This window comes from Eublepharis macularius, chromosome 16, assembly GCF_028583425.1.
Source record: "Eublepharis macularius isolate TG4126 chromosome 16, MPM_Emac_v1.0, whole genome shotgun sequence".
Classification (NCBI taxonomy): domain Eukaryota; kingdom Metazoa; phylum Chordata; class Lepidosauria; order Squamata; family Eublepharidae; genus Eublepharis; species Eublepharis macularius.
Window position 1 is genome coordinate 19099925 of NC_072805.1, and position 71910 is coordinate 19171834.

Sequence of the window (71910 nt, forward strand, 5' to 3'; positions counted from 1 at the left end):
AACTTTATTTCACTTTTCTAGTGTAAAACCTTCTTAATATTTCTTCTGAGTAATAAAAGCTGGTTCTCATATGATCTCTATTTTCCACAGTCCACCAGATGTCTGGCCTGGAATTTTGGTCTCTCACTGACTTGGATTTTATCCAAGAATCTAGGAGTTAGTGAGGTATCGCCTTAGTATGTGGCATATTCTAAGTAGTGTGGCTTTTTGCAGCTGTCCAGTTGTTATCCTGTCTATACCGATATTACCTAGGTGTTTCATTAGTCCTTTTGGAATTGCACTTACTGCTCCTATCACTACCGGAGTAACTGTTGTATGTTTCTCCCAGAGACCTCAGATCTTAGATCTTGATATTTTATCTTTTCAGACTCTTTTTCCTCAGTTTGAATGTCACTTGGGATTGCTAAATCAATCAGTTTGACTTTCTTACTTTCAACCACAGTAATTTCCAGAGTATCGTGTTCTAGCTTCTTATCCATCTGGACTTTGAAATCCCACAAGATCTTCTCATTTTCAACAACTGTCTTAGGCTTATGTTCCTACCAGTATTTCGTGGCCAGTAGTTTGTACTTTTTGCATAAATTCCAATGCAGCATTGCAGCTAATTTATCATGGCACATTTTATAGTCAGTTTGTGCAGTCTTACTGCACACATGGTTGAGATTGTTATCCGTTTCATCCGTCTTGTTACATAATCTACACTTGCTGTCATTGGTGGTCTTTTCAATTTTTACATTCATATAGTTTGTTCTTAATGACTGTTCTTATGCGGCTAATATAAGTCCTTCTGCCTCTTTTTTCAATATTCCTTGCATTAGGGGTGGGGACGTCACATCACGATGTTTTCTTGGCAGACTTTTAACTACTTGGGCCTGATTCCCTAGACATCGCCCCGTCTTTTTCTCCATCCCCACTGCTTCTCCACCCCATTTTGCTATTTTTGATTGTCTGCTAAGAATGCAAGGAATTAAGTCTGAAACTGGACTGGGGGGCAGCATTTCAGAATCCCAGGTAGGATAGCAAGGAGCATAAACTGCCTCCTCCCTGAGAGAAACTGAAACAGGAAGGCATTATGAATGGACCTCAGAGGATCGGGGCCGTTTCACAGACCTGATCCCTTGACCTTGTAAGTCTGCACCTTTACGTGGTGGTAGGGGTCGTGGCTGCCCCATTTTCTTCCATTCTCTTTCAAGGAGGACAGGAGCTACTTTCTTCCCCTTGAATAGCAGAATACAGTTCTGATACTGAGTTTGTAATTTAGCAGTTAGAGTGTTGGGCTAGGACCTGGTAGATCCAGGTTCAAATTCTGGCTCTGCCACGGAAGCTTGCCACGTGACCTTGGGCCAGCCACACCCTCTCAACTTGCACAGGTACAAACAGACATCATCTTTCTTAGCAAATGCAGAAGACTGAATATTATACTAAAGGGACTGAGAATAAAAAACCCTCTACAATCCACTTACTCCCAAAATTATGGTGTGTTATACATTCTCCAGGAAGCTACTGAAATCTTTGGTCAGCATCTTTACCAGAAGCAGGAACTGATCAAGGATCCAACTCACTGAACTTTGGTTAGATTTGCTAGTCAATTTCACTGAGGAGATTGACTCCTTTAAAAAAAGGAGGCACACTCAAAACTTTAATGCAAGTTGTTGCTTCGGTTCATGCAGGGCCAGATCTGGGGGGGGGGGGGCGGGCAGGGGAGTCATTTGCCCCTGGTGCCGACAATGAGGGGGCATTGGGCACAGCTGCTGGCCGGGAGTGTGTGCTGTGGAGCGGGCAGTGGCAGCGCTGGCGGCTGAGCAGGAGGGCTGTGAGGCTGCCTGCGCACTGCCCCAGCCACCTGCCATGCTGATGGCTGCACATGGCCCGCAGCTGCTGCACCCGCCTGGGAGCATTCGCTGGTGACGGCAGTGCAGGGCAACTGAGCGGAAGGGCTGGGAGGCTACCCGCATGCTGCCTTGGCTGCCTGCTGCGCCAATGGGGGCAGCCAGCTCACAGTTGCTGGCCGGGAGCACACAGAATCATGGGTGTGCTCCTGGGGGTCATGCCTTGCATGATGATGTCACTTTCAGGAAGTAACATCATCGTACCATCTGGGTGCACACGTGAGCTTTGCATGTGCACATGAGTGGTTGCAGGGGCGCCAACAATCCTGAAGCTGACCCTGGGTGCTGGCGATCATCGCTACAGCACTGGGTTCATGAAGCAGATTTTTGGCTCACAACACTGCATAGCTTAGAGGGAACATTGGACCCATGCCAAAGAAGCCCTCAAGAGATTTCACCAGACTTTCCACAACTTCCACCCCACCGTCAATCTAATCATGAATCACTCTACACAAGAAATAAAGTTCCTGGACACCACAGTACAGATACACGAGGAACACATAAGTATCACATTATATCGGAAACTGACAGATCAACTAACATATCTACATGCCTCAAGCCACCACTCCGACCACATCAAGCAATCTATTGTGTACAGCCAAGTCCTACGCTATAGTCGCATCTGCTCCAATTCACCTGAAGGATCTGCAGCAGACATTTTTGCAACTACAGTATCCCCCTGACATAGTGAGAAAGATGATTGGAAAGGCCAGAATGACGCCTGGGACAGCTTGCTACAAGACAAGCCCAAAGGAAACAACAACAGAACACCGTTGGGGGTCACCTCCAGCTCACAACTCAAGCCAGTTCAACACATTATTAACGACCTACAACCCATGCTGGATTGTGACATTCCCCTTACACAGGCATTGGGGGGCCGACCTTTGCTTGCTTACAGACAGCCTGCAAACCTAAAACAACTACTCACCTACAATTATAAACTAGTTAACAGTAACATGGACTCTGGTACCAAGGTCTGCAACAAACTAAGATGCCACCTTTGCTCTCATGGAGATCCCAGCAACACCATCAGTGGACCCAACAACATCAGGCATACCATCTCGGTTTCATACTCCTGCTCATCTTCTAATGTGATTTACGCCATCACGTGTCAGCAATGCCCTTCCACCCTCTACTTTGGACAAACCGGCCAGTCCCTTCAACAAAGAATTAATGGCCATAAGTCTGTTGTCAGAAACTGCAACATTCAAACACCAGCGGGGGAACATTTTAACCTTCCAGGACATTCAATTGCTGACCTAAAAGTAGCAGTTATCCTGCAGAGGAATTTCAAAGGGAGATTAGAAAGAGAGACTGCTGAACTGCAACTGAAAACAAAGCTCAAGACAATGCATCCATCAGGATTAAATCAAGACCTAGGCTTCCTGTTTCAATACCAATGCTGATTTCTCCACACTCACCACCCCTCTGCATACCCCACCCTAGCCAATCACACCTGCTATTGTCATTCACTGGCAATTGTCATTCAGCATCTGCAGTCACTCCACTCTCCAAGATATATGGACAGATGGACTCACGTTCTAGCTGGATTTGAAGAAGTGAGCTGTGACTCACAAAAGTTCATGCCCTACCCCCAATTTTGTTAGCCTTATAGGTGCTACTGGACTCTTGCTCTTTTCTACTGCTACGGACAGACCAACACAGCTAACCATCTTGAACTGTTGTGATAAGTAAGCGTGTGAGAGTACAAGGCCTGCTAAACCAGCAGATCGTCACAACATGTGGTGTGCAGGCATTGGGGAGCTGGTGGATTGTTTCCCTCCGGGCTCCCACATTCTCTTCCCAGTGGACAACGGTAGAGTGACCTAACACCCAATGGAGAGTGCTCTATCTCCCAGACTCCCAGCAGATGCCCCCCCCCCCCAATTCTATACATCCACCCCACCATAAGCGGATGCTGTTACTGAACGTTGGTCCAGGGAGTAGCGACGGTGTCCAAAACTCTGAAACTGCACCGTTTGCTGCCTACAGCACATTTGCTACTTTCAGTTTGCATCATGATCTGTGGCTGAGACGGAGGGCAAAGGAAGAGGAAAGAAGCGTCCTGTCAAGGTATGAGAGGCTTCAAGCATCGAGGGCATCCGACAGAAGAACGCCAGTTTTGTCAAGTGACAACCATTTTCAGTTTTTGGACTCTTGTTTGTACAATTCTTTAACCACGAAGTCTTGGGTTTCCTGTTGCGCATCTATTGTCTGGATAAATGGTTCCTGTGTACAGTTTATCAGCAGCCTACCTCAGATGAAGAGGGTGAGGCGGCAGGAACACCCCGTACAGAGGAGAGAAACTAAACCAAACCAGCACAGTGGAACCCGGATCGCTCTGCAAACCTGTTGTGTAAGTAGGACTAATCAAGCCCTGGGACACTGTTTTTTATATTTTTAAAGAACTTTTATATATTATGTATTTTAGATAATTTTATATTTTTACATTCAAGAAGCAGGTTCATATCCTATTCCAAGGTCCCTGCGTGAGTCACCCATGTTTATTAGAGATGTGCACAGAAATTTGATTTGGGTTCACATTTGGTTTGTTCAGATTCTTGAACTGTGATACCACTCATGTTATGAGATATTCAGGTGACGTTTCTATTGGTTTTGATGGGATACCGCCTGTCCCCCAATCCATTGGATTGAAATTCTCAGGGTTGTTCTCATCCGAGAAATCCTCTCTCCCAACTTTCAGGCAGGTCCCTCTTTGAGATTTAAATCAAAGTTCTCTTTTTTGTAAACCAGGCTGGAAGATAAATTTCTTGTGGACAGCCTCATGCTCAGTGCAGAGAGGTAAAGGCAAAGATTGCCTCCCCTTACCTGCACACTTCAGGTTTTTTGCGGGCTGAGGGGGCGGGAGACTTCTGCAGCTTTCCATGTGAATGGGAGAGCTACCATCCTTCTCCCCCTCTGAGAGCCAAGCTAAAAGTGACAAGTTACACTTGACTGGCAAGTGGACAGACTCTATGTATCACTTGTTCACTTGAACTCCACTTGCACTCCATTCGATCACATGTATTCCTCCCTGTTCACTTGCACTCCACTTGCACGTAGTGATCAAGTGGAGTACAAGTGAACAGGGCGGAATACATGTGATCGAGTGGAGTGCAAGTGGAGTGCAAGTGAACAGGGAGGAATACATGTGAGTCTGTTCACTTGCCGTTCAAGTGTAACATCACTTCTAGCTTGGCCCTGAGAAGAGTATGAGGGTCAAGCTACAAGTGACAAATGACACTTGCCTGGCAAGTGAACAGACTCGAGCATATTCCTCCCTGTTCACTTGCCATTCACTTGATCGAGTGGAATGCAAGTGGAGTGCAAGTGAACAGGGCGGAATACATGTGAGTGTGTTCACTTGCCGTTCAAGTGTAACTCGTCACTTCTAGCTTGTCCCTGAGAAGAGTATGAGGGTCAAGCTCCAAGTGACAAATGACACTTGCCTGGCAAGTGAACAGACTCAAGCGTATTCCTCCCTGTTCACTTGCCATTCACTTGATCGAGTGGAGTGCAAGTGGAGCGCAAGAGAACAGGGAGGAATACATGTGAGCCTGTTCACTTGCCGTTCAAGTGTAACTCGTCACTTCTAGCTTGGCCCTGAAAAGAGTATGAGATCTCAGGTCTGGCAGGAGAGATGAGCTGCTCATTCATAAACGCTGATCTCACGTTTCTGTGTGTGTTTAGTTGTTTAGCTAACTTTTAGGGAAGGGGGGGATCTAAAACTGCTTTGTGCTCATGGGGGTGTTGTTCCTGAAGAGGTCTCAACTGATTTTTAATTAATGAATTTTTATAGAACGAGTAATTTGGTAGCAAATGTCGTTGGGCTTATTACGTAGGATCTGTAACAGACACACGCTTTGCAACATTTACCATCTGGGCATGTGGTTTTCAGAGTACAGAGAAAAATTTTCTCAGAGAAGTGAAACTCGTGTACCTGTGGGCACACTAACATTTTAGCAAGGCATCCCCCAAATGCAAAATAGGAAGAGTGAATTAGCAAGAATAGGTGCCGTGCCGGGAAAGAGATTGTCCCTAGCAAAACGACTGGAGTGTATGGAGATAATTACTTCCTTTCCCCTAGGACTATTCCTGGGCTCACAGAAAGGGAGCATAATCACCAGATTGGTACTTCTAAGATTGAGCAAGATTTCCATTCTCACCATATAGATGACAAGGGAAAAAGTGGCACTGTGCTATTGTCCATAGAGAATGATGACAGAGAGGCAGGTTTATATGTTTACTGGCGTGAGTGATGCCACACTTTAGCTCGCTGCAGACATTCTTAAAGTGGGTCGAATTAACATGTGAATGGGGATCTGAGACTGCAGACCTTGCATGCACATACAGGCCACATGTACATACACTTTGCACCCTGGGTCTGTGCACTGCAACATACTTCAGTACACAAAGGTTCTGTGAAATGGCCTGTGAACATGTGAATATCGAGAAACAGGGATGGCTGATACAAGCTCAGGTGCCACTCCACTTGTGGACTGTACTCACATGTTTTGAGGGGCCTGGGATTTCCCAGGCCCTCCCCTCTTCTACTCACCACCAGGCCCCAAACATGCCCTCCTTCTCTCCTTCCCCACCACAAGCCACCCATCTGCCTGTGCGTGTTCTTCCCCTGCCTGCTTGTGAGCTCTCCCATTTCCCATGTTCACCACTGCCTGAAGCCCCCCCCCCCCCGTGGTACAGGGCAGTGTGTGTAGCTGGGGGCACAGTGGGGCACTAACAAATAGATGAGCAGGTGGGGTCAAAAGCAGTGGGACCTGCCAGAAGGCCTGGGTTCTGGCAGCTGCTTCATCTCACAGTATGGTGAAGCTGCCCTGTGTATTCCTTTTAAGGATATCTGTGCAGTTTATATCTCTGTCTGCTGCAGTACTAAACCCAAAATGTAGGAGAGGTCAGCAAGTAAGCATTGGATCAAATTTGTACTTGGTGCTGGAAGCAGGCTCAAGTTTTTTTTAAAAAAAATTACTAGAAAGCATGGCTGTTATATCCTGATCCTTAATTTAACAGCTCTGCTGCATTTTGAAATTCTAAAAGCGTAACGCTTGGGAGCGATCTGCAGCACACAAATTAAATGAAGAATGAGCTTGAAGGAAACCAAACATTTTGAAGATGAGAGTCCCAAAGTTATTTAGTTGTTGGTGCCAGTTCAATACAGACATAAGCTTTAGGTTTCCTCTCCTTGCTTTCTACCCCTGATGTGGAATTATTTTCACAAGTAAAATCAAACTGGTTTGCACTCTTTGATGGGACAAAGGAGTGGTAATAATTTTCATGTGCTAATTGTTGATACATGCACATTTTAATTGCATTGTTTGTTGAAGGCAAAATAAATTTTAAAAACAGTTCTAACTCTAGGAAGATGTATGTAGAAGCAAAATGATTCCAGAGGGATAAATGTGTTAATCTGTTACAACAAAGAATAACAAATTTCTCATGGTGGAAACTTTCATGGACTAGAAACTTCATTGGATGCACGAAGTGTTTTCTCGGTTGCTATGCACATATACATGCATGCACTTACACAGAGGTATAGAGAAAAAATAGAAGCTAGGACCATGAAATGCAAGAGGTCACATCTGTGTCATTTCTGTGCAACACACAAACGTACACAGGATAAGTTCCGTAACCATTCCCACCAGCATCAATTGTTGCCCTTTGTAGTTTTGCCAGTCAGTAAAAAAAAATCTTGGTTTGATCTTGGTACCATCAAACTTACCAATAAATTCTAGCGCAGACATTTCATAGTGGAGTTTCCTTTTGAATGAGTTCAGTATGAAAAACAAAAATTTTGTCGCTGTCACGTGCTTCCTATTTTTACCTTTCATTACTTCCTGTATGCATGGTTTGCTCCCATCTATGGCTGGAGGTTTTCTTTTTCTTTTTCTTGAATGGAGGGGGCACGGAAACGGCTTGTATAATGAACTGCTGTAGAAACTGGTACATAAATAAGAAAGTATTGTTCTTGCTATGAAGAAAGGGAAGCTCTGATCCTCATAGTGATCAAGTGACACCATCCTAGGCTTGCCGATCTCCAGGCGGTGGATGGAGATCTTCCAGGATTACAACTGATCTCTCGGGCACAGTGATCAATTCCCCTGGGGAAAAATGGCTATTTTAGGAGGTAGACACTGTAGCATCATACACTATTTAGGTCCCTCACCGCCCCAAACGCCACTGTTCCCAGGCTCCACCTGGCTTGGATTGCCAGGTCCCCTCACCCTCCTGGCTCTTACCTCCTTCTTTCCTTCTTCATTCTTTGCTCCAGTGACATCACTTCTGGTGATGTCACCGTGCAGGCACAGGAGTGTGTGTGTGTGCGCATCACAGTGGGCTGATTTGGGCCCAATTCAGCCCGTTTGGGGCCCAAACCAGCCCATGGTAAAGTGCAGGATAGGCTTGCCATTCCCCCACCAGGGGTGGAGGACCCCTGCTCCCACCTCCCACCCCCACCCCCAGGGCCGGATTGAGGGGGGCAGGGGGGTAGTCTGCCCCCAGTGCTGCCAAGGAGGGGGCGCCAGGCACAGCTGCCAGCCACTGGGAGCATGTGGGCGGCAGCGCAGGCGGCCTACCAGCCCCCTGCACTGCCTTTTGCCTGCCCCACAGGACAGGGGGCGGCCAGCTTGCCACGCGCCCCCTGTCCTGCGGGGCAGGCGAAAGGCAGTGCGGGGGGCTGGGAGGCCGCCTGCACCATTCTACTGTCCTGCAGGACAGGGGGCAGGCGGCCGCCCTCTGTCCTGCGGGGCAGGTGAATGGCGTGGGCAGCTTCCCAACCCCCCACACTGCCTCCAACTCTGTGGCACGCCGGGGCACTTGACTTGCCATGCGGGCGGCATGCTCCGCCCTACGTGATGAGGTCACATGATGAGGTCACGGCCCTGCCCACCCCCACTTACCAGGCCAGCAGGGCGGGCCCCCCTAGGGATGCCCCGTCTGGTGACACAGCACATTCCTTGGTGGTGCAGCACATGCCTGTGCCCCTCAGCCGCTTGCTCCCATGCACTGCAGCAGCTCGCTCCTGAGCCCCACAGCAAGCCTGTTTGGGGCTGAATCGGGCCCTGCAGCAGGGCAATTCAGCCCTTTGCAAGCGCAGGAGCACTCTTGGACTGCCCTTTGACCCATGTGATGACGTCACTTCCGGGAAGTGACCTCACCACGCCAGGCGGGAGTGTGCATGCACTGTGCACGTGCACAAGATGCACACAAGGAGAAGGAGGGGAAATAAGAGCCAATGTCCCAATCTCTCACGGGGGAGTGAAGGGACCTGGCAATCCTAGCGCGGGAGCATGCCAGGGAAGCACGTTCCCATGCCTTCCTCCCCCATTGGTAAAGCAAACAAACAACACGCAATGTCTTCCTAACCACAAGAAACAATCTCAGTTATAAACATATACTTGAATATCATCCAAGGAGGAGAATCATATAGTTACACAACTTACCATATACTCATAGCTTATCAAGACTCAATTCATACAGGTTTCTATACAGACAAACAATATTTAATGTGACTTTGATAATATTTTGTTTTTCGAAACAAACTAATTCAAAAGGAAACTCCACTGTGAAATGGCTGTGTGTCTCATCAATCTGTGACTGAAATCAAATGGGGGGGGGATGACTCCTCCTGACCCAAGCAGTGTAATGTATAATGTGTGAATCAGAAATTAAAAAGATGAGGGATCTCTCTACATGTCTGTAAAAGGCAAATTTGGAAGGGTGTCTAAGATTTGGACTATGGCCCCGCAGAGAAGGGGTGCTGCCTTCAATCTCTGCTCAGTTTTGCTTTTTGGCATGAATACGAGCATAGGATTTTTGATTAGAAAAATTGGACGGATGTCGGTTGGAGGGTTAAACCCCTTTCCCTCTCTCTGTGAGGCCATGATTCAAATCACCTTCCCCTACACAGAATTTGCCGCTTGCACCCAGAGACTGATCAGTGATCTTTGTGGAATCTACTTGTGCCCTCTACAGTCGGATGTGTTTACTGAATGAACTTTGTGACATTTTATTCTGATGCCTTTAATCGCAGACCAGAAGAGCCCCAAAAAGGGATTTCCCCTGCTCTGCTACTTTGCGAGCTTTTCCAGTATACAAATGTTGTTTCACAGGCTTCAACTCAAGTTTGTCTCTTGTTTCAGCCATTGTCGTGTGGTGGATATTCCGGAAGTGGTGCTACATTCTAAGTGATGGACCCGGGTTTATGGATATGCCTCTTCGCATGCACAGCTTTTCTGGTTGAGCTGGCAGGTAGATATGTCTTATTGGGTCTAAAAGGCTGGAGATCTGATTTCATAGCAAGGGGTTGTGCCTGAAGTCCTAAGGACCGAACTAGGTGATATGTTGGAAGATTGATGATCAGTGCCCTAGTGGCTTTTTGCAGTCTTGAGGGTCTCCCAGTGAGCCACAGTGGATATTCTCCCTGCTGCAATTTTGTCCTCACAACAACCCTCTAAGGTAGGTTAGGCTGAGAGACAGTAACTGGGCCAATGTTCCCATAGCAGAAAGGACATTGGAACCTGGTCCTCCCAGATCCTAATCTGATACCCTAACCACTACACCCCACTACTGTAGGAATAGTTGGAGGTTCAAGAGTGCTGTTTTTTTCTTACTCTGATTCCCTGTTTCCCTACACTGGTGCTCAGGAGTAACACCCAGCAAAGAAGTTATACAAAATGCAGCTTCTGGTGCTCAGGAGGACTTGGGAAAGTATGAGGTGGAGGAAGCCATGAGGACTTTTAAGAGACACCTGGCCCAAGACTGTGTTTCTGAGCGGAAGGAGCGAATGAGGTAAGCGGCGGGTTCGAGTGATGGTGCTTTTGTTCTGGAGGGTTTCTCTCCCTCTCCCCTCCTGCATCAGAGAACTAGGGGCCATAGAAAGGCTCACATTAACCTTCATGGGATTGGCTAATTCAGGGGTCCCCAATGTGGCACCCGTGGGCACTACAGTGCTGCTAACACCTTCCCTGCTGTCTGCCACATGGTTTTAGAAAATGGACAGGACCAGGTGGGGCTTTTGCCCAGCAGGGCTTCTAACTGGCCACTGGAGCTCTGATTGGCTGTGTAGATTAAAAAGCGTCTTATTCAACAGGGTTTCTGCCTGAAATCTTTAAGCTACTATTAGAATGATGCGTAACCTCACTCCTGGATATGCCCTAAGCTGGATAGCGAATCCAGATCTCAGAAGCTAAGCAGGGTCGGCCTTGGTTAGTAATTGGATGGGAGACCTCCAGTGAAGACCAGGGTTGCAGAGGCAGGCAATGGCAAACCTCCTCTGCTAATTTCTTGCCATGAAAAGCCCACCAGGGGTTGCCGTAAGCCAGCTATGACTTGAGAGCTCCACACACACACACTCCCGGATATATATGGTTGGTTGGTTCTACCTCCCCTGGCAGCCATTTCTATTGTGCCCAACACTCTGTGTCAGACTTTAACAGCTGGGGATCCTTGATTTGTGTGAGAATGTACGAAACCTGCTTTTCTGCAAGGGCTGTCATTTGAAATAGTAGAGGTACTTCTCATGGGGTATTTTGTATTATTTTGTACTTGTGCGAAGTGCAGATGTCGGACTATAAATGCCTGGTCAATCACAGCTTTATATAAATCACTGATGTAGTTCCATGTAGAATGTTGTCTACCGTTCTGGTCACGTCATCTCAAAAGGGATATCAAAGAGCCGAAAAACTTGCTGGAAAGGGCAACCAACATGAGCAATAATAGATGAATACCTATTTCTGCAATGCTGCAAAAGAAAACATATACCACCTATGGATGTACACTCTGTGCATTTGAGGAAGATCAAGATGGGTAGCCATGATAGTCTGCCTGTAGCGGTAGAAAAGAGCAAGAGTCCAGTAGCGCCTATAAGACTAACAAAATTTGTGACTGTAGAAAAGAGCAAGAGTCCAGTAGCGCCTATAAGACTAACAAAATTTGTGGCCGTGGAAAAGAGCAAGAGTCCAGTAGCGCCTATAAGACTAACAAAATTTGTGACCGTAGAAAAGAGCAAGAGTCCAGTAGCGCCTATAAGACGAACAAAATTTGTGACCGTGGAAAAGAGCAAGAGTCCAGTAGTGCCTATAAGACTAACAAAATTTGTGACCGTGGAAAAGAGCAAGAGTCCAGTAGTGCCTATAAGACTAACAAAATTTGTGACCGTGGAAAAGAGCAAGAGTCCAGTAGTGCCTATAAGACTAACAAAATTTGTGACCGTGGAAAAGAGCAAGAGTCCAGTAGTGCCTATAAGACTAACAAAATTTTTTGACCGTGGAAAAGAGCAAGAGTCCAGTAGCGCTGATAAGAGCCAAAACACACGAGAAGAAATACCTAGGTTCAGCACGTGTTCTCTTACCTCAAGGTTTGCCGGGATCTGTAGGCGTCCTGGAAGCTTAAAGTTTAGCATTTACAGAGCAGCAGGAAGGGAAATACAGGCGCCTGTATTTCCCTTCCCCTTCCTGCTGTTCTGTAAATGCTAAACTTGTTCTCTTACCTCAAGGTTTGTTGGGAAGTGTAGGTGTCTTGGCAGCTTAAAGTTTAGCATTTACAGAGCAGCAGGAAGGGGAAGCTTCCAGGACGCCTACAGATCCCGGCAAACCTTGAGGTAAGAGAACACATGCTGAACCTAGGTATTTCTTCTCGTGTGTTTTGGCTCTAAGACTATCAAAATTGGTGGTAGGGCATGAGCTTTCGTGAGCCTACCAAGAAGTGAGCTGTGGCTCACGAAAGCTCATACCCTACCACCAATTTTGACAGTCTTATAGGTGCTACTGGACTCTTGCTCTTTTCATCTGAGGAAGTGAGCTTTGACTCATGAAATGCTACGCTGGAATAAATTTTGTTAGTTTTTAAGATACCCTTGAAATGATCAAGTTGTTGCAGTAAGTTCCCTATGAGGAAATAAAACGTTTGAGGTTAAATCCACATGAAATTTTCACAACCTGCACAAAATGCTACTCCTGGGGAATAAGGGACCTTGAGGGATGACACAGGGTGGTGGGGGAGGACTCTGTGGTGGGGGGGGGGGGGGGCGGCGGGAAATCAATAGAAACTGACCATTTAATCTGGATCCAGCCCTTGGGGAGTTTAAATAAAAAGCCAGTTAAGGAACAAATGTGAAATGGATCGGAGCAGGCAGGGAGAGAGAATCTTTCCACCTGCACAGAACACTCCATCTCTTATCTGGTGTCTTCCAAGCAGGCCTCTGGAGAGGTGGCATATACATTTTCTAAATAAATTATGACTTTGCACGGCCGTCGGTTGAGAAATGACAAATGGAAATGCTTCTTCACTGCATGCGTAATTGACATGTGGAATTGACATGTGGAATTGACATGTGGAAGTCACCAGCCAGCTGCTAGAGATAGTTCCTTAAAAAGAGTGGTGATGTCGTTTTAAGGGAGTTCAGAGTCTGGCCGTTTCCACTCTACTCACGTTCATCCAGAACGGGGTGCAACGTTACGGGGGGGGGGGGGACGCGGAAGATAGCATCTTCTCGTGTGAGTTTTGCGCGACATCGCGCAAAACTTGTGCAAGAAGACGCTATCTTCCGTGTTTTTTCCGCGATGTTACACCCCGTTCCGGATGAAGGTGAGTAGTGTGGAAACAGCCTCTGTTACATCCAATGTATACTTTGATCTGGGCTTTTTGGAAAGAACTGGTGCTTGTTATAAATGGGAAGGGGGGGCGGTGGCTCTGGAATTCGTAGAGCTAGTTTCTAGCTAACTTTTCTCCCTCTCCTATTTCATGTTAATGCACTGTTGAGTGGAAGGTCTTTTCCGCTGTTACAAATGTATGCTTATACCTACAGAAGGTAGTGAAAAGATTTTGGGTTTTTTTAAAAAAGATTTTTATTGGGTGAGTAAAATTTAATATTACAAATTTTTAATTAATACCCTCATTTCCATATTCCCCCACCCTTTCCCCTCCCCCCTTTATCTCAGACTTCCAACAGTTTTCCAACCCGCTGTCTAAATCTACTACTTATATCTCTTTTTCTTTTCTTATTCATTCTAATATACTACTAAAATAGATATTATATGTTAAACTATAAACAACCTAATATCAAATTAACAATTACAGCATGTTTCTAACTTATCTTTTATCCTCTTGTAAAGATCGCCCTCTCTTCCCTTCTGCCAAATTAATAGTTATCTAGCACCCACATTTCTCCCTTTACGTCCTGGTAGTGAAAAGATTTTGGAAAGCAGTATTTTAATTTTTGTTTAACTTCATTTATACTCCACTAAAACTGGTGGGGGTTTTGTTGAGGATTTGTAGGTATGGCCTCTGTTTTATCTGCTCGGTCCTCTAGGTTGTTTGAGGCCCATGTTTTAAAACAAGTATCCCGCTTCTTGTTTGGTAGCCCTGAGAATGAGGAATTGTTCCGTACTGTGTTTGCCCCATGTATGTGTGTGTCTAAGCATCACTTCTCTGTCAGCAATTCTTTTTTACAGAGCCAAACAAAATCTGGAGAAGACATTGCTAGAAGCCAACATGTCTAGGGAGAATCTCACCGTAGCTCACCAGGAGGTGCAAACGCTAATATTCAGAATAAAGCCCAAAGATTTCAGAGGGCTGAATGTCACCAGTAACATGTTAAAGGTCAGTATCTCCCATCATTATCTGCCTTGCAGTAGAAAAGAGCAAGAGTCCAGTAGCACCTATAAGACTGACAAAATTTGTGGTAGTATATGAGATTTTGTGAGTCACAGCTGGTATCTGAAGAAGTGAGCTGTGATTCACAAAAGCTCATACCCTACTACAAATTTTGTTAGTCTCATAGGTTCTAATGGACTCTTGCTGTTTTCTGCTGCTACAGACAGACTAATACGGCTACCCATCTTGATCTACGTGCCCTGCAGTTAGATTTGTGCTACTGAACATAAATGTGGTCATGTTTTCACCCCTCTGGAGGACAGAAGAAATTTGATGAAACTCCGTCTGACTCCTGCACTTCGTCAATGTTCATTCTGGCCTCATTCTCCCTAAGGAGGTGAACTAGTAGTAATCTACTCACATATTATGGAGCACATAGGGTGGGTGTCAGTGTAACTAACACGTGATTCTCAACAAAATGTCAGTCTATGGCATTCAAGTTACTCTGATTTCATCTCCCACCCCTTGCTGCAAGAAATCCAAGGTCTCTTGAGTCAAAGGTTCTTTATTGAAAGAATATATTAAAAGTACAGGTGTCCATAGATAATCCAAAGGCAAGGAAGCTTCTGGCTGAACACAAAGCTTTGTTGAGAATGCCGTGTTAGTTACATGTTGCAATATATCAAACCCTCCTTTCTATTCCCCCCCATATGTCTAAGTAAAGCAGCGGTTTGGGAATGCGAAAGTAACTCCTCCAAGGTCTGTGGCTAGTTGTGTTAGATAAGGCTGTCCTGGAAACGTAGCTGTCTCTGTGAAACTGCAGACAAACAACACTGGAAAATACATCAGTTACAGACATCGCATCAAACAATATGGCAGTACTGTGGATAGCAGGCCTGACAGTGGGTCCAGGTTCCTTACTCTGTGTAACAACAGTCAGATGTGAATTGCTGGTTCTCTGAAATTCCTGCATGTAGGCTGCCCGATTCTGTTTGGGACTGTGCCACACATGGAAAAGTCTCTTCAAACTGTCCCCTGTGCTGTTTTTCCAACCAGAAAGGGTGTATTTGGCTCATTGGGGAAACCCACAATTTCCTTGGTTTTCAAGTTGGAAAATCAGCACAAGAGGGAAGGCTGAAGCCCTTTCTCCATGCACACTTCAGTCCCAATCCAAACTGGGCATCCTGCATATGGGAACTGAGGAGATCCTATAACTCATTGTTGACTATTATGCAGGGTGGGGTGTCACAGACCAGATCTTTGCATTTTGTAATGTGTGAATTAGCTTCCTGCCTGGGCTATACCGCTTCTGAATGCAGGCGATTCACTTTAGTTCATGCTTTATTTATATTTGTTAAAAGTGTTATTTTTAAAAAAATTAAAAAATATATCACATACAATATAACAGATACAAAAATAGGCACATGTGATAAAATTTTTAAAATATCTTATAAAGCATCCTAATAAATAACATCCTAATAACCAAATTCTCTCTTACATTATCAGTAGTCGTTCCCAACTTGAAGATATAACTTCGTGGTCATTTAAATAGTATACCACAGGAGCCCATTCTTATATGTTAAAACAAACCATAAATGATTGCTCAAAAAAACCCCACTAACAGGTCAATGCATCAAGGAAGACCCAGATAAAATATCTTATATAGCATCCTAATAAATAACATCCTAACAACCAAATTCTCTCTTACGTTATCAGTAGTCGTTCCCAACTTGAAGATATAACTTCTTGGTCATTTAAATAGCATACCACAGGAGCCCATTGTTATATGTTAAAACAAAACTGTAAATGATTGCTAAAAAACAAACAAACACCAACAGGTCAACGCATCAAGGAAGACCCAGACGCAACACGCCATGCATTTTCCAGCTGCACTGACGGAGAGGTTTCGGGCCTTGCCTGCAACGGAGATGAGGCTGACGTGCATTTACCTGAAAACCTCCTGCCTCTTTCAGGTGAGGCATGCCTGGGGTCAGTTGATGGGGTGACAGAGGCAGAAGCTGAGCATATAGAGGAGCATTATGCTATCATGATCGCCTGCTCTCCAATGTATGAGTTGGATCCAGGCTCAGTGTTCCCCTGGCTGTTCCATAAACGGAAGACAACGTCCCTGCCTCCCGTCTCCTGCTGATCTCCCCCCAGTACTGCTCCTGGGGGATGGAGCACCCACGGGGGTGGCATGAGGGGCAAATTGGGAGTTTGCAGCGGGATGGGGAGATTGGCGGATATAACTCCTCCCCTTCCACTAGTAAAAAATGTAGTAAGGAACCAACCCTCTGCCATGTGAAAATTAGCATCCATTGATGTTTAACTGGTGTTTTATTCTTTACTCTTACAAATAATGTTTTACTTCCCCCATTTATTCATGAGGAGTTCTACCGCCAGTTTGCATGACAGCTGTTTAGCTCCTGCACAATATGAGATGACGGCACAATTGGTGGTGGAGAGTGCCCTGAAGTCTAAACTGACTTTTGGCAACCCCTGGTGGGGGTTTCAAGGCAAGAGACTATCAGAGGTGGTTTCCCATCGCCTGCCTCTGCAACCCTGGTCTTCTTTGGAGGTCTCCCATCCAATTACTAACCAAGGAAGACCCTGCTTTGCTTCTGAGATCTGACAAGATCAGGCTCACAATTATGTCTTCTTCTTCTTCTTCTTTTGAAAAAGTACCTAAGAGATTGCCTGTAGAAATGCTTCATAATGGGCAGCTCTGCCAGCACAGAACTAAAACCTTCATTCTTTTTTTTATTTAGTTTTTGAACTATTTACAAGGAAATTAAATTCAAAGTGAATTACAGTTGGGAAACCTTAAACGCCTTTAGTACATAGACAATTAACGAACATTTAGAGTATTAAGAAAACCTTCAGCCGTAGTAGAACCACTGATACACTTTGGGGGGGAATCACAGTGAGAGCCAAGCTACAAGTGATGCCTGACACAGGTCGGACACTTGTCAGCTTCCCTCAAGTTTTGATGGGAAATGTAGGCATCCTGGTCTTGCAGCTGTAATGGAGAGCCAAGCTGTAAAACCAGGACGCCTACATTTCCCATCAAAACTTGAGGGAAGCTGACAAGGGTCCAACCTGTGTCAGGTGACACTTGTAGCTTGGCTCTCAGTTTTTTCTGCCCTTTGCTTCGCAGGATGAAAAGAACAGCTCGCTGCTGAATGATGACATTTTGGGGGCCACCCTCGGGGGTGCCAACATCACCAATCTCAGCCAGCCAGTGGAGATCCGATTTTGGCACAGCCTCAGCCTGGTGAGTAGCAAAAGGGCAAGGAAGAGATTTGTAAGGCATCCCTGGAAAGCGATTTTGTGTTGCTTCACCAAGGCAGCCTCCAGCCAGGTCCTCGAAATACTGGATGCCCCCAACCACATTTTGTTGGTAATTTAATACTCATCAATCCTCTGATCTGTAAGTTTTTGGGTGGAGGGACTGAGGGACATTTTATTTTTTTAAAAATATATATTTTTGAAGCATTGAAAACTTTGCAAAACATATTCAATAAAAATTGAATTCTTTTTTGGGATGGGGCAATAGATCTGCTGCGAGGATGAAGCCTCATTGCAGGGGGAAAGTTCTGTTATCATCATTGGGCGGTGTAGTGGTTAGATCAGTAGACAAGAACTTGGAAGACTCAAATTCAAATCCAGCTTGCCATGTAACGTAGGCTGCTTCCACACAGCTGTGTTGCTCTGGTCCACTCGCAAAAGGGGCAGCGTTTCCGCAAAGTCTACACACTGTCAGTAGCGTTCATGCAACATCCAGCTTTGTCCCTGCTTTGTTGTGTTCTTTCCTAAACCATCTTTGGGTGTGGGGTGGGGGTGCTCTTTTTAAAATGTTTGCTGCCAAAGCTGGTTTGCTCTGGTGTAGATGGGAAGAGGCAGATTTTTTCCCCCTAGTTCTGCCCTTATTATAGCCATTTTCCTTACCCCAGTCCCCTATAGCTTTTTAAAAAATCAGTAATTGACATGTTGCTATATAATAAAACAGTAAGATGTCAAATATCTTTTTAAAAAGCTCCGAAAAGTCCTCCAGGTTTTTTGGGGGGCCAGGGAGAATGGCAGCTGAGGAAGGAAAGTGTGGGCGAAACCACCTTGAGTGCTCCATCGCCACTGTGAATGCCTCTGTATTCACAAACCACAAGAGCCCCATGGAGAATTGTAGCCACGTGGAAGTTCTCTGGGTGACTTTGGACCAAGCCCCCTCTCTCAGCCTAACCTACCTCGTAGGGTTGTTGTGAAGATAAAATGGAGACGGGGAGAATGTTGTAAGCCGCTTTGGCTCGCCACTGGGAAAAACAGTGGGGTATAAATACATATATACACACCAACATTTAATTTGATTTATTTACATCCCTCCTTTCTCTTTAACGAAATCCCAAGCAGCTCACATTGTTCTGTATGTCTCCATTTTCTTCTCACACCAACCCTGTGAGGTAGGCTAGGCTGAGTGAGTGAGCGAGCGAGCGAGCGAATGTGTGAGTGAGTGAGTGACTGGCCCCAGGTGACCCAGTGACCTTCCATAGCAGAGTGGGTATTCATATCTGGGCCTCCCAGATCCTGCTTCAACACTGTAAGAACTACAGCATAGGAATATAGCATAGGCAGGGCTCATTTCGAGGGGGAACGCGCAGGAATGCAGTTCCACTACTTCCCAAAAGAGGTCACATGTCAGGTGGCCCTGCCCACTTGACTCGGCCATTTTGGGCCTGTTTTGGCCTGGATTGGGGCTGAAACGGTCTGGATCAGGCCTCTGACGGGTGGTGGATCACTCTTCCACTCATCAGCGACCCGAACCTGGCCGTTTTAGGCCCCTTTTCAGACATTTTCAGCCCCTTTTTGGCATTTTGGGGCCTAATTTCAGCCCTGAATGGCCAGGATTGGGTCCAAAACAGCCAGAATAGGTGATGTCAGGGGGTGTGGCACATGCAAATCAGTTATACTAATGACACTTCTGGTGCTGGCAAGGGGTGAGGCATATGCTAATGAGTTATGCTAATGAGTTCCTCCAGCTCTTTTTCTACGAAATGACCGCTGCATGCATAGCTAAGCAATCCTACCTTTGGGCTAGAAACTGTGGGAGAATTCGGGCACCAAGGGGTGAAAGGAGGTCATCATTTAATGTCCAATAGCAACACACTTCCTGCCTCACATGCATCTAATTGAATTGTGTGGAGTTCAGGCATAGAAGGAAAAAGAGTACTGGCATGTTTTCTCCTTGTTCTATTGTAGGCCAATCATTCCAGCATGACCTGTGTCTTTTGGATGGAAGGAAGAGGTAATATCAGCTTTCCCTCACCCCCTGTTATCTTTTTTGGAGGGGGGGGAGTAAAAATGTAAATGTGCGTGATCTGGTTTTGTGCTCTTAGACTTTGTGAGCTGCCTTGTGTTTCCTAGTGGGCAAAAGTGGGAGGTTCAAATTTTTAAACAAGCTGAGAAATGTTAAAAGGGAATATTCCCTACAGTCGCGAAAACCATACACACAGAATGCATGTCCCAAGTTTCCTCGTATTGTGCTAGGCGCTGTATAGGATAAAACAAAAAGCCAAATTCCTGCTGATGGCTTATTGTCTATCACAATGTAATACAAGTGGAATAGAGAGTGGGAAGGAATAATTAAAACAAGCAGGAGGATTGAAATGCTATTAGGACTATAAGAATCCCAAAGGGATGCAGTTCCAGGGACTGAAGGCATTGACTTCTATTTGAAGTTATAGACGAAGGTTTTGATTCTCTGAGGTCATGGTTGTAATTCTTTCGTTGGGCAGCAGAGGGCAGCTTCGGAACCTGGAGCCCTGTTGGTTGTAAAACTGTCATCCAGACGGGCATCGTTTTGTGCCAGTGCTACCATCTCACTTATTTTGCCGTCTTGTTGGTAAGCATGTTGTTAACTAGGTTCTCTTTGGGGCCTAATTCTCACAAAGGGGATAGACCTTTGTCTGGCCTGTGCCCCTTTAGATTGTGGACAAGTTGACATATTGGGATGCTTCGCCACACAAAAAATGTTCCTCCACATGTAGAAAAACAGACTTCAAGGAGAATCCTTCTTGACATACTACTCTTCCATATGCAGGTTTTATTTATTTCTTTATCTATTTATTTATTGCATGAAGGTGTGCACTGCTATGGCAGAATTTCTGCTAAGTGTAGAAACAAGGGGGTGGGACAAATCTCTACAGCCTCCTATAAGGTTGCACCCATGATGGATTTTCCATGTTGTTCTCATTGCTGTTGTGAAATCAGAGCCATATGATTGGTTGAGCAGTGAATTCTTGCCCCACTCCAGCCATCCTGCAACTTCTCCTTCCCATTCCATTCTAGGTAATCTGGACAAAAACTGCCTGCATATTTCCCCTTATATCTTCTCAATGAAAAGGGTTAGGTAATTTTTTTTTAAAATTAAAAGGTAAGAATTCAAGGGAACTAGCAGAGTTTGGCGATAGAGCATTATTACATTATTGGGCTAATATCAACTACCATTTTTTAAAAAGCCCTCAAGAAGCCCCCTGGCAGCACCACTGGGGGGAAATGGTGGCTGTAACAGGCTTGGAAAGAAAATGGTTCCCTTGACCTTTATAAACATGGGGCTTCCCATCAAGATGATATGAAAATGCACTCAGACTGCATTATTTCAAAAAAGATCATAGCAAAGCAATGAAAAACTTGGAGAGAGGATGAATCTAGATGTGTGGATGTTTTAAAACACCCTCCAGTTTAGAAGCAACAGTGGAAAACTACAAGGTTCTTGGAGAAGAAGGCATAATACTTGAACCATTTTAAGTTTGGAGATATATGCCCTGAGACGGGCTAGGTTTGGTTACACTTTCTGTTTTAAAAGAAGAGAAAAGGCGCATAGAGAGGGATCTCTGGGCTGCTTCAACAGAGATGAAAGATTTACTATGCAAAAAGCATGTCGCTGCCACAAGATTTATATTCTTCCTTCGTCTTTGTGTGCCCTTCCTTCCTGTCTCATGTAGGAAATCTCCCCAGTCACTTTGGATGAAGGTTTATTGGTTCCCTTAACCTATATAACTTCCATCGGCTGCACTATGTCAGCTGCTGCCTGTCTGCTCACCACCTGCTTGTACGTTTGCTCCAGGTAATCACACCTCTGCTTCAGGCAGCATTCAAGCAAGGAAGCTTCCTGAGTTGAAGAGGAGAGGTGAAAAGAGGTGGAGGTTGGCAACCATACTCCCATCCCGCCAATGCGAGCACTCTCCAGACGTCTCAGGGCCAAGCTACAAGTGATGAATGGCCAGACTCACGTGTATTCCTCCCTGTTCACTTGCCGTTCACTTGCGCTCCACTTGATCGAGTGGCGTGCAAGTGAACAGGGAGGAATACACGTGAGTCTGTTCACTTGCCAGGCAAGTGTCATTCATCACTTGTAGCTTGGCCCACAGAGTCTCTGTACTTGAGACATCTTACACAAGATCAAAAAGAGTCCAGTAACACCTTTAAGACTAACCAATTTCATCAGATGCATGGAGGGCAGAAGGAAACTGGCCAAATATAGAGGAGGAGAGGAGGGGGAAGGGGAGAAGGAGGAGAGGGGGGATGTAAACAACTCCTTTGATATGGAGATGCAGACAGCTCCTTTTGGTGTGGGGATCAGTTTACTTGTGTAAGGTTCAAAGGAGTTTGCCGTGTTAGTCTGTAGTAGCAAAATCAAAAAGAGTTCAGCAGCACTGCAGCACAAGCCCTCGATAACCACAGTCCTCCCCGCCAGATGCATCTGACAAAGAGAACCGTGGTCCTCGAAACCGTGGTCTTACACAAGGACACTCAAGTGAAGGGAAATGCAATGTTTGCTGGGAAACGTAGTGTAAAGTCTGAGACGAAGGCTCTGTCAATTTCACCTCTCTACACAGAGCCAGCAAGGATGGCTTCTCAGAGGGTTTGTTAATTTCCTCTTCTTGACAGAGCCTTTGGGGAGGCAAAGAGGAAATTAACAAACCCTCTGAGGAGCCATCTTTGCAGGCTCTGTGTAGAGAGGTGAAATTGACAGAGCCTTCATCTCAGTCTTTACACTACGTTTCCCAGAAAACATTGCGTCTCTCTGCACTTGAACCTTCTCGTGTAAGGTGTCTTGCGTAGAGACTCTCAATCAGTCAGAGCTGACCATCAATTCCTGTCCTATATATTCCTGTCTTAACTGTACCGTGAGAATTAGCTGATTTTTTTTAATGCAAATTAGGATTTCTCATCAAATGCCAGTTTGTGCTTCATGACCATGAGAAGGTCGATCCAATTGAATTTCCAGTGTTCAGCATAACAAATAGTTTCTAGTGAGAACAAACACAGCAGAAGGTCTTCAGGTGGGGTAGATGGCTTGGGAACCAGTTTGGTGTAGTGGTTAAAAGCGGCAGGACTCTAACCTGGAGAACTGGGTTTGATTCCCCACTCCTCCACGTGAAGCCAGCTGGGTGACCTTGGGTCAGTCACAGCTTCTTGGAGCTCTCTCATCCCCACCCACCTCACAGGGTAAACAGCTCTGAATGGGCGTTAAGTTGTCCTGAAGGGCGGTATATAAATCAAATGTTGTTGTTGACCTGAAGTGTCATTTTCCCCTCTCACTGTGTATGTGTGTTGAACCAACAGATTTTTTTTCTCATTTGCTACAGAAAAAAACAACACAACTCCACAACCAAGATACACATTAACCTCTTGGAGGCTCTTTTTTGCCTTAATACGTCATTCTTAGTCAGCAGACTGCTGGCACCTGTCACTTCTGAGTGGCCATGCCAGGTTGCTGCACTCTTCCTCCATTACTCGCTGCTCTGCTGCTTGACGTGGATGGCCCTCGAAGGTTTCCATCTCTACATGCTTACAATCAGAGTCTACAACCTGTACATAAGATGTTACCTCCTCAAACTGTGTGCTGTTGGCTGGGGTAAGGATTGGATATGCTCACTGGTGTTGAAAACATTCCAGAAAGGAATGGGCTTGCTCTCCTGATGAGAGCCTGTCCTGAAATATTACATGCCCTGACGGTTGTTGGGATTGGGTTTGTGAAAGAAAGAAATACCTTGACTTGGAACACCTGTTCAATTTGTGAAAAGCTGCGCTTGTAAACCCAGTCTGTCCAGGTATTCATTCTCAGGCTGCTTTCACACGGAGGTTTTTCTTCTCTTTGACATCCAAAACAGAGTATTGTTTGGATTTTATTTCGGAACATCTACCCGATGTCATGCTCTAATGCGCTCTATTCATCCTTTCCCCTTCCTTTCCCCAAACCTGCTCTGCTACAATCTTTTTGGGACAAGCACAGTTCAACTTTTGAGTCCCAATCTTTTTGGGACAAGCACAGTTCAACTTTTGAGTCCCAATCTTTTTGGGACAAGCACAGTTCAATATTAGCTAGGAAGCTGTCTTGATGGGAAGATGCCCATTTTCAAGGAGCCCACCCATATTGTTCCATCAGCCCCCCAGAAATGGCCCCTGCCATTTCCCCCACCACAGCACTGGGAAAGTTTTTGTGGGCTTTTAAGAAACGGTATCTACTGTGTTAGTCCTGTGGACCATCTAGATTCAAATTCCGTGCTTCCCCAGCGCAAACCGAACTCTGCAAACTGGTGGAGAATCCAGGCAGGCTGCGCATGGGTGCTGTGAGACTTAATGTTATTCAGCATACTGAAGAACACATGTATTATTGTCTTTATTGTTGCTGCATTCCCGGATTTCCCAGGGCTCCCTGGCTTAGCAGTCATGACCATCTTGATGATCAACAAAGAGGCTTACAGCATCTACAGTGTCAAAACCAGCTCTGCTTACAGCAACAGCACCATGTGAGTTAGGAAAAAAACATGGCTTCTGTTTGAAGGGTATTGATGTTTGTTTTACATTGAGAGTCTCTTTATACAAGATATTTTACAAGGGGGTGCTCAAGTGTAGGGAGACGCAATGTTAGCCAGGAAGCACAGTTTAAAAAGACACAGCCAGGGGAGATTGCTCCCTAGAGGGTTTGTTAATTTCATCTTCACCGCCTGGAAAGGCTCTGTCAGTTTCATCTCTGGACAGGAGGGTAGTTTAAAAACACAAAGTAGGCAGAGATCACTCCTTAGAGGGTTTATTAATTTCATCTTTGCCTCCTGGAAGGAGGCTCTGTCAATTTCATTTCCCCTTCCAGGAAGTGAAGATGAAATTAACAAATCCTCTGAGGAGCTATCTTTTAAAACTATGCTTACTGGTTAACATTGGATCTCTCTACACTTGAGCATCCTTGTATAAGATGTCTTGTGTAGAGAGACTCTTAGTTTGGTGGATATTATTATTTTATATGGTACCATCGGTGAATGTGGCCCTTTACCTTGTATTTATTTTCATTTGTTTAAAATACTTCTCTACTGCTTTTCTGTTGTACACTCAAAGTAGTTTCTATACACACAGACTACACCATAAAACCAGCAACAACAAATTATCAGACAATCCGCATACCAGGTCATTCTCCCAAGGCCGTTTTAGACAGTTCGGGCTTCTCTTCCTCCAAGATGCTCAGAGCTGCCTCCATGGGTTTCCAAGGGGGCTTCCAATCAGGCATCTTAGCTACCCCAAGTAAAACTACAGCATACCTTTCAACAGATCAACACAATAGTCCTTTTTAAATGTTACAATCACATGTAGTGCCCTGACCTGGATAGCCCAGGTGCACCTGATCTCGTCAGATCTCAGAAGCTAAGCAGGGTCGGCCTTGGTTAGTAATTGGATGGGAGACCTCCAACGAAGGCCAGGATTGCAGAGGCAGGCAATGGCAAACCATCTCTGTAAGTCTCTTGCCATGGAAACCCCACTAGGGGTTGCCATAAGTCAGCTATGACTTGAGAGCACTCTCCCCACCACCACCAGTTCCATTAATGGGAATAGTAAAGAGTCCAGTAGCACCTTTAAGACTAACCAATGTTACTGTAGCATAAGCTTTTGAGAACCACAGCTCTCTTCGTCAGATTCATGAAGAACACGGCGAACTCCTCTGGAACTAAGGGGAATGCACACTGCCCACAGTGCGTCTGACACTCCCTGATGGGTGTGGTTGCCATTTTGTGTGAAACCCTCAGGTTTTTGGGTACAGCTTCAGTACACACATAGGGAATATTAAGGAAATTGTGGCCACACACATTGGGAACATCGCAGGTAGTGCATGCTCTCAGGGGGCTCTTGGCACATGTAATGGTAAAATCTGAAAATGTCTGTTGTCTCCCCACATTCTGCATCCTACAATAGATTTACCTTCCCAGTGTTCAAACTTCAGAAAAACAAATTCAAGCCAAAAAGGGGGGGGGATTATTTATAGTCCGCCTTTCTTGCTGAGACTCAAGGCGGACTACACATTGTGAGTCGATATGGTGAACGGACATTCGGTAACAATGTAATAGGGTATGGATTGCAGAAAATGTGAATACAAACAATCTGAAGGCGTGACTGAAATGATGCTGAAACAAAACATACGCAATTAGATACGACATATTAAATGAAACAGAAGCTTACTCAGGAGGTACACGGTAGTGCAGTCCACACTCCCTAGTCCTTAACCAATGCATCTTTCTGACCCATTCCCTTATAGTACAGCTGTCTTACCTGTGTCAAAAAACCCTCCTGGGTCAATTCCAGACGGCCCTCCCCATCCCGAAACATCACGCATCGTCGCACGGAAAAAGCGAAATGTCACGTTTTCCGTGCGACGACGTGCGACGTTTCGGGATGGGAAGGGCCGTCTGGAATCGGCCCTGAATAATTCAGTTTTGCCTAATTTGGGGGGAAGTTAGGAGAGCAGGAGTCGTCCTAACCCCACCAGGCAGAGAATGCATGTGTACAGGCAGCTGTTAATTGTTAACATACTTGTATGAAAATAAGTACTTTGTATAATTTTATCCTGGATGCACTTCCACTGATGTCTTTCAGGGCTGAAAGCACAGCCCCTTCCAGTTAAATCCAGGACTGTGTCCTTGTGATCATGGAACTGGCAAAGAATACCCAAGTCATAAAATCTGCCCTTCCTCTACTTATTTTCATGTTAGAAAGACCGTACAATATCTGAAGCGGCAGATTCCACCATGACTGAAGGTAAGCCGGTACAGAGTACCAGTAAGAAAGTGTCCAAAACGTTATCTCTCACCTGCTTCAAGGCCTCTGAGACAGTGTTAGGAAAAAAATTACTTCCACCCCAGGATCCCACTGACTTTGGGTGGAAATACACGTTACAAATTACCTAGTGACACTCAAATGAACCTCATTTCACGTGTCTCCCCTCCAGATTTCCATGCACTCGCTCACACAGTCACACTTCAATTTGCTCCTCAACTGCTAAAAGTATCCCAGTTTCCCCCACATCCATTCATTGAAATGCAAATCTTGACACTTCCTCACACCTTAAAGAAATGCAAATTGGCAAGTCAAAGGAGCCTCCAGTACTCGTTCTCGCAGTGAAAACAGAGCTGAATTCAGGGCAGAGCTGAATACAGCCCAGAAAATCCACAACAACCAGAGCTGAATTGGTGCTCTGCCCTCCAGAAACACTTGCAGATGTAATCACGCAAAGGGAGCTCCTGTGAAAGTGGCATTCACATGTGCCGAGCAAGAACAGCCTGCATGTGAACTGAGGACCACACATAAAATCCTGCACTTGAGCATCCCCAGGTAATTTCCAACATGTATTTCCACCCTTTATCCTGTAGAAAAGAAGAACTGGCTTGCTCACTAGAGTTCCGACAAAATACATTAAAATACCCTCATCCTGTGGGAAGTGGTAGCAGTCATAATTTAATTACCTGATGAGGATGAAAAATAAAGGTATACACTAGAAGTGCCTCAAATCTTCTGCCTCTTCTTTCGCAGGTGTTGGATCACGTCCCTCGAAGTTCATTACTTCAACCTGATTTACTTGAGCGGCACTGTGCTTTTCAATATGAGCATCTTGACCCTTGTGGTTCAGCAGCTGAGGCGGCTCAAAGCCCACCCTCATCAGCAGAAAGAAAATCCCTGTAGGAATGTGGTGGCAGTTCTTGGATTGACGTGCCTCCTGGGTGCAACCTGGACGTTGCCGTTCGTCTCATTTGGAGTCTTCTCCATTCCACAGATCTTCCTGTTCACTGTCCTCAACTCACTTCAAGGTTCGTCAACTGGGTGCCTCATCAAGAACCAAAATGCCTCTCAGCAGATTTCTGTTTGTGGAAGTCTTCATTCATTTGAGGTTGTCTTTGTTCACAGGGCTCTTCATCTGCCTCTGGTACTGTGCCTTGAGATGCCACTCACAGGAAAGCCTCTCAGGAGGGACCTGTCATCCATCTTGGTGTATTGCACAAAAGCGGCAGGACTCTAATCTGGAGAGCAAGGTTTGATTCCCTACTCCTCCGCTTGAAGCCAGCTGGTGACCTTGAGTCAGTCGCAGCTCTTCTAGAGCTCTCTCAGCCATACTCACCTCACAGGGTGATTGTTGTGGGGATAATAATAACACACTTTGTAAACCACTCTGAGTGGGCATTAAGTTGTCCTAAAGGGTGGTATATAAATTGAATGTTGTTGTTGTTGTTGCTGCTAACTCCAGAGCCAGTTTGGTGTATTGCTTAAAAGCGGCAGGACTCTAATCTAGAGAATCAGATTTGATCCCCCACTCCTCCACTTGAAGCCAGCTGGGTGACTTTGGGTCAGTCACAGCTTCTCAGAGCTCTCTCAGCCCCACCCACCTCACAGGGTTGTTGTTGTGGGGATAATAATAACACATTTTGTAAACTGCTCTGAGTGAGTGTTAAATTGCCTTGAAGGGCAGTATATAAATCAAATGTTGTTGTTGTTAGTATTATTATTATCTCAGTAACTGCAGCGTCATGGGAGATGTGCTGACCCCAGGCCAAGCATGAAAAGGATGAAAGAAGCATTTGAGATCGGACTCTTGTTCAAAGAAACCAAGCTGCTGTCGCGACTCCAAGCCACCCACAAATGTCAGGACTGAAGGGAACACTGGCACACCCTGATCTACACTGGAGTTTAGTGAGGTTTGTTGGCCTAACAGGAACCCTTGCTGCAGGTGGAAGAAGAGAACTGGTGTGACTCCTAAGTGGTGTGTGACCTGACCCACGCACTAATCTGAATCCTGCACAGTTGCCAGAGAGGGGGATATTTGCCAGCTGCTCTCTGTTTTAGCTGTTCTGTGTTGGACAAAGACTATTTCCGTGAATCTAGAATCAATCTGAAGAGAGACAAAGAAAGTCTACTTCAAAGCATATCTTACATTACTTCCTTCAGCCATAATTCCATGCATAACGGCGCACAGGATGACGGAATGGGACTTCCTTAATGCACAAACCTTGTAACATGGTGAAAGGGATGGAAAATTCACCAGTGCTTGAGAATCTCAGAGCCAAGCTACAAGTGATGCCTTACACAGGTTGGACACTTGTCAGCTTACCGCAAGTTTTGATGGGAAATGTAGGCGTCCCGGTTTTACAGCTTGGCTCTCCATTACAGCTGCAAGACCAGGATGCCTACACTTCCCATCAAAACTTGAGGGAAGCTGACAAGTGTCCAACCTGTGTAAGGTGTCACTTGTAGCTTGGCTCTCAAGGTGCTCTCTAAATATTTGATTCTGGCACCTCCTATTCGGAAATAATTTCAGATAGGTAGCCATATTGGGCTGCAGTAAAACAGCAAGATTTGAGTTTAGTGGCACCTTAGAACCCAACAAGGTTTCTGAAAAAAGGAGCTTTGACTCTCGAAAGCTTACACCCTGAAAATCTTGTTGATCATTAAGGTACCGCTGGACTCAAATCCTACTAGCAGGAAAGGCTTTCTTGTGCTCTGCGTGATAGTTGGTGGAAAGCTGTCAATTCTCCATCACCTATGTCCTGCTATGTTTATGCTAACCATAGACTCTGAGGTTCTTGTTGGTGTATCAGTTTATAGTGAAATGAAGAGTGTCTCTTTCCTATTCATTGTGTAGAATTCAGCTCTATTCCTTTAAGATAGCTTTTCTGCTGCAAAGTTACCATTGTTTACCCTATCACTCAAACAACGATACGTTGATACTGGGAAAATGAAGCGTTACTTCAGCTAGAATGTTGTTTGATATTCCAAGTGTTGTGGGTCATATAAGGGCTCTGGGTACCTAATTGATAGCACGTGATCATTACTGACATGGTGAGAACATGAGGGTTGCCTTCTTATTGGATCAAGCCAAAGTCCACCTAGTCCAGCATTAACTTTCCAACAGAGCTTAGCCAGATACTTCTGAGAAGCTAAAGAAATGTAAATCTCTCCTGGAACTGCACAAAGAGGCAGTTCTACGGGAGCTAAGTTGATTAATTTAGATATGAGAGAGATAGGTTCCCAGAGAAAAAAAATTAACTTATTTTTTTCTAATGGATTTTTTATTTATTTAAACTATAAACAATAACGTAAAAACTATAGACAGCAAACATAGAAGATTAAAAAAAAATCTAAAAAGAAGACACACTAACAATACATAAACTAGTGAAAAAAGAAAAAAGAAAGAAAAAAGAGAGAAACCCTTAAACTAAACTACAGATTGAGTTCCGATTTTCTCTGCCACAAATATAGATCATTTTCTGAGTCTCACTAGGTTAAACATAAGAGCCCTCTTTTTTCTATTGTTCGTGATTCTTAATCCATAAATCCAGAGGTCATCAAGTCCTTATTATCCATTTCATATAAAAAGTCTATAAACAGTTTCCATTCAGTCAAGAATGTAACTAATGTCTTTTCCCTAATCAGTGAAGTAAGTTTTGCCATTGACGCAAACTCCAACACTTATATCCACCATTCCTCCACTGTAGGCAATGTTGGAGTTTTCCACTTTTGTGCATAGAGTACTCTTCCTGCTGTGATCAAAAATAAAAACAACATTCCAAATCTTCTTTCCAACTGGCTGTCCATCATTCCCAACAAAAAAGCATCTGGTTTCAACTGAATTTTGATCTTCAAAATCTTCTGAATTGAACCAGAAACTCTGCTTTCTTACATGTCCAATCAGCATCAATAAGTTAATTTCTTTCTTTCATGTAAGAAAGAAATTAACTTATTGGTGCTGATTGATTGCTCTCAATCTTGGGGTAGGAAATATAATCACAGGAAGAGGACATCGAGATCTGTTAATGGGGTGACACAGTGCCGCCTCCTATTGTCGGGGTCTCGAGCCAGTTACTGAGGAGATAGTAAATCTAATCACTTTAGTCCTTTGCATTTGTATGTACGTTCCAGGCATACCTGGATCTCCTGGGCTGGGTCCAGCAACATTCTGCCTAGCCGACTTGGAATTTCCCCCGATGCAGATCAAGCTGCATTAATCCAGGGGCCCTGTGACCTTTTATATCACAGGCCTGTATTAAAAGTATATTAAATATGGCGAAGGCCAAGGCCAACCGCTTACACAGGTGGGGCCTGAAGATCTCCCTAGAATTACAACTGATTTCCAGACTACAGAGATCAGTTTCCACGGAAGAAAAGGGTGAACTCTAGGGCCTTATACCGTACTGAGGTCTCTCTCCCCTCCCCAAACCCTGCCCTTCCCAGACTTCACCCCCAAATTTCCAAAATTTTACCCTCCCATAGTTGGTAAGCCTATCAGGGTCTGGTTTCAGAGCCAAGCTACAAGTGAGGCCTTACACAGGTTGGACACTTGTCAGCTTCCCTCAAGTTTTTTTTTTTAAAGCTTAATAAAGTTTATTGACTTATAACTATGCTTAGGAAAATACACTCAAGGGTTAATATGCCATTTAGTTTAACGCTTCCCTCAAGTTTTGATGGGAAATGTAGGCATCTTGGTCTTGCAGCTGTAATGGAGAGCCAAGCTGTAAAACCCGGATACCTACATTTCCCATCAAAACTTGAGGGAAGCGGACAAGTGTCCAACCTGTGTCAGGCATCACTTGTAGCTTGGCTCATAGGGCCAAGCTACACATGACGAATGACACTTGAACGGCAAGTGGATTGAGTGGAGGGCAAGTGAACAGGGAGAAATACACTTGCCATTCAAGTGTCATTCGTCATGTGTAGCTTGGCCCTCAGTCTGGCACTGAGCCATCTGCTCTTTCTTCAGGGCAGTCTTTAGCTCATTTTCCAGAGTCCACATCTAGCCTGAGAAGGGTTCCTTTGTCATGTAGATTAGACTGAGCCCAAGCACATAACTCATAAGGCAGGAGGTCTTGGCTTGTTTGCACACTGGCCTGGTAATTGAGTAAATGCAATATTGGGCTGTGAGTATTGTTATTGCGCAGCCTTTAGGCATGTGGTCTCTGTGGCAATCACAAGGTGGGGCCTGAAGTTTTTCCTACACCCGTGCTGAGAAAGCAGGGCTTGGGGAAACACCAGGTTTGTATGCAACGGAAATAGTGCCATGTCCCTTTTAACTCCCTAGAAGGGAGGGTCCCGGCTAGTTTCTCACACCTACGCCCAGTGAAGTAGCAACAAGAAAGCCCAAGAGTGGATTTCCACAAGGGAAGTTCTTTGTTGCATCAAAAAAGAGTGGGCGGAGGTCTGTTTCTGCTTTCTTTCTCTCCTTCACCCCTCCTACCTCCAAGGGTAGGCTGGCCCGTCAATGTTCTGGGAAAGCTCCTGTAGGTCTGCTGCCCTCCAGGGTAACTGGCAGCCGGGAATCACCACCACCTTTTCCCATCATTTTGCCACAGCCCAGGTCTGAATATAGTGGGCCCTGCAGAGCTGTTTCCACCACAAAAGACATTTGCTTCAGACAGCTCTACAGCTGTTTCAAAGGGCCAATCCCTCTCCTCCTAATCCCACTTCCAGGAATACAGCAGGAAGCCCGGGCAATGGAGGTTGCAGCTTGCTTTCGCTAGAGGGCCCTGATTTACATCCACTCAGGGCCAAGCCACAAGTGACAAATGACACTTGAACGGCTGGTAGTGAGTAGGAGAGGGGAGGAGGGGCCTGGGAAATCTCTGCCCCAGGCCCCTCAAAACATGTGAGTACAGTCCACAAGTGGAGTGGCAACTGAGCTTGTATCAGCCATCCCCGTTTCTCAATATCCACATGTTCACAGGCCATTTCACAGAACCTTTGTGTACTGAAGTATGTTGCAGTGCACAGACCCAGGGTGCAAAGTGTATGTACATGTGGCCTGTATGTGCATGCAAGATCTGCAATCTCAAGTCCCCATTCACATGTCAGTTCTACCCACTTTAAGAATGTCTGCAGCGAGCTAAAGTGTGGCATCACTCACGCCAGTAAACATATAAAGTTGCCTCTCTGTCATCATTCTCTATGGACAATAGCACGGTGCCACTTTTTCCCTTGTCATCTATATGGTGAGAATGGAAATCTTGCTCAATCTTAGAAGTACCAATTCGGTGATTATGCTCCATTTCTGTGAGCCCAGGAATTGTCCTAGGGGAAAGGAAGTAATTATCTCCATACACTCCAGTCGTTTTGCTAGGGACAATCTCTTTCCCGGCACGGCACCTATTCTTGCTAATTCACTCTTCCTATTTTGCGTTTGGGGGATGCCTTGCTAAAATGTTAGTGTGCCCACAGGTACATGAGTTTCACTTCTCTCAGAAAATTTTTCTCTGTACTCTGAAAACCACATGCCCAGATGGTAAATGTTGCAAAGCGTGTGTCTGTTACAGATCCTCCGTAATAAGCCCAACGACATTTGCTACCAAATTACTCGTTCTATAAAAATTCATTAATTAAAAATCAGTTGAGACCTCTACAGGAACAACACCCCCATGAGCACAAAGCAGTTTTAGATCCCCCCTTCCCTAAAAGTTAGCTAAACAACTAAACACACACAGAAACGTGAGATCAGCGTTTATGAATGAGCAGCTCATCTCTCCTGCCAGACCTGAGATCTCATACTCTTCTCAGGGCCAAGCTAGAAGTGACGAGTTACACTTGAATGGCAAGTGAACAGATTCACTCCACTCGATCACATGTATTCCTCCCTTTTCACTTGCACTCCACTTGCACTCCACTCGATCACATGTATTCCTCCCTGTTCACTTGCACGTAGTGATCAAGTGGAGGGCAAGTGGAGTGCAAGTGAACAGGGAGGAATACACGTGAGTCTGTTCACTTGCCGTTCAAGTGTCATTCGTCACTTGGCCCTCAGGGCCAAGCTACAAGTGACGAACGACACGTGTATTTCTCCCTGTTCACTTGCACTCCACTCAATCCACTTGCAGTTCAAGTGTCATTCATCACTTGTAGCTTGGCCCTCAGTCTCTCTACACAAGACATCTTACATGGGGACACTCAAGTGACTTACTTTCTGTGTGGTCTTATATTCAAGTGTACTCTGTCTCCCTAGTAGGGCATGTGCATCCACAATGGGAGAACAAGTGTAAGATCTTTCACTTGAGCATCCCCGTGTAAGATGTCTTGTGTAAAGAGACTTTCTGAATGTTGTGGGCCCAGCTACTCAAATAAAAATGGAGAGAAATGGGAACATCCAAGAGAGCTGCCTGCTTCATTTCATAGGGCTGCAAACCTCCAGGTGGGGTGGAGCCTGGGGATTTCCCAGAATTACAGCTGAGCTCCAGACTATAGAGATCCGTTTCCCTGGTGAAAACGGCTGCTTTGGAGGGTGGATTCTATATTATAAGCTGCCAAAGTTTCTCCTCTCCCCCCCTCCCCGGCAGGCTCTACCCCAAACCTCCAGGAATTTCCCAGGCTGGGGTTGGCACTCTTAGGTAGACATAATCTTCCAAGTATTCTGAAGATTAAGACCTGGTAGGTAACAGTTTAAGTAAAGGTAAAGGTAGTCCCCTGTGCAAGCACCGAGTCATTACTGACCCATGGGGGGACGTTACCACGACGTTTTCTTGGCAGACTTTTTGTTACGGGGTGGTTTGCCATTGCCTTCCCCAGTCACCTACAGTTTACCCCCAGGAAACTGGGAACTCATTTGACTGACCTCGGAAGGATGGAAGGCTGAGTCAACCTTGAGCCGGCTACCTGAACCCGGCTTCTGCCAGGATCGAACTCAGGTTGTGAGCAGAGCTTGGGCTGCAGTACTGTTGCTTACCACTCTGCGCCACAGGGCTCCCTAATAGTTTAAGTAACAGTTTATTGTTGTAGCCATATAGGCTACAATACACCAACATATACATCATATACATACAAGAGGAGCCCTGTGGCGCAGAGTGGTAAGCTGCAATATTGCAGTCCAAGGTCTGCTCACGAGACCTGAGTTCGATCCCAGCAGAAGCCGAATTCAGGTAGCCGACTCAAGGTTGACTCAGCCTTCCATCCTTCCAAGGTCGGTAAAATGAGAGTCTGCCAAGACAACATTGTGATGCAACGTCCCCCCATGGGTCAATAATGACTCAGTGCTTTACCTTTTTTTTACATACAGCTCTGTCAATGGAAACCCGGGCCCAGCGGGACATATTATCATTCCGCCGGGCCTGTAAGACAGAGCTGTTCCACCAGGCGTTTGGTGATTGAAGGGGGCGGTGCCATGTCGGCCTCCCACCTTTGGGGTGGGGAAGGTTCTCCCCACCACTGCACCTTGTTAATTTGTTTTATTATTTGTATATTGATTTTAGTTTTTGTTTTTATCGATTTTAACTGTTCACCGCCCAGAGCCCCTGGGGATGGGCGGTATATAAATTGAATAAATAAATAAATAAATAAATAAATAAATAAATATACATCAACATATAGAAAATATACCACAACGAAAGGGTTAAAATGTAATTACATTTTTACATAACAGGACAAAAGTTAAAAGTTTAAAACTAAGATAACAAATAAATACAGCAAAAAAGATACATGTTATTCATGAAATAACATGAAAGTTTGGCTAAAATTCTTGCAGAGTCAGCAAAAACTAATTTCTTCCTTCTATTTATTGATTAAAAAAAATAAAAGTAGCTACTTTGAAAGTAACAAAAAGGATAGCATCAGACAATAAAAAAATCGATATATTCCTCATCTGAACTGGAAAAATTTACAAGAAGTTGATTCAGCAGTTTATTTTGAATGGGCCCATAGAAAGAGCAACACAAAACATGGTGTATGATATCTTCCATCCGATTAAGACCACGTGGGCAGAAGCGTTGTTCCACAGGTATTTTATGAAATCTGCCCTGTAAATACTCAGATGGCATAGCTTGGAAATGAGCACCAGTAAATGTTTTTCTCAATGTGGCATTAGAAAGGTCAGCTAGATAACAAGATAAGAATTGGTTTTTCTTAATCCAAGGATACCAAGAAAATTTAGATTGTCGAGCCAAACCAATCTTTTTCAAAAATCCAACTACGAATTTTACTTGAATCCCAAAGCTTTACAGCCTCAAAGGAAGGCAGAGAGTGTAACTTCAGAATAGGGGACAGCAAATTAAGCTACTGATTCCCTTCCTTGTAGCACCAGAAACAATATTTTACCAGATGGTCTTCAGAAATACTGTCAGATTTCTTATAGAATTTTAATAGTTTCAAGTTGACTCTTGCTGTAATAGAGGGAAGTCCAACTTCTAACCGTAGCTGGGCAGCAGGAGTTCCTTGAGGGAGTCCCAGAATTTTCCTTAAAAGGTTGTTCTAAATAATTTCAAGCTGGTCAAGTATTTTTTTCATTCCACCCCCCGTATTTCAGCCCCATGCAAGAATTGCATAATAACTTTGCCCTGGAATACTTTAAGGGCCGGGGCTATTAGGGGGCCACCCTTTGAAAAGAAGAATTTTCAAATGGCTCCCAATGTATGGCGGACAGTTGATAAATTGTCATTAAGATGTGTTAAGGTCTGCTTCATAACGTTGTTGGTGATCGCTGGCAGGGATTGCACGGAAGCTTTAGTTGCAGGAACGGGCATCTCCAAGTTGGGAGGCTTGACACACACACATTGGTTTGTGCTATTGTCATTGGGTCATGAAAATGGTCTGGGCTGCACAAAAGTGGCTGGTTTATAAAGTCATCACCTCTACACAATTCTTGCCAAGCTGAGTGCCTTCTTCTGGGTGCTCTGGACATTGCAGCGATTGTTCAATTGTAAACGGCTCACCAGAGGGTAGAGGGTTTCCTTCCTGTCTTGCTGAAGCACCTTATGCTTCACCTTCTTAAACAGACAGCAGCAGCACCATGCCACAAACTGCCCCAAGACAAGACTCGAACTAAAGTTGGCTTTTGGCTTCTGTGTAGCAGGGAAACCTGCGCATTTACTTCCCACCTAGGAAGTTATGGGATGGCTGCCAAAATGAAAACACACACTCCAATACTATAGGCAGGGCTTTTTTCTGGGAAAAGAGGTGGAGGAACTCAGTAGGTTGCCAGCACAGGGGGCAACTCTTGGCGGGAGGTAGTGCCCCTGGTACCACATGCACGTGCGCAAAGTGTGCACACACTCCCAGGACCACACAATGATGTCACTTTGGGTCAGCTAGAATGAGGGGGGGGGAGTTTTTTAAAGTTTAAATCACCCTCGGTGAAAATGGTCACATGGCTGGTGGCCCCGCCCTCTGATCTCCAGACAATGGGGAGTTTAGATTGCCCTCCACGCCGCTGTGACGCAGAGGGCAATCTAAACTCCCCTCTGTCTGGAGATCAGGGGGCGGGGTGACCAGCCATGTGACCATTTCCAAGAGGTGCCGGAACTCTGTTCCACCGTGTTCCAGCCGAAAAAAAGCCCTGACTATAGGGCTGGGTTGACCTCCATCTTGCATAGTCTACGGGCCAAGCTACAAGTGACGAATGACACTTGAACGGCAAGTGTATTTCTCCCTGTTCACTTGCCCTCCACTCAATCCACTTGCCGTTCAAATGTCATTCGTCATTTGTAGCTTGGCCCTACTACTTCTACTTTATGACTGGATTTTTTTACAATTGGAGTTCATGGGGGCATGCGCGGTTCTAATACTATCTTTACAGCAACCCTGTGGAGTAGGCTTGGTTGAGAAAGTGTGACTGTCCCAAGATCCCTGTTTGAATTTCATATCAGAGTGGGTCTTTTTACTGTTATGCTATTTGTTATCAATAAAAAAAAATTAAAATTAAAAAAAAAGAGTGGGTCTTTGAACCTAGGACTCTTCCAAACCACCTACACTATACTGGTTCTTAATACACCACCTCCAAGGACTACTACTGGGTTTTAAACTGGCAAAGGAAGAGTGCGTATTCAGGATAAGGCATAATTAATTGTGTTCAGTGATCCTGAATATTTGCACTTGCTCCCATGAGGGAGTCAAATGTACCTTCTGCCCTTCTCTGTAGTTACAAAACAGCCGGAGACCCAGGTCTTTGTTTTGGCTGCTTTCAGAGTACAGGTGTACTCTGCAGTCCTTTGTCCCCCAGTTCTCTGTAACAAAAAAGCAGTCATGCTGGGAATAAGCAAAACAAGCTCGATGTGTGTCAGAGCGCTCACATCTATTGGGGTACCAAGCATAGGAGAGGGGGAAAAATATACAAATGGTAACCACAAGATGGCACCAAAAGCTAAGCCAAAGCAACAAGACAAAGCAAAACCCAGCCCAACCTTGCGGCAAAAGGCTTTAAACCTAAAAGCTGTGGGTTCACTGTTTGCTTCTGTTAGATGTTTTTGATAGAGATGGGTCTGAAATTTCAACGGGTTTTCTTGCAAAAGTACCGGGTGTTTCTGAAATCCTTCCAATCAGGTAGATCTCGCAAAATGTACCAGACTGTAGCCAGAGCTGGTTTACCCCTTGTGCTAAAACAGTGATCGTGGCTTGGCTCTTTGACTTGCCAGCTTTGAGCACTCTTCCCCAGTGACCTGCCTCATGTTTCAGGATAGCTGAGAAGGTCCTTGTCCAGTGGGGCTTGTGGTAAACTGGTGGTTTCTGCCTTGACACAGCCACACCCACGGTAAACGGCAAGCCTCCCTGAGGTGTAAGCCTCATGCCAGGGGTGGGGAGTCAATGTGGCTGTTTTGGTTGATGGACATTGCAACTGTGGCTCTTCATGAGCTCTGCTGAGCTAAACACTCTGCAGATTAAGGCTGCAGCCGACTGAGGGCTCCTCCTGCTATGGTCGAAGTATCTGACCATCTTGCTCCTTCCATACGTTTCTCAAAATTCACTCTGGCTCAGAACTCCAGGGCCGATTCCAGATGACTAACCTTAAGGCGCTTCATGCTGCCCTCTTCCGGATCGCGACGGGGAAAATGCGAAATATCGCGTTTCCTCGCGCGAGTTTTGCGCAACGACGCGCAAAACTCGCGCGAGGAAACGCGATATTTCACATTTTCCCCGTCACGATCCGGAAGAGGGCGGCATGAAGCGCCTTAAGGTTAGTCATCTGGAATCGGCCCAGGTCTGCTTTAACATCATGAAAGCAGGCAGCAGTGACCATATCCTCAACTCAAGGGACAGGCAGACGGGGGTAATGCTGGCAGCATTATCTGTCATCGGCAGCAAAATATGGTTTGCCTTACTCAAGATTTTCTGCAGGAACTGAAAGTCTTTGAGGTGGTGGAAGGCCTGTCCACTGAGCTTGGCTCACCCAGCCTTGCGTGGGACCATACATTACTTCATGAGAGACAGATTCTCAGGGCCAAGCTACAAGTGATGAATGACACTTGAACGGCAAGTGAACAGACTTGCGTGTATTCCTCCCTGTTCACTTGCGCTCCACTTGCACTCCACTCGATCACGTAGTGAACAGAGTGGAATACACGTGAGTCTGTTCACTTGCCATTCAAGTGTAATTCGTCACTTGTAGCTTGGCCCTCAGTCCTCCCATTGCTGAAACTGGGAGAGGGGCATATTTTGAATAGATAGTGAGGAAAAGAGGTGATATGGCTTCCCCCTGTTTCAACCTTTGCAACCCCGTCCACCCAGTCTTCCAGCTTGATTTACATTTTTTGGTTTTGGCACCCTAGAGGGAACAAAATGGTGGCAGTGAGGGGTTGCAGGGAGCTGGGAATATTTCCTGCAGTTCTTCTGAGAAATGGTTACATTGAAATCCAGCAAGGAGCATTTCTACATATTACGTCAGCAAACAATGAACAGGCAAATGCCAGTTCTACGTTGAGGCATTTTATTAATTTTGGGAACGGGCCGTATTCTTTGATTCTCCAAGTTAATTTTGTAAATGTTTTCTTATCCTACCGATTTCATTTGTATTAATTAATCCAACTTCCTAATGGGTGATCCTTGCTTGATGCTGAGAGGAAGGCGAAAAACCTTCAGGAGCTTGAGCCAATCTGCCCTGGAGGAAAATTCCTTCCCGACCCCAGAAAGTGGCGGTCAGCGCTACCCAAGCATGTGAGCAAAGACCATGAATTGCCACACCATTGCCTGTGTCTAGTTCAAGCTAACCTTGTCCTTCCCCATGGCCCCGTTTCTAAGAACCAGCCTTGAAGATTCTACTGCTGACTTCTTTGTGACCCCAGCAGAAATTGGACCACACCCAACAGGCTGGGCAACCAACCGACTGGTCTTCTTGAGTTTAGCCAGTAGCTCCACCCTTCCCAGATATGCCCAGATGCCTTCTTAAGATTCCTGTGGTGTCCAGCAAGCTCCTTCTTCTTGGTGAGATTCACAAAGCCAGTTTTGATGGCAGAGAACCACCTGTTCCCTTTTGGTCTCTGGTCTCACAGCTGACAAAGCCACACCACACTTCATCTCTATGGAGCCATCTTCCAAAAGGTATGTTTCTGGTTGCACTTCATACATCTGTTGAATGCTGGAGCTGAATAGGCAGGGGAAGTAGTTTCTGGCCAATTCTCTCATTTGCATCTGCTTGCAAAAATTCAAATTTGCATTCTTATTTCAATATTATGGATGCAGGATGGGTGTTTTAAAAAAGAGGTAAATATATTAATACCTAACATGCTTGAACTGAACCTATCAATTAGCATACTGTAAGAGGTTTTTAACACATTACAATGAATTTTTTTCTGATGTTTGATATTTTAAAAATCTAATTAAAATTTCTTACATATTTGACTTCATGCTGAATTCTACCAAGCTTTTTATTTACTTACAAAATTTATATCCCACCTTGCTGCCCTAATCAGGGCCACCACGGCAGCTTGCGTTGTGTATTCTGAGCGCGTGTCCCAACAACTGCCTTACGGCTGCAATGGTTTAGCTGGTGCCCAGGCCCCCTGGCACATAGTGGGCTAAATAGTACTCTTGCCAGCACTGGCCCTCTGCAAGTTTACCTGGGATACATTATCCACATTATCTCTTCTAAAGATCTTTTGCTCGCTGGTACAGTCACCAGGTGGTAGTTTTAAGACAGCAACATCTACGAGCCCACACAGACAGCCACAGGCACCCTGGGGAAAGGATTATGGGCTGCCCCCCAGCACAGCTTGACAGCAAGAGAGAGAGAGAGAGAGAGAGAGAGAGAGAGAGAGAGAGAGAGAGAGAGAGAGAGTTTCTCAGCCGAAACAAAGAACGGGTACAGGCTCCAGCAAGGGAACTTTGAACCTACCTCTTTGCTGGCTAGTCATAAACTTACTTTTAATGGAACACTGACACTCTAGCCTATATCTCTGTGACTACCATAGAGATTAGGAGGAGGGAGAGTACTAGAGCATCACCTGTTGGTGGCCATTTTCTTCCCCGCTACCTGCTGCCACCAAAACGGGGGGAGAGAGTTCAAAGCTGGGGATCCCCCACCCCCAGCTACTCTACAGTCCCTCCCCTCCCCAAACTTCACTCTCCCCAGGATCCCCCTCCCAAATTTCCAGGAATTTCCCAACCCACCATTGGCAACCCTAGCTGTGGGGAAAGGAGCAACGGCAAGGCCATGCCCAGAGCGGCCCCAGCAGCAGCCTCAGATCCTTACAGGCCCACCACCACATGCCTCAAGGGAAGCAGAGCTAGGCTAAAGGAAGAGGCAGGCAGCAGCTAGGGCCTGGACAGGCAGGTAGAGCAGCCTCTTAAAATCTCTAAGGAGGTTGGACAGCAGAAGGGAAGTCCCAGCCAGGGAGGCCATTGGCTAAGCTTTTTGTTCCCCCAGTGGGGGTGGGGGTCTCCCACTCCCACCCCCCACTCCCACCCTCACTTGGCCAGCAGCCATGATATCAAAGTTGACACAAAAGTGTTCTGAGAGGAGGCAAAGAATCCAGGGGGCCACCAGCAGTGCAAATGGAACCCAGAGGAGCAGCCACTTGGAGGGCACTTCCAAGGGAGTTATTTGCCCCTGGCTGGATGCTATTGAGAAGCAGCGTTTTCTCCACTTCTCCTTGCGCACCGTCTGGTTCCCACTTTCCTGCAATCTTTACCAAACTGCTTTGCTACAATTTGAAAGATCACAACGAAGCCTGGATGGCTGCTGTGTGGGCGGGAAAGTCTTGACGTCCCTTGTCCTGCCCTCAGAGCAGCCATTTTCCCTCTGTTTTTGTGGCAGCTGTTCTCTGACCCTGTGTGTACCACTGGAGCTTTGAGGGTTTTTTTTTTTAAATTAATTGACATATCAATTCACTAGTATATCGGTATGTCAATTACCAGTTTTAAAAAACCCTGGGGGGAAAGCTCCATCAGTAGCACAGAAAGGGGAAATGGCCACTGTGAGAACTGTGACAGGGAAGCCCCATTGCAGTCGTAAAGCATTATCTAGAAGCCACAAGAAAGCATTGCCATGTCGAAAAGGTCCAGATGCAATAAGATGAAAGCAATATTCAGAGATGTTTGCTTGTTCCATTCTCCTGTGGTACAGCAGTCCTATAGACTGCAGCCATAAATGTATCGTGGACATATAATGAGATGGAGTCATCATCCCAGTTATCCCTGTACTGTATTGTAAGCCCCAACTACCAGTACAATAACTCCAACTACCTTGTATTATATAGTACAACGGGAGCTGGGTTAATTACAGGATGACAGTCAGGAATAACTGAGCTAGTCTCAGGTGGGGTTTTTTTTTGTCTCCATAGGGATTTTAGATGCCCTCCTTCCCATAATTTTTCTCTGATGTGTCTTGGCACTTGCTTACATATTCGGAATGCTGCCAGCAGGCTCATTTTCACTTTGCTTCAACCATATGAGAAAGGACTGGAATATTTGTTCCTTTACCGCTATATTTTAAATGAGAGACAGTGTTGTATAGTGGTCAATGTCAGCCTATTTATTTATTTATTTATTTCTGCCGTGTCAATTTTCTCCACTGGGGGCCTTCCTTGTTCGCATCTTCTCCATTTTATCTAGGATCTAGGAAACCTCAGACCAAAACTCCACTCTGCCCTGGAAGCTTACTGGGTTATCTTGGGCCAGCCATTCTTTCTCACGGGGTGATTGTTGTAAGGGTAAAATGCGGGAAGGGAGAACGCTTGGTCTGCACTGAAGTGAAAAAAGGTCTAAATACATAAATGTTATTTGTAACATGATTTGGGGCTTCCAGTTCTGGATGGACATTTATTCAAATACTGACTTGAATCAACATAACAGAAGGACTTGTGACCAGTAGTCAAGGGTCCTAGCATCAGTGGTTATGTTCCCAGGTAGCCAGCTGGGAAGGTCCCATTCTGAGACTTTGGAGAGCTATGGACCAGTGCTGCGTAAGGCAGCTTCATTATATTCTGTGACTGCTGTGAATGGGCCTATAAGTAGGACAAAGGAATACCAACATTAAAGAACTGCGCTTTTCCTTTATGGATGCTATTAGAAATTGGTCTCCAGATAGGTCTCTTATTGTAGGGCTTAGAGAAAGTGAAATCCCAGTTGAGGGGAGGGGGCAGGTGGGTATGTGGGTGTGCATCTATACCCCTCTATGATGCTGTCAGGGTAAACAGTGGCTCCCCGGGATCGCTTCCGGTCAGGACAACAGCGCAGCAGGAAAGATTGAAATGAACTATGCCTGACAAATGAATTTTTAAAAAATTGTGCGATCTCTAGATGTCAAACTGCCAGCGTCTCATCTGGTTTGGCCGTTAGATTGGAGAAATTGCATAGAATTGCACTGCTGGATGGTCAACAGGGTGTAAACAGAGTCCCTGAAGTCAAGGGTTGTTACATCATACTTAGCTTTGACCTCTTCTTCTCAAGACTGAATGGGAGAGAGCAGTTTAAAGCTTAGACATCAACACTGGCTCCACTCAGGGTTGCTAGGCATTTCAGACAAAGGATGAGATACAAGGCATCTTTGTTGGGTCTTGAATCATCATGGCAGCGAGTCAGAGTTTATTCAGAACTGAGCTCATAGCAGCAACACGGCAGAGAAACCTCACAGCAGAATGCTAGCACACAAATTATGCTGACTAGTAGAAACAGTGACATTGCAGGCCAGCTGCTGAACAAGACCTCACTCTTTCAACTTGTCTACCAAAGACACAAGTCATAGCTATGCAAAAATTGAGCAGGTGAGGGAGCATCCGAGGGATATACCTGTTATTTTATATGAACAAGAGAGTCGTCTTTTGCTAGAACAACCTTTTCATTCCAAAAGGCCTCAGGATCACTTGGCTGTTTTCAGAACAAATGGGCCCCTGGAACAAAGTATCAAAGGGAAGGAGAACAAAGACTTCCACTTGTAATAATAAACTTGACTGACTGAATGACAAATCAATACATCATCTTGCATCACATGGATTTTATGAATTCTTAAACTGGTTTGATGAATAAGCATGGTATATCCACTAGGAAAAGTTGTAGGTGGGATTGTAAGTAGCAAAAATAAATTTGATAGAATCCTGTACCAAATGGAAAAAATTTAAGCTGGCATAGAGATGTCTTCTGTTATATTTTTCCCATGCACTTGCTGGTATGTGTTTTCTGCTGTGCATTTTCTTTAATAACCAGCCAGAATAATAACTGTGGTACATTTTAAAAACTTTTCAATATTTTGAAATGTTCAAGAGGTTTGAAATAAAGGTATTAACATACAATTTCTTTTGGCTTTTTTATATGATAGACCAGTATGTTTATTTGCAGTTTCTGGTTATTTTGCTTCGTAATCAGCCAAGCTAATGTATCTGTTGTCTCTAAACAGATATGCATGTTGGCTGTGTTTTTAAACTACATGCCTGCATTTTATAAGGGGTCTGTCTTTTCTTTAATTTTCTTTAATTTTAGTTGTTCTTTAATTTTAGTTGCAAATCCATCAACAGTAAACAAGCAATACAGTTATTATAACCTTTCCAATATACAACAGCTATTTTGCAATCATTCATGCAGGCCATGTTTCCTCCAAATGGATCCATGCCCAAAGCCAAACGGCCACAAGAGCCCCAAAATGGCTCCTACCAAATCTCCTAAAACTGCAAGCAATCCCGCAGGTCTTCCTGAAAGTCTTGTAAGCAAATGTCCTGCCCCCAACTGGACATATGCACCGCACTGGGACGGTACAAGGCCTCCAGCCAGAAGGAGATGTCCAGGTGGAAGATAACGCGACCGCTTGATGCTTCTACAAAACTTATAACAGCCAAGTCCACTTTCTCGGGTGAAGCAGCACCCTGCCATGAGCGTCTCCTGAGTAAATCCGACCAAAGGAACTGCATCCCTGGAAAACGCCACGGCACCAACCCTAAGTCTTCGATGATGGCATGTGATAGGTTCAAGGCAGGCCATGAGCCCAAATCATTCTCCTCCAGCTGGATCACTAAAGCGTCCAGCAGCCTCGAGTCCCGCGTATGTTGAAGCACTTTGAGGAGGAAGGCGTTCCGTCGCATTCCTTGCAGGCTGATCCAGCTCTTTGCAATGGCCCTTTGGAGTTCAAGACGTTGGCCCCATCCAGACTCTGCTTCATATCAACTTGCCCAATGGAGGATGCTGTGCCCGCAGATCTGCACTGTCCGCCGCCCTGTGGGAACTACAAACAAGAGTCGGTGAGAGCGAGATTGGGATATACAGAGGTCTTGTATACATGTGACATACACCTGCCCACTGCCTGGACTCATGAAGGGGGAAGGCTCAGGTATGAAGCAGCAATGGCCTCCCTGATCCTGAAAGAGTGTGTTCTGAACTTGCGGGCAGGCAAGCCCACAACTGCTAAGGACATGAGGATGCTTACAAACTGGGAGTGAGCGAGCAGAAAACTATTGGAGTGGACCAGTAGGGGCTCATCGCTGGCCAGCTGGGCTTGGAGATAGGCCAACAGTGCCCGCACTGGGAAAAGCTATGCCTTGGTAAGCCCCATGGTGAAGTGCCTACTGCACCCTGTCTGGTCTGTCTCGGATTAGTGCAGGTAAATATAATTCCACTGACTCTGGACAGCCACATCTCCACATGCCAAGGTGCACCCAGAGGTGTCATGCTGAGAACCCACCACCAACTTCCCAACACGGAAAGCCCTAAAAATGACAGTATGAATGCAGCTTTGAAAGCCTGGTCTCGAACAGGGAATGGCAAACCACCAGAAGCTGGCTGATGATGCATTTAAGGACAGGCCATGTGATGGGCCTGCGGTCATCTGTTGGGGAGGGCAGCACCTCTGCCAGCCCTCAATGGCCTGGCATGCGGCAAAGGAACTGCAGTGGTCGGGGAAACCCCTGGCCTTGCTGAATAAGGCAATGTCAGCAGGTTGACCACACATGGTCTTGGGGGACAAACCCCACTCTCTCAGGGAGGCCAGATACCTCAAACCATGGATTCAGACATGGGCAGGGTGGATGGGACAACTGAAGCAAATACTCCCTGCAATATCACATGCTGCCAAGCTCCCATGGGTCCTCTGGAAAGGGATTCGGGTTCTAGTTGGCCTCTGGGGCAAGGGCAAAGAATCTCTCCGTCTGGAAGCGAGACAATGTGTTGTGATGCTGTTATCAGTCCCTGCTGCATAACATGCTTAAAATAATACGTTAGCGGACAAGGAAGCCAGCACTAGCCTGAGCACTAGGCACATGACCCGCTGAGAGCGTAAGGACTGCCTGCTCAGAACATGGATCACCACCTAGTTGTTGCACCAGAAGCAGACCCATTTGTCTTTGAGCTGCCCTTGCCAGATTATGACCACAACCATGATGAGAGAGAGCTCGAGGTAGGCCAATGCAGGTCCAACCGAGTCCACATGTCTGGCCATCTCTGAACAAACACATGCGCACGCACGCATGCGTATGCACACACACACGCACGCACACATGCACGCACATGGAAATAGACGCCAAAACCCACACTGCCAGGCGCATCAGAGTATATCTGTAGCTCGGCCCTCAGCTCCCAAACCTTCTGCTAGAGTGAAACCTCATTATAGCTGTCCAGGAATGTGAGCCAGACCCGGAGATATGCCCTGATGCCCTTTGAAACCTGAATGTGGTGGTAGGGGTCAGAAGCCCCAGCTGTTGACCTGGCAAGATGAACACAGAAGGCCCACCCTGGGGCCACTACCTAGCAGGCGAAGTTGAGGTGTCCAATTAAAGACTGGATTTCCCCGAGTGTGGCCTTGGGGTGGGACAGGGTACACTACAGGAGCTCCCTAAGGGCCAGAAGCTTGTCTGCAGGAGGGCAAGAACAACCCTCCATGGAGTCGAGCTCTATTCCCAGGTAGGTGAGGTGGGTGGTGAGGCCCTCCGTCTTTTCCTGGGCAAGTGGAACACCCAGTTCCATAGCTAGAGCCTGGAAGGAAGCCCACAGGGTGCATGCAGGGTCTTCTATCAGAAAGTCATCCAGGTATTGTGTGACATGGGAGCACCCCATGTGGCCTGTAGTTGCCCACTCCAAGAAGGTGCAGGCTAAGGAGCAACCCGTGGGCATGACTTTGTCAACATACCAGGCCCCATTGAATTTGAAGCCCAGGAGACAAAAATTGTCAGGGTGGACAGGTAGCAGGTGGAAGGTCAACTGCACATCGCACTTGGCCATGAGTGCCCCCTGCCCCACAAGATCTGACAAGGCATAAGGTCTGATCGAAGGATGCATACCTGAGAGAACAGTACTTGACCAGGATCACATTGTTAACTGAGGCACCCTGAGGGTAGGAAAGGTGGTGAATTAAATGGTATTCCCCCAGAGACTTCTTGGGAACCACCCCAGCGGAGAAACCCAGAGATTGGAGAGAAGCAGATGTTTGAAGGGATGTGGCAGTGAGCTCCATAGCCACCTTAGTGGCCACTCCCCACCCCAGCAATTTGAAATTTAAGATTGCCAGATGTTGTGGCCACCCTGGAGCCTCTGAAGGGAATACAAAACCCCCAGAAAACCCATCCTGAAGAAAGGAGGTGGCTTCTCTGTTGAAATAAAGGTCCAACAAGGGCAGAGGGCCTCTTGCAGCTGAGGAAAAATGTAAGCCCCAGGCCCAGTTGAGGGAACTATTTTCTAGATGAGACCAGCTGGGCCCCAGTGCCAGCAGACCCTCCCTCCATGTGGGTGCAAGTGGAGGGGGGCGGGTTGCCCGAAAAAGCCCCCTGGGGACTGAAAGCATGTGGGCAGGGGAACCGAAATTGCTGTTGCAGGTACGATCATACCTGCACCTGGATTGCTGACACTTCCCTTGGTTGTATTCCCAACAACGCCCCCCCCCCATGCCTATTCATACCTGGGCCCCCATCTGCCCACCTTCAGAGGTTCAGCCCTGCCCTTGATATGGAGGCCTACCAGCCACAACCAAAGTTCGTGGCTGATGAGGTCCTGGTGAGACTTGGAGTTACGACCCACCCACTTATGAAACACCTCATCATAGTCCATGGCTGCACTGTCCCCGGCAAGTGCCTGTGTGTGCAACATGTTCGCCAGGTGGTTGGAAAGCTGCCAGAACCTCTCAGGGTAGGCCACCTGCACGACCCCCATGAAGACAGTATAGCCCACCAACCAATTAGCGAAGGTGTGCTCTGCCTCTTCCTCCTTTGGTCCCTTATCCCTTTTGGAAGGGGGTGCACTCCGCCCGTCCTCTACCTCAGGAAGTAGCTGGGAAAAACATTCATGGAGAACCTAGTTTGGTCCTTGGTCTCCCTGTTGCAAGGAGACCGCCAAATTGCAAATTCAGCAATTACCTTTGGGAGCTATTTTGTGGGTAAAATCTTTTCTCTCCATCACAACCTGCTAGCCACAGCTGATACAGTACAGGAACTGGTGGCCCCTTGGCCGTCTTCTGGGCTGACATTGGATCATTTCAGTCCACTCTCTCAGGATGAGGTTGACAGGCCCCTGCAGGTGGTAAGGCCCGCCACGTGTCCTGTGGACCCCTGGCCATCATGGCTGGTGAAGGCCGGTGCCAATGGGATACAGGCCCCTCTAGAGGCCACTGTTTTCCTGTCCTTGAGCTCCAGAGCCTTTCCTGGAGTGTCAAATGAAGCCATGGTGAGGCCTCTCCTGAAGAAAACATCTTTGGATTCCACCGTCCCAGCCAGTTACCGCTCAGTTTCGAACCTTCTGTTTCTGGGTAACGTGTTTGAGCATTCGCAAGCTCACACCTGGAATAATTGTTCAGGTAGTTCAGTCCTTGGTCTCCCTGCTGCTTGCACCTGTCCCATTCGTCAGGAGTCTGAGGGTGACTCTGGACGCCTCCTGATCAACGGAGACCCAGATCACTGCAGCTGCTAGACCTGCTTTTTTCCATCTGCATCAGGTCAAGCAGTTTGTCCCTTACCTTTCAACTGATGACCTAACAAAAGTGATCCAAGCAACCCCCAGACTAGACCAAGCGCCTCCAGACTAGACTACCATATATGCAGAGCTTCCCTTGGGTCTGGTTCAGAAATTGCAACGGGTCCAGAATGCAGCTACACATGTCCTTACGAGGATGACACATGGGGCGCATACAACACCTGTTTTGCATCAGCTGCACTGGCTGCCTGTGGAGTTTTGGATTAGGTTCAAGGTGTTGGGTTTTAACCTATAAAGCCCTTAGAGGACTGGGAACAGCATATCTGCTGGACTGTCTCTCACCATACATTCCCTGCAGGGTACTGAGATCAACCGGGTCCAGGATCTTTTCAGTCCTGGCACCCACCTGGTGAAATTCTCTGTCTGCAGAAACCAGGGCCCAGTGGGATTTATTATGGTTCCACCAGGCCTGTAAGCAGAGATGTTGTGCCAGGCATATGGTTGAGGGGTAAATGTAATCCCTTCCCCCAGCTGTCTGCTGACTCATTAAATGTATACTATCTCCCATCCCATGGGATGTACTCGACTGGGTTTGGCATAGGGGTCGCTGTGTGGAATTGCCGATTTCTTGTACTGAATTTTGTTTTTAATGTGATTTTAATGTGGCGTTTACTAATTGCTGTTACGTGCTCTGAGCCCATTTCCGGGAAGAGTAGGCTCAAACGAACGAACGAACGAATGAACCAACCAACCAACCAACCAACCAACAAACAAACAAAGGTTATTCAAGGATCTTGCCTACTTCTGCGTGGTGTTCAGATCCATTACATCTATGTCGATAGTTCTGAGGATGACCTTCCAGGATGGGAACTTGGGGAACATCTTAATTGAAAGAAGTTATCCAAAGTTATTCCTTCCTTCTCTATATTGTTAAGATCTATTGCGGCTATGTAGGGAAGAAAAGCACTTGTCCCCAAGATGGGGTTGCTGCTACAAGTCTCACTTGTTGAATTTATTCAAAGGCCTTCCCTTTCTTCCATGTTGACAGTCTTGTACAGCCATGTACAGAAAACAAATGTGCTTGTCCCAAGTTGGGACTGTTGCTGCAAATCTTACCTGTTGAAGTTATCAAATCTTGCCTGTTGACATTATTCAAAGGTGTTACCTACTTCTACGAGGTGTCCAGACCCCTTTCTTCAATGTTGACAGTCTTAAGGACATCCTCCTATGATGGGACCCTACGGAATAGCTTAATTGAAAGAAGTTATCCTAAGGTATTACCACCCTCCCTATGTGACTGACATGGAAAGCAGCCGTGTACAGAAAACTAATGTGCTTGTCCCAAGTTGGGACTGTTGCTGCAAATCTTGCCTGTTGCAGTTATCAAATCTTACTTGTTGCCGTTATTTAAAGGTGTTACCTACTTCTACGAGGTGTCCAGATCCCTTTCTTCAATGTTGACAGTCTTGAGGACATCCGCCTATGATGGAACCCTATGGAAAAGCTTAATTGAAAGAAGTTATCCTAAGGTGTTACCTCCTTCTCTATGTTATTAATATATACTGCAGCTGTCTACAAAAAACAAAGTGCTTATCCCCAAGTTGGAACTGCTGTTGCAAGTCTTACCTCTTGAACTTATGGAAAGGACGAACCTCCTTTTGCATGGTGTTGGAGTTCTAATCCCTTGCCTCCACGTTGACACTTCTGAGTGCCTCCCAGGATGGCACTCTGCAGAAAATCTTAATTTAAAGAAGTTATCCAAGGGTGTTTCCTCCTTCTAGATATTGTTAAGATGTTGGCAGCCACATACAGAAAAGAGAGCCCTTGGCCCCAAGTTGGGGGACTGCTGCTTCAACTCTTACCAGTTGACATTATTCAAAGGCCTTACCTACTTGTATGTGGTATTCAGACCCCTTGCTTCCATGTTGACAGTCTTGAGGATATCCTCCCAGGATGGGACCCTGTAGAAAAGCTCCACTGAAAGACGTTTGCTGTGTTTTTAAAATGTATTGTACCCATGTACAAAAGTCAAAGTGCTTGTCCTGTAGATCCAAGTGGTGCTGAAAATCTTAATTGCAGAAGTAATCCAAAAGTCTTACCTCCTTCTGTGTTGTGTTCAGATCCCTTGCATCCATGTTGACAGTCTTGAGGACCGTCTCCCAGGATGCTATCCTGCAGAAAAGATTAACTGAAAGAAGTTATCCAAAGGTATAGCTCCTCTTTGTTGTTAAGTTGTACTGACCCCACGTACAGAAAACAAAGCACTTGTCCTCAAATTGGGACTGCTGCATGTCTTACCTGTTGGAAGTTATGCAAAGGCCTAACCTCCTCCTACGTGGCATCCAGAAAGTTTTCATTGACTTTCCTTCTCTGTTTTTTAAAAATGTACTGTAGCCATGTACAGAAGTTTAAGAGCTTGTCCCTTAGATGTGAGTGGTGCTGAAAGTCTTAATTGTAGAAGTAATCCAAAAGTCTTACCTCCTTCTGTGTTGTGTTCAGATCCTTTGCATCTGAGGACATTCTCCCTGGATGGCACCATGCGGAAAATCTCAATTTAAAGATGTTATCCAAAGGCATTTCCTCCTTCTAGATGTTGTTAAGATGGCAGAAGCCATATAGGGGAAAGAAAGCACTTGTCCTCAAGTTGGGACTGCTCCTGCAAGTCTTACCTGTTTAAATTATCCAAAGGCCTTACCCTTCTTCTGCGTTGTGTTCAGTTTATTTGCATCCATGTTGACAGTCTTGAGGACATCCTCATAGGATGGGACCGTGCTTGAAAGCTCAATTGAAAAAAGTGACTGAAAGTTGTTACCTCCTTCTAGACTTTGTTACAATATACTGCAGCCGTGTATGGAAAACAGAGCGCTTGTCTCCAAGTTGGAATTGCTGCTGCAAGTCTTACCTGTTGACATTATCCAAAGGTGTTATTTACTTCTACGAGGTGTCCAGATTTGTTGCATCCATGTTTGCAGTCTTGAGGAGGTCCTCCCACGATGAGACCCTGCAGAGAAGCTCAATTGAAAGATGTTATTGAAAGGTGTTACCTCCTTTTAGACTTCGTTAAGATGTACTGCAGCCGTAAAAAGAAAACGAAGTGCTTGTCCCCAAGTTGGAGCTGCTGCAACAAATCTTACCAGTTGAAGCTATCTGAAGGCCTTACCTCCTTTTATGTGGTGTCCAGATCCCTTGCATCCATTTTGACAGTCCTGAGGATGTCCCTTCCAGGACGGGACCCTGTGGAAAAGCTCAAATGAAAGTAGTTACTCATAGCTGTTACGTCCTTCAAGACATTGTTAAGATTTAAGTAGCTCTGTACAGAAAACAAAGTGCTTGTCACAAGCTGGTACTGCTGATGCAAGTCTTAATCTGTTTAAGTTATGCAAAGATCTTACCTTCTTCTGTGCTGTATTCATTCTCTTTGCATCCGTCCTGACGGTCTTGAAGACGTCCTCCTAGGATGGGACACTGCAGAAAATCTCAATTGAAAGAAATAATCCAAGGTGTTACCTCCTTCTAGACTTACCATGTACTGCAGCCGTGTATAGAAAACAAAGCGCTTGTCTCCAAGTTGGAATTGCCGCTGCAATTCTTACCTGTTGACATTCCCCAACGGCGTTATTTACTTCTTTGTGAGGTCCAGATCCCTTGCATCCATGCTGACAGTCTTGAAGACATTCTCCCAGGATGAGACACTGCAGAAACTGTTGACAGTTTTGAGGATGTCCTCAAGATGGGATCTTGTGGAAAGTCTTCACTGAAAGAAGTTATCTAAACGTGTTACCTCGTTCTCTATGTTGTTATGATGTACTTCAGCAGTATACAGAAAACAAAGTGCGTCTCCCCAAGTTGGGAACGCTCCTGCAGGTCTTATCTCTTGAAATTATGCAAAGGCCTTACCTCCTTCTACGTGGTGTCCAGACCTCGTGCATCAATGTTGAAAGTTTTGAGGACATCCTCGAGGATAGGATCCCGTGGAAAGTCTTCACTGAAAGAAGTTATCCAAAGATGTTACCTTCGCTGTGTTTTTAAAATGTACTGTAGCCATGTACAGAAGCCAAAGAAGCCATCCCATAGATGCGAGTGCTGCTAAAAGTTTTAATGGCAGAAGTAATCCAAAAGTTTTACCTCCTTCTGCAGGGCGTTCTGATCCCTTGCCTCCATGTCGACGCTTCTGAGGACATCCTCTCAGGATGGCACCCTGCAGAAATTCTTAATTTAAAAAAGTTGTCCAAAGGTGTTTCCTCCATCTAGATTTTGTTAAGATGTCTGCAGCCACATACCAAAAAAAAAAAAAGCCCTTTGCCCCAGGTTAGGACTGCTGCTTCAAGTCTTACCAGTTGACGTTATTCAAAGGTGTTACCTATGACTATGAGGTGTCCAGATCCCTTGCTTCCATGCTGACAGTCTTGAGGACATCCTCCCAGGATGGAACCCTGAAGAAAAGCTCGATTGAAAGCTGTTATCAAATGATGCCAGCTCCTTCTAGACATGGTTAAGATGTCGGAAGCCATATAGGGAAAAGAAAGCCCTTGTCCTCAGGTTGGGACTGCTCCTGCAAGTCCTACCTGTTTTAAGTTATCCAAAGGCCTTACCTTCATCTGTGTTGTGTTCAGAATTTTGCTTCTATGTTGCCAGTTTGGAGGATGTCCTCCCACACTGGGACCCTGTGGAAAAGTTCAGATGAAAGAAGTCATCCAAAGGTGTTGTCCGTCTCTAGGTTGTCAAGATGTACTCTACAAAAATTAAAACGTTTGTCACCAACCTGGAACTGCTGAAGCAAGTCTTACATGTTTAAATTATCCAAAGGCCTTACCCTTCTTCTGCATTGTGTTCAGTTTATTTGCATCCATGTTGACAGTCTTGAGGAGGTCCTTCCAGGATGGGACTGTGCTTGAAAGCTCAACTGAAAGACATTACTGAAAAGTGTTACCTCCTTTTAGACTGATATGATATACTGCAGCCGTGTACAGATAACAAAGTTTGCTACTAGTCTTATCAGTTGAAGCTATCCTAAGTTATCCAATGACCTTACCTACCTGTGTTCAGACTCATTGCATCCATACTGACAGTCTTAAAGATGTCCTCCCATGATGAGGCACTGCGGGAAATCTCAATTGAAAGAAGTTACCCAGAGAAGTTACCTACTTCTCTATGTTGTTAAGATATACTGAAGCCATTTAAAAAAACAAAGCGCTTCTCACCCCATTGGGACTGCTGCTGCAAGTTTTACCGGTTGAAGATTTCCAAAGGCCGTTCCTGCTTCTGAATTGTGTTCACATTCTTCACAACCATGTTGACAGGCTTGAGGAGGTCATCTCAGGATGGGACCCTGTGGAAAAGCTCAATTGAAAGAAGTTGTGAATTTGTTACCTCATTCTAGACTTTCTTAAGAGGTACTGCGTCAGTTAACAGAAAACAAACAGAGTGTCTCTAAGTTGAGACGGCTGATCTACGTCTTACCTGTGGAAGTTATCCAAAGTCCTTACCTCCTTCTAGGTGGTGTCCAGATCTCTTGCATCCATTTTGACAAACTTGAGGACGTCCTTCCCAAATGGGACCCTGTGGAAAAGCTCAATTGAAAGAAGTTGTGAATTTGTTACCTCGTTCTAGAATTTAAGATGTACTGCGTCAGTTAACAGAAAACAAAGCGAGTGTCTCTAAGCTAAGATGGCTGCTCTACGTCTTACCTGTGGAAGTTATCCAAAGTCCTTACCTCCTTCTAGGTGGTGTTCAGATCCCTAGCATCCATTTTGACAAACTTGAAGACGTCCTTCCCAAATGGGACCCTGTGAAGAAGCTCAATTGAAAGAAGTTGTGAACGTTTGATCTCCTTCTAGACTTCCTTAAGATGTACAGCATCTCTGTACAGAAAAAAAAAGAGTGTCTCTAAGCAGAGATGGCTGCTCTACGTCTTACCTGTGGAAGTTATCCAAAGTCCTTACCTCCTTCTAGGTGGTGTCCAGATCCCTTGCATCCATTTTGAGAAACTTGAGGACGTCCTGCCCAAATGGGACCCTGTGGAAAAGCTCAATTGAAAGAAGTTGTGAACTTGTGACCTCCTTCTTGACTTTCTTAAGATGTACTGGATCTCTGTACAGAAAACAAACCAAGTACCTCTAAGCTGAGACGGCTGCTCTACGTCTTACCTGTGGAAGTTATCCAAAGTCCTTACCTCCTTCTAGGTGGTGTCCAGATCACTAGCATCCATTTTGACAAACTTCAGGACATCCTTCCCAAATAAGACCCTGTGTAAAAGATGATATGAAAAAAGTTGTGAACATTTGACCTCCTTCTAGACTTTCTTAAGATGTACACTGTCTGTGTACAGAAAACAAACCCAGTGTCTCTAAGCAGTGATGGCTGCTCTACGTCTTACCTGTAGAAGTCATCCAAAGTCCTTACCTCGTTCTAGGTGGTGTCCAGATCCCTTGCATCCATTTTGACAAACTTGAGGACGTCCTTCCCAAATGGGACCCTGTGGAAAAGCTCAATTGACAGAAGTTGTGAACTTGTGACCTCCTTCTAGACTTTCTTAAGATGTACAGCATCTGTGTACATAAAAAAACCCAATTGTCTAAGCTGAGACGGTTGCTCTACTTCTTACCTGTGGAAGTTATCCAAAGTCCTTGCCTCCTTCTAGGTGGTGTCCAAATCTCTTGGATCCATGTTGACAAACTTGAGGACGTCCTTACCACATGGGAACCTGTGGAAACGCTCAATTGAAAAAAGTTGTGAATTTGTTACCTCCTTCTAGACTTTAAGATTTACTGCGTCAGTTAACAGAAAACAAACAGAGTGTCTCTAAGCTGAGATGGCTGATCTACGTCTTACCTGTGGAAGTGTCCAGATCCCTATCATCCATTTTGACAAACTGGAGGAAGTCCTTCCAAAATGGGACCCTGTGTAAAAGATGATATGAAAAAAGTTGTGAACATTTGACCTCATTGTAGACTTTCTTAAGATGTACACTGTCTGTGTACAGAAAACAAACCCAGTGTCTCTAAGCAGTGATGGCTGCTCTACGTCTTACCTGTAGAAGTCATCCAAAGTCCTTACCTCGTTCTAGGTGGTGTCCAGATCCCTTGCATCCATTTTGACAAACTTGAGGACGTCCTTCCCAAATGGGACCCTGTGGAAAAGCTCAATTGACAGAAGTTGTGAATTTGTGACCTCCTTCTAGACTTTCTTAAGATGTACAGCATCTGTGTACATAAAAAAACCCAATTGTCTAAGCTGAGACGGTTGCTCTACTTCTTACCTGGGGAAGTTATCCAAAGTCCTTGCCTCCTTCTAGGTGGTGTCCAAATCTCTCGGATCCATGTTGACAAACTTGAGGACGTCCTTACCACATGGGAACCTGTGGAAACGCTCAATTGAAAGAAGTTGTGAATTTGTTACCTCCTTCTAGAATTTAAGATTTACTGCGTCAGTTAACAGAAAACAAACAGAGTGTCTCTAAGCTGAGATGGCTGATCTACGTCTTACCTGTGGAAGTGTCCAGATCCCTATCATCCATTTTGACAAACTTGAGGAACTCCTTCCAAAATGGGACCCTGTGGAACAGCTCAATTGAAAGAAGTTGAGAACGTTTGATATCCTCCTAGACTTTCTTAAGATGTACAGCATCTCTGTACAGAAAATAAACCGAGTGCCTCTAAGCAGAGACGGCTGCTCTACGTCTTACCTGTGGAAGTTATCCAAAGTCCATAACTCCCTCTAGGTGGTGTCCAGATCCCTTGCATCCATTTTGAGAAACTTGAGGATGTCCTGCCCAAATGGGACCCTGTGTAAAAGCTGATATGAAAGAAGTTGTGATCTCCTTCTAGACTTTCTTAAGATGTACAGCGTCTCTGTACAGAAAAGAAACCGAGTTAATCTAACCTGAGACAGCTGCTCTACTTCTTACCTGTGGAAGTTATCCAAAGCCCTTACCTCCTTCTAAGTGGTGTCCAGATCGCTTGCATCCATTCTGAGAAACTTGAGGAAGTCCTGCCCAAATGGGACCCTGTGGAAAAGCTCAATTGAACGAAGTTATGAACTTGTAACATCCTTCTTGACTTTCTTAAGATGTACAGCGTCTTTGTACAGAAAACAAACCGAGTGCCTCTAAGCTGAGATGGCTGCTCTACGTCTTACCTGTGGAAGTTATCCAAAGTCCTTACCTCTTTCTATGTGGTGTCCAGATCCCTAGCATCAATTTTGTCAAACTTGAGGACGTCCTTCCAAAATGGGACCCTGTGGAACAGCTCAATTGAAAGAACTTGTAAACTCCTTAAAGTCTAGAAGGAGTTCACAAGTTCACAATTTGTGATGTACACCGTTTGTGTACAGAAAACAAACCGAGTTTCTCTAAGCAGAGACGGCTGCTCTACGTCTTACCTGTGGAAGTTATCCAAAGTCCTTACTTCCTTCTAGGTGGTGTTCCGATCACTTGCATCCATTTTGATACACTTGAGGATGACCTTCCCACATGGGACCCTGTGGAAAAGCTCAATTGAAAGAAGTTGTGAACTTGTGACCTCCTTCTCGACATTCTTAAGATGTACTGGATCTGTGTACAAAAAACAAACCGAGTGTCTCTAAGCTGAGACGGCTGCTCTACGTCTTACCTGTGGAAGTCATCCAAAGTCCTTACCTCCTTCTAGGAGGTGTCCAGATCCCTAGCATCCATTTTGACAAACTTGAGGACGTCCTTCCCAAATGGGACCCTGTGTAAAAGCTGATATGAAAGAAGTTGTGAACTTGTGACCTCCTTCTAGACTTTCTTGACATGTAAAACGTCTCTAACTTGAGACGGCTAATCTACGTCTTACCTGTGGAAGTTATGTAAAGTGCTTACCTCCTTCTAGGTGGTGTCAAGATCTCTTGCATCCATTTTGACAAACTTGAGGACGTCCTTCCAAAGTGGGACCCTGTGGAAAAGCTCAATTGAAAGAAGTTGTGAACTTGTGACCTCCTTCTAGACTTTCTTAAAATGTACAGCATCTGTGTACATAAAGAAACCCGATTGTTTCTAAGTTGAGACGGCTGCGATACGTCTTACTTGTGGAAGCTATCCAAAGTCCTTATCTCGTTCTAGGTGGTGTCCAGATCCGTTGTATCCATTTTGACAAACTTGAGGATGTCCTTCCGAAGTGGGACCCTGTGTAAACGCTCAATTGAAAGAAGTTGTGAACTTGTTATCTCCTTCTAGACTTTCGTAAGATGTACTGCGTCAGTTAACAGAAAACAAACAGAGTGTCTCTAAGTTGAGAAGGCTGCTCTATGTCTTACCTGTGGAAGTTATCCAAAGTCCTTACCTCCTTCTAGGTGGTGTCCAGATCGCTTGCATCCATTTTGACAAACTTGAGGACGTCCTTCCGAAATGGGACCCTGTGGAAAAGCTCAATTGAAAGAAGTTGTGAATTTGTTACCTCCTTCTAGACTTTCTTAAGATGTACTGCGTCAGTTAACAGAAAGCAAACAGAGTGTCTCTAAGTTGAGACGGCTGCTCTACATCTTACCTGTGGAAGTTATCCAAAGTCCTTACATCCTTCTAGGTGCTGTCCAGATCTCTTGCATCCATTTTGACAAACTTGAGGACGTCCTTCCCACATGGGACCCTGTGGAAAAGCTCAATTGAAAGAAGTTGTGAACTTGTGAGCTCCTTCTGGACTTTCTTAAGATGTAGAGCATCTCTGTACAGAAAACAAACTGAGTGTGTCTAAGCTGAGACGGCTGCTCTACGTCTTACCTGTGGAAGTTATCCAAAGTCCTTACCTCCTTCTAGGTGGTGTCCAGATCCCTTGCATCCATTTTGACAAACTTGAGGACGTCCTTCCGAAATGGGACCCTGTGGAAAAGCTCAATTGAAAGAAGTTGTGAACTTGTGACCTCCTTCTAGACTGTCTTCAGACGTACTGCGTCAGTTAACAGAAAACAAATAGTGTCTCTAAGTTGAGACGGCTGCTCTACGTCTTACCTGTGGAAGTTATCCAAAGTCCTTACCTCCTTCTAGGTGGTGTCCAGATCCCTTGCATCCATTTTGACAAACTTGAGGACGTCCTTCCAAAGTGGGACCCTGTGGAAAAGCTCAATTGAAAGAACTTGTGAATTTGTTACCTCCTTCTATACTTTAAGATGTACTGCGTAAGTTAACAGAAAACAAACCGAGTGTGTCTAAGATGAGATGGCTGCTCTACGTTTTACCTGTGGAAGTTATCCAAAGTCCTAACCTCCTTCTAGGTGGTGTCCAGATCCCTTGCATCCATTTTGACAAACTTGAGGACGTCGTTCCAAAATGGGACCCTGTAAAAAAAATCAATTGAAAGAAGTTGTGAACTTGTGACCTCCTTCTAGACTTTCTTAAGACATACTGCGTCACGTAACAGAAAACAATCCGAGTGTGTCTAAGCTGAGACGGCTGCTCTATGTCTTACCTGTGGAAGTTATCCAAAGTCCTTACCTCCTTCTAGGTGCTGTCCAGATCTCTTGCATTCATTTTGACAAACGTGAGGACGTCCTTCGCACATGGGACCCTGTGAAAAAGCTCAACTGAAAGAAGTTGTGAATTTGTTACCTCATTCTAGACTTTCTTAAGATGCACTGCGTAAGTTAACAGAAAACAAACAGAGTGTCTCTAATTTGAGACGGCTGCTCTACGTCTTCCCTGTGGAAGTTATCCAAAGTCCTTACCTCCTTCTAGGTGGTGTCCAGATCCCTTGCATCCATTTTGACAAACTTGAGGACGTCCTTCCCACATGGGACCCTGTGGAAAAGCTCAATTGAAAGAAGTTGTGAACTTGTGAGCTCCTTCTAGACTTTCTTAAGATGTAGAGCTTCTCTGTACAGAAAACAAACCGAGTGTGTCTAAGCTGAGACGGCTGCTCTACGTCTTACCTGTGGAAGTTATCAAAAGTCCTTACCTCCTTCTAGGTGGTTTCCAGATCTCTTGCATCCATTTTGACAAACTTGAGGACGTCCTTCCAAAGTGTGACCCTATGGAAAAGCTCAATTGAAAGTAGTTGTGAACTTGTGACCTCCTTCTAGACTTTCTTAAGATGTACAGCATCTGTGTACATAAAAAAACCCGATTGTCTCTAAGCTGAGACGGCTGCTCTACGTCTTACCTGTGGAAGTTATCCAAAGTCCTTACCTCCTTCTAGGTGGTGTCCAGATCTCTTGAATCCATTTTGACAAACTTGAGGACGTCGTTCCAAAGTGGGACCCTGTGGAAAAGCTCAATTGAAAGAAGTTGTGAATTTGTTACCTCATTCTAGACTTTCTTAAGATGAACTGCGTCAGTTAACAGAAAACAAACCATGTGTGTCTAAGCTGAGACGGCTGCACTACGTCTTACCTGTGGAAGTTATCCAAAGTCCTTACCTCCTTCTAGGTGGTGTCCAGATCCCTTGAATCCATTTAAAAAACATGAGGACGTCCTTCCAAAATGGCACCTTGTGGAAAAGCTCAATTGAAAGAAGTTGTGAATTTGTTACCTCATTCTAGACTTTCTTAAGATGTACTGCATCTGTGAACATAAAAAAACCCGATTGTCTCTAAGTTGAGACGGCTGCTCTACGTCATACCTGTGGAAGTTATCCAAAGTCCTAACCTCCTTCTAGGTGGTGTCCAGATCCCTTGCATCCATTTTGACAAACTTGAGGACGTCGTTCCAAAATGGGACCCTGTAAAAAAAATCAATTGAAAGAAGTTGTGAACTTGTGACCTCCTTCTAGACTTTCTTAAGACATACTGCGTCACGTAACAGAAAACAAACAAAGTGTCTCTAAGTTGAGACGGCTGCTCTACGTCTTACCTGTGGAAGTTATCCAAAGTCCTTACCTACTTCTAGGTGGTGTCCAGATCCCTTGCATCCATTTTGACAAACTTGAGGACGTCCTTCCCACATAGAACCCTGTGGAAAAGCTCAATTGAAAGAAGTTGTGAATTTGTTACCTCCTTCTATACTTTAAGATGTACTGCGTCACTTAATAGAAAACAAACCGAGTGTGTCTAAGCTGAGACGGCTGCTCTACGTCTTACCTGTGGAAGTTATCCAAAGTCCTTACCTCCTTCTAGGTGGTGTCCAGATCCCTTGCATCCATTTTGACAAACTTGAGGACGTCCTTCCGAAATGGGACCCTGTGGAAAAGCTCAATTGAAAGAAGTTGTGAACTTTTGACCTCCTTCTAGACTTTCTTAAGACGTATTGCCTCACTTAACAGAAAACAAACAGTGTCTCTAAGTTGAGACGGCTGCTCTACGTCTTACCTGTGGAAGTTATCCAAAGTCCTTACCTTCTTCTAGGTGGTGTCCAGATCCCTTGCATCCATTTTGACAAACTTGAGGACGTCCATCCAAAGTGGGACCCTGAGGAAAAGCTCAATTGAAAGAAGTTGTGAATTTGTTACCTCCTTTTATACTTTAAGATGTACTGCGTAAGTTAACAGAAAACAAACCGTGTGTGTCTAAGCTGAGACGGCTGCTCCACGTCTTACCGGTGGAAGTTATCCAAAATCCTTACCTCCTTCTAGGTGGTGTCCAGATCCCTTGTATCCATTTTGACAAACTTGAGGACGTCCTTCCGAAATGGGACCCTGTGGAAAAGCTCAATTGAAAGAAGTTGTGAATTTGTTACCTCATTCTAGACTTTCTTAAGAGGTACTGCGTCAGTTAACAGAAAACAAACAGAGAGTCTCTAAGTTGAGACGGCTGCTCTACGACTTACCTGTGGAAGTTATCCAAAGTCCTTACCTCTTTCTAGGTGCTGTCCAGATCTCTTGCATCCATTTTGACAAACTTGAGGACGTCCTTCCCACATTGGGCCCTGTGGAAAAGCTCAATTGAAAGAAGTTGTGAACTTGTGAGCTCCTTCTAGACTTTCTTAAGATGTAGAGCATCTCTGTACAGAAAACAATCCGAGTGTGTCTAAGCTGAGATGGCTGCTCTACGTCTTACCTGTGGAAGTTATCCAAAGTCCTTACCTCCTTCTAGGTGGTGTCCAGATCCCTTGCAACCATTTTGACAAACTTGAGGACGTCCTTCCCACATGGGACCCTGTGGAAAAGCTGAATTGAAAGAAGTTGTGAATTTGTTACCTCATTCTAGACTTTCTTAAGATGTACAGCACCTGTGTACATAAAAAAACCCGATTGTCTCTAAGTTGAGACGGCTGCTATACGTCTTACTTGTGGAAGTTATCCAAAGTCCTTATCTCGTTCTAGGTGGTGTCCAGATCCCTTGTATCCATTTTGACAAACTTGAGGATGTCTTTCTGAAATGGGACCCTGTGGAAAAGCTCCATTGAAAGAAGTTGTGAATTTGTTACCTAATTCTAGACTTGCTTAAGACGCACTGCGCCACTTAACAGAAAACAAACAATGTCTCTAAGTTGAGATCGCTGCTCTACGTCTTACCTGTGGAAGTTATCCAAAGTCCTTACCTCCTTCTAGGTGGTGTGCAGATCACTTTCATCCATTTTGACAAACTTGACGACGTCCTTACAAAGTGGGACCCTGTGGAAAAGCTCAATTGAAAGAAGTTGTGAATTTGTTACCTCATTCTACATTCTTAAGAGGTACTGCGTCAGTTAACAGAAAACAGAGTATCTCTAAGTTCAGGCGGATGCTCTACGTCTTACCTGTGGAAGTTATCCAAAGTCCTTACCTCCTTCTAGGTGGTGTCCAGATCTCTTGCATCCATTTTGACAAACTTGAGGACGTCCTTCCAAAGTGGGACCCTGTGGAAAAGCTCAACTGAAAGAAGTTGTGAACTTGTGACCTCCTTCTAGACTTTCTTAATATGTACAGCATCTGTGTACATAAAAAAACCCGTTTGTCTCTAAGCTGAGACGGCTGCTCTACGTCTTACCTGTGGAAGTTATCCAAAGTCCTTACCTCCTTCTAGGTGATGTCCAGATCCCTTGCATCCATTTTGACAAACTTGAGGACGTCCTTCCGAAATGGGACCCTGTGGAAAAGCTCAATTGAAAGAAGTTGTGAACTTTTGACCTCCTTCTAGACTTTCTTAAGACGTATTGCCTCACTTAACAGAAAACAAACAGTGTCTCTAAGTTGAGACGGCTGCTCTACGTCTTACCTGTGGAAGTTATCCAAAGTCCTTACCTTCTTCTAGGTGGTGTCCAGATCCCTTGCATCCATTTTGACAAACTTGAGGACGTCCTTCCAAAGTGGGACCCTGAGGAAAAGCTCAATTGAAAGAAGTTGTGAATTTGTTACCTCCTTTTATACTTTAAGATGTACTGCGTAAGTTAACAGAAAACAAACCGTGTGTGTCTAAGCTGAGACGGCTGCTCCACGTCTTACCGGTGGAAGTTATCCAAAATCCTTACCTCCTTCTAGGTGGTGTCCAGATCCCTTGTATCCATTTTGACAAACTTGAGGACGTCCTTCCGAAATGGGACCCTGTGGAAAAGCTCAATTGAAAGAAGTTGTGAATTTGTTACCTCATTCTAGACTTTCTTAAGAGGTACTGCGTCAGTTAACAGAAAACAAACAGAGAGTCTCTAAGTTGAGACGGCTGCTCTACGACTTACCTGTGGAAGTTATCCAAAGTCCTTACCTCTTTCTAGGTGCTGTCCAGATCTCTTGCATCCATTTTGACAAACTTGAGGACGTCCTTCCCACATTGGGCCCTGTGGAAAAGCTCAATTGAAAGAAGTTGTGAACTTGTGAGCTCCTTCTAGACTTTCTTAAGATGTAGAGCATCTCTGTACAGAAAACAATCCGAGTGTGTCTAAGCTGAGATGGCTGCTCTACGTCTTACCTGTGGAAGTTATCCAAAGTCCTTACCTCCTTCTAGGTGGTGTCCAGATCCCTTGCAACCATTTTGACAAACTTGAGGACGTCCTTCCCACATGGGACCCTGTGGAAAAGCTGAATTGAAAGAAGTTGTGAATTTGTTACCTCATTCTAGACTTTCTTAAGATGTACAGCACCTGTGTACATAAAAAAACCCGATTGTCTCTAAGTTGAGACGGCTGCTATACGTCTTACTTGTGGAAGTTATCCAAAGTCCTTATCTCGTTCTAGGTGGTGTCCAGATCCCTTGTATCCATTTTGACAAACTTGAGGATGTCTTTCTGAAATGGGACCCTGTGGAAAAGCTCCATTGAAAGAAGTTGTGAATTTGTTACCTAATTCTAGACTTGCTTAAGACGCACTGCGCCACTTAACAGAAAACAAACAATGTCTCTAAGTTGAGATCGCTGCTCTACGTCTTACCTGTGGAAGTTATCCAAAGTCCTTACCTCCTTCTAGGTGGTGTGCAGATCACTTTCATCCATTTTGACAAACTTGACGACGTCCTTACAAAGTGGGACCCTGTGGAAAAGCTCAATTGAAAGAAGTTGTGAATTTGTTACCTCATTCTACATTCTTAAGAGGTACTGCGTCAGTTAACAGAAAACAGAGTATCTCTAAGTTCAGGCGGATGCTCTACGTCTTACCTGTGGAAGTTATCCAAAGTCCTTACCTCCTTCTAGGTGGTGTCCAGATCTCTCGCATCCATTTTAACAAACTTGAGGACGTCCTTCCAAAGTGGGACCCTGTGGAAAAGCTCAACTGAAAGAAGTTGTGAACTTGTGACCTCCTTCTAGACTTTCTTAATATGTACAGCATCTGTGTACATAAAAAAACCCGTTTGTCTCTAAGCTGAGACGGCTGCTCTACGTCTTACCTGTGGAAGTTATCCAAAGTCCTTACCTCCTTCTAGGTGGTGTCCAGATCCCTTGCATCCATTTTGACAAACTTGAGGACGTCCTTCCGAAATGGGACCCTGTGGAAAAGCTCAATTGAAAGAAGTTGTGAACTTTTGACCTCCTTCTAGACTTTCTTAAGACGTATTGCCTCACTTAACAGAAAACAAACAGTGTCTCTAAGTTGAGACGGCTGCTCTACGTCTTACCTGTGGAAGTTATCCAAAGTCCTTACCTTCTTCTAGGTGGTGTCCAGATCCCTTGCATCCATTTTGACAAACTTGAGGACGTCCTTCCAAAGTGGGACCCTGAGGAAAAGCTCAATTGAAAGAAGTTGTGAATTTGTTACCTCCTTTTATACTTTAAGATGTACTGCGTAAGTTAACAGAAAACAAACCGTGTGTGTCTAAGCTGAGACGGCTGCTCCACGTCTTACCGGTGGAAGTTATCCAAAATCCTTACCTCCTTCTAGGTGGTGTCCAGATCCCTTGTATCCATTTTGACAAACTTGAGGACGTCCTTCCGAAATGGGACCCTGTGGAAAAGCTCAATTGAAAGAAGTTGTGAATTTGTTACCTCATTCTAGACTTTCTTAAGAGGTACTGCATCAGTTAACAGAAAACAAACAGAGAGTCTCTAAGTTGAGACGGCTGCTCTACGACTTACCTGTGGAAGTTATCCAAAGTCCTTACCTCTTTCTAGGTGCTGTCCAGATCTCTTGCATCCATTTTGACAAACTTGAGGACGTCCTTCCCACATTGGGCCCTGTGGAAAAGCTCAATTGAAAGAAGTTGTGAACTTGTGAGCTCCTTCTAGACTTTCTTAAGATGTAGAGCATCTCTGTACAGAAAACAATCCGAGTGTGTCTAAGCTGAGATGGCTGCTCTACGTCTTACCTGTGGAAGTTATCCAAAGTCCTTACCTCCTTCTAGGTGGTGTCCAGATCCCTTGCAACCATTTTGACAAACTTGAGGACGTCCTTCCCACATGGGACCCTGTGGAAAAGCTGAATTGAAAGAAGTTGTGAATTTGTTACCTCATTCTAGACTTTCTTAAGATGTACAGCACCTGTGTACATAAAAAAACCCGATTGTCTCTAAGTTGAGACGGCTGCTATACGTCTTACTTGTGGAAGTTATCCAAAGTCCTTATCTCGTTCTAGGTGGTGTCCAGATCCCTTGTATCCATTTTGACAAACTTGAGGATGTCTTTCTGAAATGGGACCCTGTGGAAAAGCTCCATTGAAAGAAGTTGTGAATTTGTTACCTAATTCTAGACTTGCTTAAGACGCACTGCGCCACTTAACAGAAAACAAACAATGTCTCTAAGTTGAGATCGCTGCTCTACGTCTTACCTGTGGAAGTTATCCAAAGTCCTTACCTCCTTCTAGGTGGTGTGCAGATCACTTTCATCCATTTTGACAAACTTGACGACGTCCTTACAAAGTGGGACCCTGTGGAAAAGCTCAATTGAAAGAAGTTGTGAATTTGTTACCTCATTCTACATTCTTAAGAGGTACTGCGTCAGTTAACAGAAAACAGAGTATCTCTAAGTTCAGGCGGATGCTCTACGTCTTACCTGTGGAAGTTATCCAAAGTCCTTACCTCCTTCTAGGTGGTGTCCAGATCTCTCGCATCCATTTTGACAAACTTGAGGACGTCCTTCCAAAGTGGGACTCTGTGGAAAAGCTCAACTGAAAGAAGTTGTGAACTTGTGACCTCCTTCTAGACTTTCTTAATATGTACAGCATCTGTGTACATAAAAAAACCCGTTTGTCTCTAAGCTGAGACGGCTGCTCTACGTCTTACCTGTGGAAGTTATCCAAAGTCCTTACCTCCTTCTAGGTGGTGTCCAGATCCCTTGCATCCATTTTGACAAACTTGAGGACGTCCTTCCGAAATGGGACCCTGTGGAAAAGCTCAATTGAAAGAAGTTGTGAACTTTTGACCTCCTTCTAGACTTTCTTAAGACGTATTGCCTCACTTAACAGAAAACAAACAGTGTCTCTAAGTTGAGACGGCTGCTCTACGTCTTACCTGTGGAAGTTATCCAAAGTCCTTACCTTCTTCTAGGTGGTGTCCAGATCCCTTGCATCCATTTTGACAAACTTGAGGACGTCCTTCCAAAGTGGGACCCTGAGGAAAAGCTCAATTGAAAGAAGTTGTGAATTTGTTACCTCCTTTTATACTTTAAGATGTACTGCGTAAGTTAACAGAAAACAAACCGTGTGTGTCTAAGCTGAGACGGCTGCTCTACGTCTTACCTGTGGAAGTTATCCAAAGTCCTTACCTCCTTCTAGGTGGTGTCCAGATCCCTTGCATCCATTTTGACAAAATTGAGGACGTCCTTCCAAAGTGGGACCCTGTGGAAAAGCTCAATTGAAAGAAGTTGTGAATTTGTTACCTCATTCTATACTTTCTTAAGAGGTACTGCGTCAGTTAACAGAAAACAAACAGAGAGTCTCTAATGGTTGTTGGGGGTTTTCCGGGCTGTATTGCCGTGGTCTTGGCATTGTAGTTCCTGACGTTTCGCCAGCAGCTGTGGCTGGCATCTTCAGAGGTGTAGCACCAAAAGACAGAGATCTCTCAGTGTCACAGTGTGGAAAAGATGTAGGTCATTTGTATCTACTCAGGAGGGGTGGGGTTGAGCTGAGTCATTCTGTAAGAGTTTCCCAGGGTGTGGAATGCTAATGGCGGGAGGCTTCATTGTATCCTGAGGAGGTTCTTTTGCATATGGATTGGTGCTTGATGTGCTAATCTTCTCTGCAGGGCTATTGTCGGGTGTGGAGTGTTTTGTTGGCCTGGTGTTTTTCAGAACTGGAGCCCATGCTCTGTTCATTCTTAAGGTTTCTTCTTTCCTGTTGAAGTTTGCTTATGCTTGTGAATTTCAATGGCTTCCCTGTGCAGTCTGACAAAGTTGTTGGAAGTGTTGTCCAGTATTTTGGTGTCCTGGAATAAGATACTGTGCCCTGTTTGAGTTAGGCTATGTTCAGCCACTGCTGATTTTTCAGGCTGTCCAAGTCTGCAGTGTCTTTCATGTTCTTTTATTCTTGCCTGGATGCTACGCTTTGTGGTCCCGATGTAAACTTGTCCACAGCTGCAGGGTATACGGTATACTCCTGCAGAGGTGAGGGGGTCTCTGCTGTCTTTTGCTGATCGTAGCATCTGTTGTATTTTTCGGGTGGGTCTGAATACTGCTTGAAGGTTATGCTTTTTCATAAGCTTTCCCATCTGATCAGTAATTCCTTTGATATATGGCAAAAACACTTTTCCTGTAGGTGACTGTTTTTCCTTGGTTGTTTGATTCATCCTGGGTTTGATTGCTCTTCGGATTTCATTTCTGGAGTAGCCATTTGCCTGAAGTGCGTGGTTTAGATGATTAATTTCCTCATCGAGAAAGCGCGGCTCACATATCCGTCTTGCACGATCCACTAATGTTTTCATTATGCCTCTTTTCTGTCGGGGGTGGTGATTGGAGTTTTTGTGTAAGTACCGATCAGTGTGAGTTGGTTTCCTGTAGACCTTGTGACCTAACTGAAAGTTTGCTTTGCGGATGACCAAGGTATCCAGGAATGAGAGTTTTCCCTCACTTTCTTTCTCCATTGTGAATTGTATGTTCAGGTGGATGTTGTTGAGATGATTCAAAAACTCCATCAATTCTTCCTCCCCATGGCTCCAAATGATGAATGTATCATCCACAAACCGGAACCATACACTGGGTTTGTGGGGTGCTGATTCTAGAGCTGTTTTTTCAAAATGTTCCATGTAGAAGTTTGCTATAACTGGGCTGAGTGGGCTCCCCATGGCCACCCCATCCATCTGTTCATAGAATTCGTTGTCCCATTGGAAGTAACTGGTTGTCAGACAATGATGGAATAAGGCTGTTACATCCTCTGGGAAAATCTGATTAATCAGTGCAATAGTGTCTTTTACTGGAACCTTGGTAAACAGGGATACAACATCAAAACTGACAAGTATGTCTTGTGGATTGAGTTTCAGAGAACTGATTTTGTTGATGAAATCTGCTGAATCTTTGATGTAAGACGAGGTTTTCCCGATGTGGTCCTGCAGGAGATCTGCCAGATGTCTAGCTAATTCATATGTCGGTGAACCAATGGCACTCACAATGGGTCGGAGTGGGACTGAGTCTTTATGTATTTTGGGAGTCCATATAGTCTAGGTGGCTGTGCTTCAGTCTTGCATAGTTTGCTGTGCGTGTCGGGATGTAGTGAGGAATTCTTGATCAGCGCATTTGTTAGCCTGGTGATTTTGCAAGTGGGATCTCGTTTTAGTTTTTTGTAGGTGGAGGGGTCCAGGAGTTCCTTAATCTTCTTTTTGTATTCCTCCGTTTTCAAGATCACTGTAGCATTGCCTTTATCAGCTGGTAGAATGATGATGTCTGGATCTGCATTGAGGGTCTTGATGGCATTTCTCTCCTTGCGTGTTATATTGCTGGTGGGAAGCTTTGCCTTTCGTAGAATCCTGGCTGTCTCTCCTCTTATTTCCTCAGCTTCCTCTTCAGGTAGATGACGGATGGCAGCTTCTACATTTGCAATGATGTCTTCCACAGGAATTCTGGTGGGGGTGACTGCAAAGTTTCCTCCCTTTGCCAAGATGGAGGTTTCTTCTGGTGAGAGTTGACGGTCTGTCAGATTGATGACAATGCGTGCATTGTCGAGCATTGGGCTTGTCTGTCTTTTTTCCTGTAGTTTGTTAAACTTCTGCTTCTGTCTGGATGTGTGGTTGGTAAACACTTGTTCCATCTTCCTGTAGGTGAGATTATCGACCTTGTCCCAATCCTGACTTCTCATTTTATGGCTGGTGTTGATATGCAAGCAAAATAGCTCCTTGTCTGTGGCAGCAAGTTCTCTGCGGGTAGTGTGGATTCTCTCACGTAAGAGGGCCTGTTCTAGACGGTCATAAATGCGGTTCGCCTGTGTGGTTTTGAAGATTTTCCCAGAGGATGTAACAGCCTTATTCCATCATTGTCTGACAACCAGTTACTTCCAATGGGACAACGAATTCTATGAACAGATGGATGGGGTGGCCATGGGGAGCCCACTCAGCCCAGTTATAGCAAACTTCTACATGGAACATTTTGAAAAAACAGCTCTAGAATCAGCACCCCACAAACCCAGTGTATGGTTCCGGTTTGTGGATGATACATTCATCATTTGGAGCCATGGGGAGGAAGAATTGATGGAGTTTTTGAATCATCTCAACAACATCCACCTGAACATACAATTCACAATGGAGAAAGAAAGTGAGGGAAAACTCTCATTCCTGGATACCTTGGTCATCCGCAAAGCAAACTTTCAGTTAGGTCACAAGGTCTACAGGAAACCAACTCACACTGATCGGTACTTACACAAAAACTCCAATCACCACCCCCGACAGAAAAGAGGCATAATGAAAACATTAGTGGATCGTGCAAGACGGATATGTGAGCCGCGCTTTCTCGATGAGGAAATTAATCATCTAAACCACGCACTTCAGGCAAATGGCTACTCCAGAAATGAAATCCGAAGAGCAATCAAACCCAGGATGAATCAAACAACCAAGGAAAAACAGTCACCTACAGGAAAAGTGTTTTTGCCATATATCAAAGGAATTACTGATCAGATGGGAAAGCTTATGAAAAAGCATAACCTTCAAGCAGTATTCAGACCCACCCGAAAAATACAACAGATGCTACGATCAGCAAAAGACAGCAGAGACCCCCTCACCTCTGCAGGAGTATACCGTATACCCTGCAGCTGTGGACAAGTTTACATCGGGACCACAAAGCGTAGCATCCAGGCAAGAATAAAAGAACATGAAAGACACTGCAGACTTGGACAGCCTGAAAAATCAGCAGTGGCTGAACATAGCCTAACTCAAACAGGGCACAGTATCTTATTCCAGGACACCAAAATACTGGACAACACTTCCAACTACTTTGTCAGACTGCACAGAGAAGCCATTGAAATTCACAAGCATAAGCTAAACTTCAACAGGAAAGAAGAAACCTTAAGAATGAACAGAGCATGGGCTCCAGTTCTGAAAAACACCAGGCCAACAAAACACTCCACACCCGACAATAGCCCTGCAGAGAAGATTAGCACATCAAGCACCAATCCATATGCAAAAGAACCTCCTCAGGATACAATGAAGCCTCCCGCCATTAGCATTCCACACCCTGGGAAACTCTTACAGAATGACTCAGCTCAACCCCACCCCTCCTGAGTAGATACAAATGACCTACATCTTTTCCACACTGTGACACTGAGAGATCTCTGTCTTTTGGTGCTACACCTCTGAAGATGCCAGCCACAGCTGCTGGCGAAACGTCAGGAACTACAATGCCAAGACCACGGCAATACAGCCCGGAAAACCCCCAACAACCATCGTTCTCCGGCCGTGAAAGCCTTCGACAATACATCGAACACCTCTACGGGGAGGAAACATTCCAACAGACCCGAAGATTGGAAACACTTCGGAACAAGAAAGCACATCTACTCTGTTCTTTGACCTTTCTTCTACGCTGCAGGGACACAAGAACCATTCCATCTTTTCTCACAACTAAAAGAATCTTCAAAACCACACAGGCGAACCGCATTTATGACCGTCTAGAACAGGCCCTCTTACGTGAGAGAATCCACACTACCCGCAGAGAACTTGCTGCCACAGACAAGGAGCTATTTTGCTTGCATATCAACACCAGCCATAAAATGAGAAGTCAGGATTGGGACAAGGTCGATAATCTCACCTACAGGAAGATGGAACAAGTGTTTACCAACCACACATCCAGACAGAAGCAGAAGTTTAACAAACTACAGGAAAAAAGACAGACAAGCCCAATGCTCGACAATGCACGCATTGTCATCAATCTGACAGACCGTCAACTCTCACCAGAAGAAACCTCCATCTTGGCAAAGGGAGGAAACTTTGCAGTCACCCCCACCAGAATTCCTGTGGAAGACATCATTGCAAATGTAGAAGCTGCCATCCGTCATCTACCTGAAGAGGAAGCTGAGGAAATAAGAGGAGAGACAGCCAGGATTCTACGAAAGGCAAAGCTTCCCACCAGCAATATAACACGCAAGGAGAGAAATGCCATCAAGACCCTCAATGCAGATCCAGACATCATCATTCTACCAGCTGATAAAGGCAATGCTACAGTGATCTTGAAAACGGAGGAATACAAAAAGAAGATTAAGGAACTCCTGGACCCCTCCACCTACAAAAATCTAAAACGAGATCCCACTTGCAAAATCACCAGGCTAACAAATGCGCTGATCAAGAATTCCTCACTACATCCCGACACGCACAGCAAACTATGCAAGACTGAAGCACAGCCACCTAGACTATA

At 45.2% G+C, this 71910-nt stretch overlaps 1 protein-coding gene across 1 annotated transcript; it reads left to right on the forward strand.

Annotated features, from left to right (window-relative positions):
• The first annotated feature begins 4158 nt into the window (after positions 1-4158).
• On the forward strand, positions 4159-28873 carry ADGRG5 (adhesion G protein-coupled receptor G5). The gene is made up of 13 exons (XM_055000673.1): positions 4159-4245; positions 10046-10154; positions 10550-10694; positions 14357-14504; positions 16337-16471; positions 17656-17772; positions 19749-19794; positions 20285-20391; positions 21494-21615; positions 23141-23409; positions 24205-24304; positions 27348-27622; positions 27720-28873. The coding sequence occupies exons 2-13, from the start codon at positions 10094-10096 to the stop codon at positions 27848-27850; spliced, it is 1656 nt and encodes a 551-aa protein (XP_054856648.1). The 5' UTR covers positions 4159-4245; positions 10046-10093; the 3' UTR covers positions 27851-28873.
• Positions 28874-71910: the final 43037 nt, after the last annotated feature.

Coding starts and splice junctions, on each gene's coding strand:
- ADGRG5 (XM_055000673.1), top strand. CDS start 10,094: ATGGACCCGGGTTTATGGATATGCCTCTTCGCATGCACAGCTTTTCTG. Junction 20,392..21,493: donor CTTATTTTGCCGTCTTGTTG/GTAAGCATGTTG, acceptor TGTCTCATGTAG/GAAATCTCCCCAGTCACTTT. Junction 27,623..27,719: donor TGTCCTCAACTCACTTCAAG/GTTCGTCAACTG, acceptor CTTTGTTCACAG/GGCTCTTCATCTGCCTCTGG.